The sequence below is a fragment of the Oncorhynchus nerka genome, linkage group LG15 (genome assembly GCF_034236695.1).
Source record: "Oncorhynchus nerka isolate Pitt River linkage group LG15, Oner_Uvic_2.0, whole genome shotgun sequence".
NCBI lineage: Eukaryota > Metazoa > Chordata > Actinopteri > Salmoniformes > Salmonidae > Oncorhynchus > Oncorhynchus nerka.
This window is the reverse complement of record NC_088410.1, coordinates 88,616,161-88,688,249: the sequence shown is the minus strand read 5'-3', so window position 1 is coordinate 88,688,249 and position 72,089 is coordinate 88,616,161. Positions and strand designations below refer to the sequence as shown.

The following is a 72,089-nucleotide window of genomic DNA, read 5'->3' as shown; positions in this document are numbered from 1 at the left end:
TTATCATTATCACTCTGTAGTGACTTCTTAGTCGACCCCCACTTCCCCTTTTGTCTAACAAGCCGCTATGCCGGTTTAGCCCACTAGGGCACATTCTCCTATCATTTCATGTAACCACATTTACCTTGTTTGTTTGTTTGTTTATGCATTTCTGTGAATTACTTAGTTAGTAATAAATCAATTGTTTAAGACAATTGATGTATGGATGACTCATAGTGAAGACTGGGTTCGTGCAGTTTGGAATGAGGCTAAAGTGAGGTAAAGTAAATAATTAATTAATTCGAAGACTAATTGATCAGATAAAATATCTGAAAAGTTATTTTAGGGAATTATAACTTTGTAATCTGAATATTTTTCCTTGGTGCCCCGACTTCCTAGTAATTACGGTTACATGATTAATCAGTCTAATCGCGTAATAACTAATTACAGAGAATCTTTGATAAAAAGTCTTCAGTTAATGATAGTAAAGACACGACACTGCTAACCCTAATGCCTAACCCTAACCTTAATTTAAGAGCAAAAATTACATTTTTGTTTCCATAATTTTTACGATATAGCCAATTTTGACTTTGCAGCTGGCCCATCTAGCAGAAACCGCTCAGTTCTGCCTCCATGACAATAAACATCAACCTGCTTGAACAACAGTCACAACTCCGATATCAAGTTTAAAAAATAAATAAAAAATTGCCGAAATGCCACGTGCATCCACATACAATCGCATTCATAACAACCTAACCATTACAAAACATGTATTTGATCAAATAAGCCTCACGTAGCAAATTAGAAATTCAATTTTTTGACTCTCATTGACCTCCATGGTCTTATTTTGGTGGACAGATTTTGGGCGGAGTAAGCACTCTTGCTTTGCCTCTTCCTCTCCGCATACACTGAGGTATGTCCCCAAGGTCCATGTTCGCTCCCCTTCAAAGAGCTGTCAAGTTAGCCGTCTATGAGTGAGAGGGAGCCAAACTACAAATGGAATTTACCCTTCGCTAAGCCCCACCCCAGAATTTTGGCCAACCAATCGCAACACTCCGATGGATAGCAACTATTGTCGAGTCCGAGACCTCAGACAAGGTCATGTTTCAGAGTTTCTATCCAAAAATAAATTGTTCAAATAGCAATAACATAACACCAGGGGTGAAACATGAAATACCGAACAGTTTCCTGATAAAATATACACTTATGACTGCCTGATAAAATAAAGGTTAGATGAAAAAATAAATATCCAAAAGTGGTTATTAGCTTTGACTGCATGACAGTGCATTCAGAGCCATCCAGTGGATAGCCACACTACATACTTAATTAGAACAGGTAATGACAGTTCACCACAATATACCTCAGTCTCTTGACTAGCAAGAGGCAGCCTGTGTTTAATTTCATTGTGAAATAAAAACACAGTTTGAGATAAATGTGAGGGGCTTTCTCCTGTGTTTTGAAAGGGGAATTGTGCTTCCTTATTGGTGAAGACTGTGAGGCTGCAGGAAGCAAGAGAGCAGCTGCACTAAAATGTTCATCTCCACAGTACTCAAACTTCCTGGGAAACACTTGGGGCTTTGGCTAATGGCTTTAGGATACCAAGCAGTATAAACGTTTTGCTAATGATTTTGACCTCTTTCCACCTGGTGTTTACTGCATTCCAAATAAACACAGATACATTTCTGGATATTTGTAATGGGTGGGCCTCAACTATGCAGCAGGCAACACACTTCCTTTTACCAGAGCTAGAAGAACTGCATCACACCAGAGATGCTTTACTTCGAAAAATACTCATCATCATCTCTGCTAACACAGAACTTGTGCTAATAATGGAAAAATACTCCCTAAAATTCCGCTCTTGGGGTCTGCACAAATCGTACTCCCAAATCTGACCTGCACAAACAAGTTCTTATGTGGCTTAAGCACAACCGTTTTCCAGACCAACTGCCATTCATCCACTCCTTTCTGAGTCTCTGATCCTGAGGTATTGTGTGTGGTTTGTTCTTAGAGAAGGTGTTTTACAGTGCTTAACTCCACCTGACATGTCTCTCAGAGTTGGCAGTTTGAAGGGATGGAAACAGGTCCCTAGGGAAAGATAATCCTTCCCTGTCTGCCGGAGGGGTTTCATGGTTCAGACCAAAGCCCCCGGGCTTTTCTCTGGTTGATCCCCAGGATTACTAGTAGAAGAACAGACAGGAGAGTGCACAGGGGAGACTTATGTGGCCTTAGAGCAGCCCAACAAAAATGAAATTTGCATTCCTGGGACTGAACATTGATTTTTCTAACCAATAATAAATATAAATTAACGACTGGATTTATGACATCCTAATGGTTTCCTTGAGTTGTAACTCTTTTAAGGAAACACCTTAACCTAATGAATACAAACAGGTACAGTGGTGTCTAAATCCTCTGTGATCCTTATTCCTAGAAAACAGAATGAAACCAGGAAGTAAAAATCCTAGAAAGCACAATGGAACCAGGAAGTGAAAATCCTAGAAAACACAATGTGTTATAGTGAAAACTGTATTATGTTATATTATACCTGTAAAATTCTTCTCACAATATTTACATCCAGATAAATATCTGCGATGAGGTGACGTGTGTTCTATTTCAGTTTGGTGATATTGTACGTCTATCCTGTTGTGATTTGCCTGAGATGTATTTGGAGATGTTATCTACAAGTTGAAACATAAGCAATTTATTTTGCTGAAGATGGCCTTAATGGTAGCCTGACATCTTTACTCCTCTTCTGTCATTCCTTATCTGGTATGCAGAGCTAAAGAGCTACACATCGACACAGAGCTACACATCGACACAGAGCTACATATCTACACAGCACTACACATCTATACAGAGCTACACATCTATACAGAGCAACATATTTATACAGAGCTACACAGAGCTGCATTTCTACACAGAGCTACACATCTATACAGAGCTACGCATCTATACAGAGCAACATATTTATACAGAGCTACACAGAGCTGCATTTCTACACAGAGCTACACATCTATACAGAGCTACGCATCTATACAGAGCTACACATCTATACAGAGCTACACAGAGCTACATATCTATACATCTATACAGAGCTACACATCTATACAGAGCTACACATCTATACAGAGCTACACATCTATACAGAGCTACACATCTATACATCTATACAGAGCTACACATCTATACAGAGCTACACATCTATATAGAGCTACACATCTGTTCCAAGGTACACAGAGCTAAAGTGGGGCAAAAAAGTATTTAGTCAGCCACCAGTTGTGGAAGTTATCCCACTTAAAAAGATGAGAGAGGCCTGTAATTTTCATCATAGGTACACTTCAACTATGACAGACAAAATGAGAAAAAGAAATCCAGAAAATCACATTGTAGGATTTTTAATGAATTTGTTTGCAAATTATGGTGGAAAATAAGTATTTGGTCAATAACAAAAGTTTACCTCAATACTGTGTTATATACCCTTTGTTGGCAATGACAGAGGTCAAACGTTTTCTGTAAGTTTTCTGTAGGTTTTCACACACTGTTGCTGGTTTTTTGGCCCATTCCTCCATGCAGATCTCCTCTAGAGCAGTGATGTTTTGAGGCTGTTGCTGGGCAACACGGACTTTCAACTCCCTCCAAAGATTTTCTATGGGGTTGAGATCTGGAGACTGGTTAGGCCACTCCAGGACCTTAAAATGCTTCTTACGAAGCCACTCCTTCGTTGCCCGGGCGGTGTGTTTGGGATCATTGTCATGCTGAAAGACCCAGCCATGTTTCATCTTCAATGCCCTTGCTGATGGAAGGAGGTTTTCACTCAAAATCTCACGATACATGGCCCCATTCATTATTTCCTTTACACGGATCAGTCGTCCTGGTCCCTTTGCAGAAAAACAGCCCCAAAGCATGATGTTTCCACCCCCATGCTTCACAGTAGGTATGGTGTTCTTTGGATGCAACTCAGCATTCATTGTCCTCCAAACACGACGAGTTGAGTTCTTACCAAAAAGTTATATTTTGGTTTCATCTGACCATATGACATTCTCCCAATCTTCTTCTGGATCATCCAAATGCTCTCTAGCAAACTTCAGACGGGCCTGGACATGTACTGGCTAAAGCAGGGGGACACGTCTGGCACTGCAAGATTTGAGTCCCTGGCGGCGTAGTGTGTTACTGATGGTAGGCTTTGTTAGTTTGGTCCCAGCTCTCTGCAGGTCATTCACTGGGTCAAATCAAATCACATCAAATCAAATGTATTTCTATAGCCCTTCGTACATCAACTGATATCTCAAAGTGCTGTACAGAAACCCAGCCTAAATCCCCAAACAGCAAGCAATGCAGGTGTAGAAGCACGGTGGCTAGGAAAAACTCCCTAGAAAGGCAAAAACCTAGGAAGAAACCTAGAGAGGAACCAGGCTATGTGGGGTGGCCAGTCCTCTTCTGGCTGTGCCGGGTGGAGATTATAACAGAACATGGCCAAGATGTTCAAATGTTCATAAATGACCAGCATGGTCGAATAATAATAAGGCAGAACAGTTGAAACTGGAGCAGCAGCACAGTCAGGTGGACTGGGGACAGCAAGGAGTCATCATGTCAGGTAGTCCTGGGGCACGGTCCTAGGGCTCAGGTCCTCCGAGAGAGAGAAAGAAAGAGAGAATTAGAGAGAGCATATGTGGGGTGGCCAGTCCTCTTCTGGCTGTGCCGGGTGGAGATTATAACAGAACATGGCCAAGATGTTCAAATGTTCATAAATGACCAGCATGGTCGAATAATAATAAGACAGAACAGTTGAAACTAGGTCCCCCCTTGTGGTTCTGGGATTTTTGCTCACCGTTCTTGTGATCATTTTAACCCCACAGGGTGAGATCTTGCGTGGAGCCCCAGATCGAGGGAGATTATCAGTGGTCTTGTATGTCTTCCATTTTCTAATAATTGCTCCCACAGTTGATTTCTTCAAATCAAGCTGCTTACCTATTGCAGATTCAGTCTTCCCAGCCTGGTGCAGGTCTACAATTTTGTTTCTGGTGTCCTTTGACAGCTCTTTGGTCTTGGCCATAGTGGAGTTTGGAGTGTGACTGTTTGAGGTTGTGGAAAGGTGTCTTTTATACTGATAACAAGTTCAAACCAGTGCCATTAATACAGGTAACGAGTGGAGGACAGAGGAGCCTCTTAAGAAGAAGTTACAAGTCTGTGAGAGCCAGAAATCTTGCTTGTTTGTAGGTGACCAAATACTTATTTTCCACCATAATTTGCAAATAAATTCATTAAATATCCTACAATGTGATTTTCTGGATTTTTTTCTCTCATTTTGTCTGTCATAGTTTAAGTGTACCTATGATGAAAATTACAGGCCTCTGTCATCTTTTTAAGTGGGAGAACTTGCACAGAGCTACACATCTATACAGAGCTACACATGTATACAGAGCAACACATCTATTCAGAGCTACACATCTATTCAGAGCTACACATCTAGTCAGAGCTACACATCTATTCAGAGCTACACATCTATTCAGAGCTACACATCTATTCAGAGCTACACAACTATACAAACCTACACATATATTCAGAGCTACGCTACATATCTATACAGAGCTACTTTATTTGTATTTATTTATTTTACTAGGTCAGTTAAGAACAAATTCTTATTTTCAATGATGGCCTAGGGTTAATGGGTTAACTGCCTGTTCAAGGGCAGAAAGACAGATTTGTACCTTGTCAGCTCGGGGGTTTGAACTTGCAACCTTCCAGTTACTAGTCCAACGCTCTAACCACTAGGCTACCCAGAGCTACATATCTATACGGAGCTACACAGAGCTACATATCTATACGGAGCTACACTGAGCTACATATGTATACAGAGCTACACAGAACTACACATTGATAGAGCTACACATCAATACAGAGCTACATATTACATTTACATTTAAGTCATTTAGCAGACGCTCTTATCCAGAGCGACTTACAAATTGGTGCTTTCACCTTATGACATCCAGTGGAACAGCCACTTTACAATGGTGCATCTAGGTCTTTTAAAGGGGGGGGGGGAGGGGGAGAAGGATTACTTTATCCTATCCTAGGATAAATCTATACAGAGCTACACATCTATACAGAGCTACATATGTATACAGAGCTACACAGAGCTACATATGTATACAGAGCTACACATCTATACAGAGCTATATATGTATACAGAGCTACACATCTATACAGAGCTACACATCTATACAGAGCTATATATGTATACAGAGCTACACATCTATACAGAGCTATATATGTATACAGAGCTACACATCTATACAGAGCTACACATCTATACAGAGCTATATATGTATACAGAGCTACACATCTATACAGAGCTATATATGTATACAGAGCTACACATCTATACAGAGCTACACATCTATACAGAGCTATATATGTATACAGAGCTACACATCTATACAGAGCTACACATCTATACAGAGCTACACATCTATACAGAACTACATATCTATACAGAGCTACACATCTATACAGAGCTACACATCTATACAGAGCTACACATCTATACAGAGCTACACAGAGCTATATATGTATACAAAGCTACACATATACACAGAACTACACAGAGCTATGTATATATATAGAGCTACATATATATATTTAGAACTACACATCTATACAGAGCTACACAGAGCTATATATGTATACAGAGCTACACATCTATACAGAACTACACATCTATACAGAGCTACATATCTATACTAGAGGTCGACTGATTAATCGGAAGTTTTCATAACAATCGGACCTTTTGGGTGCCGATTTGCCGATTTTTTTTTTTTTTTTACACCTTTATTTAATCTTTATTTAACTAGGAAATTCAATAAAGAACACATTCTTATTTTCAATGACAGCCTAGGAACGGTGGGTTAACTGCCTTGGGCGGCAAGGTAGCCTAGTGGTTAGAGTGTTGGACTAGTAACTGGAAGGTTGCAAGTTTGAATCCCCGAGTTGACAAGGTACAAATCTGTGGTTCTGCCCCTGAACAGGCAGTTAACCCACTATTCCTAGGCAGTCATTGAAAATAAGAATTTGTTCTTAAACTGACTTGCCTAGTTAAATAAAGGTAAAATAAAAAATTGTTCAGGGGCAGGGGCAGAAAGACTAGTTAACTAGTCTTTCTGTCTGTTACGCCAAGGTAAGTTGCTAGCTAGCATTAATCTTATCTTATAAAAAACAACTAGTGATTATGATTGATTAACTACACATGGTTGATGATATTACTAGATATATTATCTAGCATGTCCTGTGTTGCATATAATCTGACTGAGCATACAAGCATACAAGTATCTAAGTATCTGACTGTGGTAGGCAGAAGCAGGCGCGTAAACATTAATTCAAACAGCACTTTAGTGCGTTTTGCCAGCAGCTCTTCCTTGTGTCAAGCATTGCGCTGTTTCTGACTTCAAATCTATCAACTCCCGAGATGAGGCTGGTGTGACCGAAGTGAAATGGCTGGCTAGTTAGCACGCGCTAATAGCGTTTCAAACTTCACTCGCTCTGAACCTCGGGGTGGTTGTTTCCCTTGCTCTGCATGGGTAACGCTGCTTTGATGTGGTGGCTGTTGTCGTTGTGTTGCTGGTTCAAGCCCAGGGAGGAGCGAGGAGAGGGACGAAAGCTATACTGTTACGCTGGCAATACTAAAGTGCCTATAAGAACATCCAATAGTCAAAGGTTAATGAAATACAAATGGTATAGAGGGAAATAGTCCTATAATAACTACAACCTAAAACTTCTTACTTGGGAATATTGAAGACTCATGTTAAAAGGAACCACCAGCTTTCATATGTTCTCATGTTCTGAGCAAGGAACTGAAACGTTAGCTTTCTTACATAGCACATATTGCACTTTTACTTTCTTCTCCGACACGTTGTTTTTGCATTATTTAAACCAAATTGAACATGTTTCATTATCTACTTGAGGATAAATTGATTTTATTGATGTATTATATTGTAATTGTCATTATTACAAATACATTTATTTATTTATTTTAATTGTCCGATTAATCGGTATCGGCTTTTTTGGTCCTCCAATTATCAGTATCGGTATCGGCGTTGAAAAATCATTATCGGTAGACCTCTAATCTATACAGAGCTACACATCTATACAGAGCTACACATCTATACTGAGCTACACATCTAGACAGAGCTACACATCTATACAGAGCTACACATCTATACATATCTATACAGAGCTATGGTCCAGGGAGGGTTCTTCTCACACCCAGCTGTTTGACCTCACGGCCCTGGTTCATCTGCCAAACAATCTGTCCCACAGGTGGCTGGTGGCCTGGACTCCCAGACACAACATCTCCCCTCTCATATGTTTCAGAACATGAGGCGTTTTCAATCAAAAGTGAATATAAGATCGTATTTATATAGCAAATTCACTCCTTATGGAGAGGTGATTCAATTGGATGTTTAATAACACCCGTAGAATAGTTCTCAGATGGCAAATGTCACATTTGTTTAACTTTAGTTTAGGTTGAATTGAAGTCATTGCTGCCGAACAAGAATGAACTGATTAAACCATATTATGAAAAACACATTTAATTTCACCCCTCAAAGACCACCTTCAAATAAAAAATATCTATAGCACGAATGCCTGGCCACACTATAGCCTACTTTACACAGATCTTTTAGCAGAGTAAATCACTGGAATAACTTGTGTTATGACCCTGCATAGAGCCACTACGTGCAGTTATAGAAGCACCAACATTTGCAATTATGGAAATAAAAAAGAGAAAGACAGTCTAAGTCAAGAACAAGACAGGAAAGAGGTTTGTAGCAGGACCCAATATGTGTTGCATTTGGGTTGATGAGAGCCATAAACACATACTGTCTGTATTAGTTTGCTTTCACATATTATGTGCCAGAGCAGTTTAGCCCATTCCAACTTAACAGATAGTTCAAACAAGGCAGGATACCCTAGAAATAACCTGTTAGTTCACAAAAGAAATTCAGACATTTTCATACCTCAAAAGTCAAGCCATGTCCTGCTTACTGCTATAGGCCTCAATCCCACATGAACAGGTAAGATAGATCTACAAATGAATATACTTAGACATAAATGGATATAGTCATACATATTCAGGTAACAACCAAAATAAAGGAAACACGAGTAAATGAGCGATACAAGGTATATCGAAAGCAGGTACTTCCACACAGGTGTGGTTACCGAGTTAAGTAATTAACACCATCATGCGTCATGTATAAAAATGCCCAGTGGCCAGTTATTTTGGCTACCATGTCTAGAAGTAGAGATCTCAGTGACTTTGAAAGAGGAGTCTCAAATGAGCATAACACGGAACCCAAACCGGCTGCTATTTAGCTAGCTTGCTGTTGCTAGCTAACTTGTCCTGGGATATAAAAATTGAGTTTTACCTGAAATGCACAAGGACCTCTACTCCGACAATTAATCCACACATAAAACGGCCAACCGAATCATTTCTAGTCATCTCTCCTCCTTCCAGGCTTTTTTCTTTTTTAACTTATATAGTGATCGCATCTAAACTTTCATTGTATTACCACGACAACCGGCAACAAAGTTCGTCTTTCAATCACCCACATGGGTATAACCAATGAGGAGATGACTTTCAGCGCGATCTGCGTCAGAAATAGGAACGACTTCTAATTTAGCCCTTGGCGTCGCAGACGCTCGTTGGCGCACACGAGCAGTGTTGGTGCACTAATTGAATAACACGCGGCTTGTCCGGTCTGGTCAGCATGTAAGGGGTTTAAAGGGTGTGTGTATGTGTGCCTCAGTCATCAGATCTCAATCCAATTGGGAGATTCTGGAGCAGCGCCTGAGACAGCGTTTTCCACCACTGTCAACGAAACCAAAAAAATATGGAATTTATCGCATCCATCCAATATAGTTCCAGACAATTGTAGAATCTATGCCAAGGCGCATTGGAGCTGTTTTGGTGACTCGTGGTGGCACAACGCCCTATTAAAATACATTTTATGTTGGGTTTTCCTTTATTTTGGCAGTTACCAATAGGTCTACTGTGCAATTTGTGTAGACCACATTTTTGAAATCCTCATGGAAGAAATAACATTGGATTGTAACAGTACAATAACATTGGACAAGTTAATAGGCAAAATGGAGGTCAGCCAGGGGATAAACACAGTCCAACTTTCCACTTCAAATGGAAGTGGACAGATGATATAACTCATTGGATAATATCACTCTAAACGGTTATGCCTCTTGAGGTAGTGCAGAGTGATGAGGCTTAGACTATGTACCTAACCTCTACACTCTCTCCTGGACTGGCTATGACCTGGAAAATTGAAAATCTAGTGTTTTTATAGGCGATAAGACACACTTGATGGAATAGCTAATTTAATAACGATCAACAAAGGGTAGATGGGAAAGCAATGATTTGTTGAACTCCCACTGCTGCACATGAATTCAAAGCTGATTATACCACAATTACATGGTTCTCTACTTACACTCTAAATGTATATTTAATGTCTCAGGTAGTCAGTATTTTGTTGCTCTGTCCCAAGGCAAACATTTCTTATGACAAATTTGTGCATTTTTGGTTGAACGTGTCAAGATTATTTTCCGTGTCCAAATACCCGTGGGTCTTAAGTAGTAGGACGTTTGAGTATGCAAAAATAGAGTGATTTATTGTATGTGCAATTTCATAATATTACGAATTTGCTGCATGCTAATGAGGAAAAGCATCGTCTTTTCAGGTCCTTGTATGTTTGTCAACTGATAATCAGATAAGGGGAAGCGCCTTGCCAAATGAATGAATGAATGAATGAATGAATGAATGAATGGCAGGAACAAGGCAATGGCACATGAGATCATGCATTCTCAGTATCAGTGAGCCTGGTGTGTTATGTGTTGCTTAGTTCATACATTTTTACTAAACAGTAAGTTCTAAATAGTATGTAGTACGATTAGTACACAGTATTCAGTTTTAGTAAGTAGTAGGCAAGACACATTTCTGACACGGCCAATATCATGGCAGTTGGAGGAGAAGAAGTTTCTTACAGTCTGTTAGCAGCTTTTCCCATACTAGTCAGACTCATGGATACGCTTTACACTTTAGTAAAAACAGCAACTGCAGGTAACACCTTTACGTGGAACCATGAGCCCAGGCATGAGAACAAGAGCATCAGTGCATGTAAAATAGCACACGCCAGTCCAAATGTTTTACATCACAAGCTTTACGTTTATTTTACTTGCAGAGGGACAATCATCTCTGATGTTCCGCACAACTAGATTTATGTATCTAAACGTTGGATCTAATTTCAATATTTAGAGGAACCGCAGACATTTGTATACAGTGGGACATAATGTAAATGTCAACATCAGATGATCTGAAAGAAACAACAGGGTTTGCTCGGTCCATTGCACCTCACTAAAGTGATCTTTTCCCGAGAACCGGAAACGTGTGAAGGCCACTTGGAGGCAGCGTGTAGGTACTGAAGGTCACACTGGTTTGTTCAGCCACTCACGACTCACAAATTACCTTTAAACTAGAGCAATACCTTTTAACACATTCTGCAACTCTGGGAGCGAGAGGGAGACCATAACAAACAATGCTTTCCTCCCGACACGGCTCACAGTCGTAAAGCAACATGCAATCTGGGACAGACTCTTTGAAGCCGCCGACTGACTGCCAATTCAAGTCACAGAGGAAACAAAGGTGTAAACAGATGGAACCTGCATAATTTCAAAGCAAAACATTGTGACCTAGCTGGGCTTGAATGGGTCTAAAGTGGCCTCATGGCTGCCATTGGTCCAAGATATACACTTTAAAATACACTACAGTATTGGCTGTGAGATACAGGATGCTCTCTGCCTTATTTACTTCATTGACATCATTCAGTGGAATGATATGAGAGACATTTTATTTATGCGAAGACTCTTTCCATTTGGTTCAACTGAAGTACATCTACCAACTAAATTCATGTTGACAAAATGTGTTACTATTTGTTTTAGTTGAGCAGAGCAATGTGCTAGAGAGTTGCCTTTCCTACCTAGGCATAGGGACAGGAGAGGAAGGCATGATGATGCCAGGGGGATGGGAGATGGAAAGATCTGTACTAATCTTAACCATCTAGTTACTGATGTAAACATATAACTAAAAGCAGAAAAACAAAGCCTTGCATGTGTTTTGCTCAGTATTATTATGGTTGTAGTTATTGGTTGTCCTCTTGTTGACAGCTGTGTTCCAGGGAGGCTAATGTGTATAAAGTGACAGTGTGTACGGAGACAGGGGTCAGCTGTGTTCCAGGGAGGCTAATGTGTATAAAGTGACAGTGTGTACGGAGACAGGGGTCAGCTGTGTTCCAGGGAGGCTAATGTGTATAAAGTGACAGTGTGTACGGAGACAGGGGTCAGCTGTGTTCCAGGGAGGCTAATGTGTATAAAGTGACAGTGTGTACGGAGACAGGGGTCAGCTGTGTTCCAGGGAGGCTAATGTGTATAAAGTGACAGTGTGTACGGAGACAGGGGTCAGCTGTGTTCCAGGGAGGCTAATGTGTATAAGGTGACAGTGTGTACGGAGACAGGGGTCAGCTGTGTTCCAGGGAGGCTAATGTGTATAAAGTGACAGTGTGTACGGAGACAGGGGTCAGCTGTGTTCCAGGGAGGCTAATGTGTATAAAGTGACAGTGTGTACGGAGACAGGGGTCAGCTGTGTTCCAGGGAGGCTAATGTGTATAAAGTGACAGTGTGTACGGAGACAGGGGTCAGCTGTGTTCCAGGGAGGCTAATGTGTATAAAGTGACAGTGTGTACGGAGACAGGGGTCAGCTGTGTTCCAGGGAGGCTAATGTGTATAAAGTGACAGTGTGTACGGAGACAGGGGTCAGCTGTGTTCCAGGGAGGCTAATGTGTATAAAGTGACAGTGTGTACGGAGACAGGGGTCAGTTGTGTTCCAGGGAGGCTAATGTGTATAAAGTGACAGTGTGTACGGAGACAGGGGTCAGCTGTGTTCCAGGGAGGCTAATGTGTATAAAGTGACAGTGTGTACGGAGACAGGGGTCAGCTGTGTTCCAGGGAGGCTAATGTGTATAAAGTGACAGTGTGTACAGAGACAGGGGTCAGCTGTGTTCCAGGGAGGCTAATGTGTATAAAGTGACAGTGTGTACGGAGACAGGGGTCAGCTGTGTTCCAGGGAGGCTAATGTGTATAAAGTGACAGTGTGTACGGAGACAGGGGTCAGCTGTGTTCCAGGGAGGCTAATGTGTATAAAGTGACAGTGTGTACGGAGACAGGGGTCAGTTTCTGGTACACTCCTGCTTGAACTTTCATGTTTCTGGTACACTCCTGCTTGAACTTTCATGTTTCTGGTACACTCCTGCTTGAACTTTCATGTTTCTGGTACACTCCTGCTTGAACTTTCATGTTTCTGGTACACTCCTGCTTGAACTTTCATGTTTCTGGTACACTCCTGCTTGAACTTTCATGTTTCTGGTACACTCTTGCTTGAACTTTCATGTTTCTTCATTGCTGAATTGTGTTTTCAACACGAAAACATCTAAGGACAAATGGCAGAAGGAAAGATACAGGTGTTTATTCTGATGCCTGTTTTCTTAGGTCTACCAAATGATAGATTTCATCAAACTTTTATTTTATTGCAGACATCACAACTGCCTTGCAGTAGACAGCAAAATGCAGGCCTGTTTTACTGTCTGAGACAGTTCTAAACCTGCTCTTTGCAGAGACATTTCTAAACAGACACTCTGCACATGATCTTCAGGTCTTCACAATCCCATTTGTTGATTTTGGTTTCTTGGTATTCTGAATGAAATAGTAAATAATGGCTCAATCTGTGAGATCAGCAGATGCATTGGACTACAGCCCACTTCCACAAGACAACAGCCAGAGCCAGTGTGCTGGAACACAGAGCTGTCCTGCAGCTGATTACTACAGGTCCTCTTTGGCCTGCAGCAGGCCCAGACGCTATTCTCCTTCCTCCACTCTCACACATCTGCACTGAATCAAAACATCCTGACAATTTCCCTCTCTGGAATTGTCATATTTAAGATGATTTCCCACAGAGTTATCGTGCCTTTCGCCCTAACTAGATAAAACAAGACGGTTGTCAAGAAAATGGTGAAGGGTATGCTTCAATTGCATGCTATTATCGTTCTTAGAATGTTCAGACTCAATAAATCACCAGAGGGCAAAGGAAAGTCAACTCAATTTCCCAACTCCTGGACAAGCTGGAGCAGGTAGAAAAACACTTTTCCAAATCAGGGCTTCAGTTGAGATGAGCCGTTTTGCTTCAGTCCTTGTTAAAAGGTGAAGCCGTTTATGATAACATACCATTCTTGGTTGAAATTCATCCATATCATTGCTCGTGGAAATGCATTTGTCTAGAATAAACGCAAAGCAAACATCATTGTATTTAAATTGTACGTCGTACTTATGTTTCTGTCTTATTACTTGTGTGAGTTATGGTAGGATAAATAAAAATGTAAACAAAATATATTACCTTGTTTTAAAAGCAGCACATTAGGAGCAGCAGCACACCCACAACAATAGGAATTTAGAATTCTCTTCCACATGTCAAATAAAATATCATTGTATTCGTCACATGCTTCGTAAACAACAGGTGTAGACTAACAGTGAAATGCTCACTTAAGGGCCCTTCCCAACAATGCAGAGAGAAATAAAATAGAGAAAATAGAGAAAAGTGAAAAATGTAATAATAAATACATAATGAGTGACGATAGCTTGGCTATATACACAGGGTACCAGAACCGAGTCGATGTGCAGGGGTACGAGGTAATAAACAGTAGCAGCAGTGAGTCAAAAAAGTGAGTGCAAAAAGGGTCAATGCAGATAGTTAAAAAGTTAACCATATAGTTACCTGTACTAACTATTTAGCAGTCTTATGGTTTGGGGGGGAAGAAGCTGTTCAGGGTCCTGTTGGTTCCAGACTTGGTGCATCAGTACCGCTTGCTGTGCGGTAGCAGAGAGAACAGTCTGTGACTAGGGTGGCTGGAGTCTTTGAAAATGTTTATGGCCTTCCTCTGACATCTGCTGGTATAGAGGTCCTGGATAGCAGGGAGCTTGGACCCAGTGTTGCACTGTTGTATTGCACTACCATCTGTAGCACTTTGCGGCCGGATGCAAAGCAGTTGCCATACCAAGCAGTGATGCAGCCAGTCAAGATGCTATCAATGGTGCAGCTGTAGAACTTTGAGGATCTGAGGGCCCACGCCAAGTCTTTTCAGCCTTTTCAGAAGAAAGAGGCATTGCTGTGCCCTCTTCAAAACTGTGTTGGTGTGTGTGGACCATGATAGATCCTTAGTGATGTGGACACTGAGGAACTTGAAGCTCTCAACCTGCTCCACCCCAGCCCCGTCAATGTGGATGGAGCCGTGCTCGCCCCTCCGTTTCCTGCAGTCCACAATCAGCTCCATTGTCTTGCTGACATTGAGGGAGAGGTTGTCGTCCTGGCACTGACAGGTCTCTGGTGATCAGGCCTACTACAGTCGTGTCGTCAGCAAACTGAATGATGGTGTTGGAGTCCTGCATGGCCACACTGTTGTGGGTATACAGGGAGTACAGGGGGGGGACTAAGCACGGTCCCCTGAGGCGCCCCTGTGTTGAAGGTCAATTTTATTTTATACCTTTATTTAACTAGGCAAGTCAGTTAAGAACAAATTCTTATTTTCAATGACGTCCTAGGAACAGTGGGTTAACTGCCTTGTTCAGGGGCAGAACGACAGATATTTTTTTTACCTTGTCAGCTCAGGGATTCGATCCCTTTCAGTTACTAGTCCAACGCTCTGACCACTAGGCTACCTGCCGCCCCAATGTGGCAGATGTGTTGTTGCCTACCCTCACCACCTGGAGGCAGCCTGTCAGGAAGTCCAGGATGTTGATGTCACATGATAAACTATTGTCTGAATGGTTAATTGATTTTTGAGCCACAGACAACAAAAGAATAATGATCAAGGAGCATGTTCTACTTGCCAAACCCACTGGCTCCAGGTTGTCTCTGCTAGGTAAAGCCCCGCCTTAACTCAGCTCATTGGTCACCATAGCAGCACCCACTCGTAGCACACGCTCCAGCAGGTATATCTCACTGGTCACCCCCAAAGCCAATTCCTCCTTTGGTCGCCTTTCCTTCCAGTTCTCTGCTGCCAATGACTGGAACGAACTGCAAAAATCACTGAAGCTGGAGACTCATATCTCCCTCACTAACTTTAAGCACCAGCTGTCAGAGCAGCTCACAGATCACTGCACCTGTAAACAGCCCATGTATCTACCTCATCCCCATACTCTATTTACTTATTTATCTTGCTCCTTTGAACCCCAGTATCTCTACTTGCACATTCATCTTCTACACATTGTAATGGTTTTCCTCCTCTTCGTCTGAAGAGGAGGTGTAGCAAGGATCGGACCAAGATGCGGCGTGGTAAGTGTCCATGGTTGTTTATTTAAAAACATGAACTGAACACTCAATGAATACAAAACAATAAACGTGAACAAAACCGAAACAGTACCGTGTGGCGAACAAACACAGACACAGAAACAATCACCCACAAACACACAGTGAAACCCAGGCTACCTAAGTATGATTCTCAATCAGAGACAACTAATGACACCTGCCTCTGATTGAGAACCATACTAGGCCGAAACATAGAAATTCCCAAAACCTAGAAAAACAAACATAGACAACCCACCCAACTCACGCCCTGACCATACTAAATAAATACAAAACAAAGGAAATTAAGGTCAGAACGTGACACACATCTACCATTCCAGTGTTTAATTGCTGTATTGTATTTACTTCGCCACCATGGCCTGTTTATTGCCCTAACTCCCTTATCTTATCTCATTTGCACTCACTGTATATAGACTTTTTGTTTTCTTTTTCTCTACTGTATTATTGACTGTAATGTTTTTGTTTATTTCGTGTCTAACTCTGTGTTTTTTTATGCGTCGAATTGCTTTGCTTTATCTTGGTCAGGTCACAGTTGCAAACGAGAACTTGTTCTCAACTAGCCTACCTGGTTAAATAAAGATGAAAATAAATAAATAATTAAAATCAACCCCTACAAAAAAATCATTCACATTTCCTGTTGCTGTAGGATACATTTCCTGTTGCTGTTGGATACATTTCCTGTTGCTGTAGGATACATTTCCTGCTGTAGCAAACGGTCTTCAATTAATCTCCTAAATCTGTAAGACTGAAATAATTATGACTTTTACACACATTGAGAAATACACAGGTAGGGGTCTCGATTCGTCATCCTACAATTTCAAAACAGCTTTAGTTTTGGGTTTGGTTGTGCCAATGGTAATTCCTCATTATTCCTTTCTCCGATTCAGTAACAGTATTTGTTTACTTCTCCTTTTATAATCAGGGTCAAGTTAAAGTAATGTGCCAAAATGTATTGTAATGATGTAATGACAGTAACTCAGATGACTAAGTCAATGTCTGCGTCTAAAGCCAAGCCTGGCAGGCCTTAAAAACGTTCAATGTAGCCATTTCTTTCTCAATATCAAATCATTTCTGGGTAAGAATTAAATACCTTACTGTGATGGTTAACAATTCAAATTGCCAAAAAGAAAAAACAGAAAAATAGCTGTTATTGGCAGAGGTTTGGAACTCTCTTGTTGGTTTATTAACTCATTTACCGCCTGTTTGAGGTCACCAGGCAGGCCAAAACTCCATCCTATCAAAACAGGCTGAAATTTCACATGGTCTTTTCAAACAGCTCTTTTCCAACAGGCATTGTCATAATTTTCACAGTATTATTCCAACCTCAGTGTGGAAATATACACTACATGACCAAAAGTATGTATACAGATTTGTCCTTTGGACTGCCAGATTGTGAGGCATGATTCATCACTCCAGAGAATGCATTTCAACTGCTCCAGAGTGCAATGGCGGTGAGCTTTACACCACTCCAGCCAATCGAGGACAGATGATTTTTCACGCATTTCAGCACTCTGCGGTCCCGTCCGTTGAGCTTGTGTGGCCTAACACTTCGTGCCTAGCTGTTGTTGCTGCTAGATGTTTCCACTTCACAATAACAGCACTTACAGTTGACTGGGCAGCTCTAGCAGGGCAGATATTTGACCAACTTGTTGGAAAGGTGGCATCCTATGGCGGTGCCACGTTTAAAGTCACTGAGCTCTTCGGTAAGGCCATTCTATTGCCAATGTTTGTCTATTTTAGATTGGATGGTTGTGTGCTGAATTGTATACACCTGTCAGTAACAGGTGTGACTGAAATAGCCGAATCCACTAACTTGAAGTGGTGTCCACATACTTATAGTATATATAAAACACAGGAAAATCATGTTTTTGACTGCACTGGGCCTTAAAGACATGCAAATGTATCTCAGGTTCTAATAGACCACAGTGTCATCCCACCAAACCATCTTCAGAGCGGACACCTAATTGAGATTTACTGGGGCGGCAGGGTAGCCTAGTGGTTAGAGTGTAGAGGCGGCAGGGTAGCCTAGTGGTTAGAGTGTAGAGGCGGCAGGGTAGCCTAGTGGTTAGAGTGTAGAGGCGGCAGGGTAGCCTAGTGGTTAGAACGTTGTAACCGGAAGGTTGCTGGTTCGAATCCCCGAGCTGACAAGGTACAAATCTGTCCTTCTGCCCCTGAACAAGGCAGTTAACCCACTGTTCCTAGGCCGTCATTGAAAATAAGAATTTGTTCTTAACTGACTTGCCTAGTTTTGTTAGAATCCTAGTTGTAGTGTATCACTACGACCCAGCTTCATTCCTGGTCAGGTAGTGTGGTGAGAAAACACCTGACACAGTTATTGCATTGGCCAATGGAATATTTGACCCACCAGTGAAGACTGATGAGGTTACAGCGATCATTCTCTCACACCAATTCATAATCTCCCCTCCTACAGTGTCACCTGGTGTTTTGTGTGTGACGTGTGTGTGACTGTGTGTGTGTGTGTGTGTGTGTGTGTGTGTAGTGCCAGCTCCAGGCATAAGCGGTCGCTTAGGGCCCCAGGCTGCTAGTTGAGAGTTATAATAGAATACACAAGATGCATGTTTGAAATTTGGTTGTGAATCAGCAGTTTCTCTTGTTATGTCAGTCACTCAATAAGTCCATGTCACCTAACAATTTTTGGGATTGGTAAATTAGTCTTGCCAGCTATCTAAACATGTAGTAATCATGGCCGAATACCGCCCAGGCACGCAGGGCATTGATTTAGTTAGTCAATCTCACTCAATCCTTCACATGGCATATGGTCATGGTAAAATGTGTAGAATTGCAGGAAATGTACTTTAAAAACTCTTCACCCCACGGCAAAATGGGTGCAATTCTCACCTAGGGCCCCCAAAAGACAAGTGCCAGCCCCATGTGTGTGTGTGTATTTTGTCTGACACTGGCTTTGTTGTCACTGAGACAGACATCTTTCAAGCAGGGTGTAACATACTTTACAGTAGGTTCAGTTCTCCAGGAAAGTATAGTTTCCCCAATGGGAATATTAGGAGGGGAGAAATCAGAAATTAATGATCACACCCCACGAATGTTATGTTGAAACCATTATCACAGACGGATTCACTGATTAGGATAAAACATATTTTGTCTAGCATCTGCCAAACCTTTATGAAGCATTGCAATATACAGTATCTCTTGGTCAGTCACTTTGGGAAAAAATCTGATAAAAGAAGAGAACAGTCATCAGTCTCAAACAGCATGCAACTATTTCACCTTTATTTAACTAGGCCTCACAATGACGGCCTACCCCTCACAATGACGGCCTACCCCTCACAATGACGGCCTACCCCTCACAATGACGGCCTACCCCGGCCAAACCCAAACCTGAATGATGCTGGGCCAATTGTGCGCCACCCCATGGGACTCCCAATCACGGCCAGTTGTGATACAGCCTGGAATCGAACCAGGGTCTGTAATGACGCCTCTAGCACTGAGATGCAGTGCCTTAGACCGCGGTGCCTCTCTGGAGCCCCTAACTATGATAATTACAGTAAATAGCTAACAGAATGGCTACACGGACTATCTCAGTTACCCTTGTATTTTATTTTTACACTCTGTGCACACTCACAGGGCCCTACACACTCACTCACAGGGCCCTACACACTCACTCACAGGGCCCTACACACTCACTCACAGGGCCCTACACACTCACTCACAGGGCCCTACACACGCACTCACAGGGCCCTACACACGCACTCACAGGGCCCTACACACGCACTCACAGGGCCCTACACACACACTCACAGGGCCCTACACACACACTCACAGGGCCCTACACACTCACTCGCACACCGACACATTTATACTGACTCTACACACACCCACTCACATACAATCATCATATACGCTGCTGCTACTTGGTTTATCATATATCCTGATACTAGTCACCTTACCCCTATAAATACAGTACCTACATCTACATCGAGCCAGTATCCCTGCACATTGTAAATATGGTACTAGAACTGACTGACCCTCAATATATTATGCTCACTTACTTTAAAACGTGAAACTTACATTTACATTTACATTTAAGTCATTTAGCAGACGCTCTTATCCAGAGCGACTTACAAATTGGTGCATTCACCTTATGACCTCCAGTGGAACAGTAGTGCATCTAAATCTTTTCAGGGGGAGGGGGGGTGAGAGGGATTACTTTATCCTATCCTAGCTATTCCTTAAAGAGGTGGGGTTTCAGGTGTCTCCGGAAGGTGGTGATTGACTCCGCTGTCCTGGCGTCGTGAGGGAGTTTGTTCCACCATTGGGGGGCCAGAGCAGCGAACAGTTTTGACTGGGCTGAGCGGGAACTGTACTTCCTCAGTGGTAGGGAGGCGAGCAGGCCAGAGGTGGATGAACGCAGTGCCCTTGTTTGGGTGTAGGGCCTGATCAGAGCCTGGAGGTACTGAGGTGCCGTTCCCCTCACAGCTCCGTAGGCAAGCACCATGGTCTTGTAGCGGATGCGAGCTTCAACTGGAAGCCAGTGGAGGGAGCGGAGGAGCGGGGTGACGTGAGAGAACTTGGGAAGGTTGAACACCAGACGGGCTGCGGCGCTGGGTCATACTCTGGGTCATCAGGGTAAAGACTATTCCCAGTATCCATATGGTTCTTCGTGCTCGTCCCCAAACAGCCCTGCTACAATCTTAGAAAAAGAGTTCACATAGGAGGTAAAACCCTTTTAAGGGGTTCTAACTGGAACCAAAAAGGGTTCTTCAAGGATTCTCCTATGGGGACAGCCAAAGAACCCTTTTAGGTTCTAGATATTATATTTTTTTCTAAGAGTGTACGCATGTCAGGCTCTGCTGTGAGCAGTTCCGCAAGAATGCCCACAGCAACGCACTGAGCAGCACGTCACTCAGATAAAGACATCGGGGCCACAGCTCACTCTACTCCCGAAGGCTCTGAATGGGAGCTGGGCAGACAGGCTCAGGTTACCAGAGGCACTGTGTGACTTTTACCATATGAATGAAGCAAACGTTTTCAGGGAAGGGGGGGGGGGGGTTGTTTCCCGAGCTGCAGATGGTGGATTGTCTTTGTCACCAGGGTCTGGTTGTCAGTCATGCCAGATAGAATTCATTAAATGGACTGACTCCATTAGAGCTAATGAGTTGTAGGTCAGTGGTTGTGGGTGGGCCGCGCTATTCTGAACTAACAAACCACATCAATGACTGGGTGTAAATTCCTCTACAGTGACACAGCATAAAAGGCATGTTTATCGTTGCATGCATGCATATTCAGCATACAGATTAAGAACCATGGTGCCTTCCACAGAGTCTTAAACAGTATTCTGGTCATGGTGTAACTTTACTACATGGTCTCAAAGATTCAGGGAATGTTATGAAACTGAAAACAAGAAGGGTGTAGCAGAATCTTTCATTAAGATTTCCATATTAGTTTGGCAAAATGTGTCTTACCCTGTGAGAAAGACAAACATAGCTATTATACACTGAGTGTACAAAACATTAAGAACACCTGCTCTTTCCATGACATAGACTGACCAGGTGAATCCAGATTCCTTATTGATGTCACTTGTTAAATTCACTTCCACCCAAAGGACATCCAGCCAACTTGACACAACTGTGGGAAGCATTGGAGTCAACAAAGGCCAGCATCCCTATGGAATGCTTCAGACACCTGGTAGAGTCCATGCCCGACGAACAGAGGCTGTTCTGAGGGCAAAAGGGGGTGTATCAGGAAGTTGTTTTTATGTTTTGTCCACTCAGTGTATACAGTAAAGTAGGATAGAAATCTTTCAAGGTTCAAGGCTATTGAGCTGATGCTGCACTGACAATCTGCATTACTTGTGTCTCCTTTCTGACCGTGACTATGCTGATGAACTCGCAGCACAAAGCTGTATTCTGTAGATATTCTCTGGGAAGATATTACAACCGTCTCTGCTAAATTCTTTGCCTCTTCATCCATACATACCGTACATGTGTCTAACCTCAGGAAAACTACTGTCTGGTGTGGTGTGTCTACTGTAGCTGTTGTGTGCCTGTGTGTTCTATAGGGATGAGTATGTGTGTTCTGTGTTCTATAGGGATGAGTATGTGTGTTCTGTGTTCTATAGGGATGAGCATGTGTGTTCCATAGGGATGAGCATGTGTGTTCTATAGGGATGAGCATGTGTGTTCTATAGGGATGAGCATGTGTGTTCCATAGGGATGAGCATGTGTGTTCTATAGGGATGAGCATGTGTGTTCTATAGGGATGAGCATGTGTGTTCTATAGGGATGAGTATGTGTGTTCTGTGTTCTATAGGGATGAGCATGTGTGTTCCATAGGGATGAGCATGTGTGTTCTATAAGGATGAGCATGTGTGTTCTATAGGGATGAGCATGTGTGTTCTATAGGGACGAGTATGTGTGTTCTATAGGGATGAGTATGTGTGTTCTATAGGGATGAGCATGTGTGTTCTATAGGGACGAGTATGTGTGTTCTATAGGGATGAGCATGTGTGTTCTATAGGGATGAGCATGTGTGTTCTATAGGGACGAGTATGTGTGTTCTATAGGGATGAGCATGTGTGTTCTATAGGGATGAGCATGTGTGTTCTATAGGGATGAGTATGTGTGTTCTATAGGGATGAGTATGTGTGTTCTATAGGGACGAGTATGTGTGTTCTATAGGGACGAGTATGTGTGTTCTATAGGGATGAGTATGTGTGTTCTATAGGGATTAGTATGTGTGTTCTATAGGGACGAGTATGTGTGTTCTATAGGGACGAGTATGTGTGTTCTATAGGGACGAGTATGTGTGTTCTATAGGGATGAGCATGTGTGTTCTATAGGGATGAGCATGTGTGTTCTATAGGGATGAGTATGTGTGTTCTATAGGGATGAGCATGTGTGTTCTATAGGGATGAGCATGTGTGTTCTATAGGGATGAGTATGTGTGTTCTATAGGGATGAGTATGTGTGTTCTATAGGGACGAGTCTGTGTGTTCTGTGTTCTATAGGGATGAGCATGTGTGTTCTATAGGGATGAGCATGTGTGTTCTATAGGGATGAGCATGTGTGTTCTATAGGGATGAGCATGTGTGTTCTATAGGGACGAGTATGTGTGTTCTATAGGGATGAGCATGTGTGTTCTATAGGGATGAGCATGTGTGTTCTATAGGGATGAGCATGTGTGTTCTATAGGGATGAGCATGTGTGTTCTATAGGGATGAGTATGTGTATTCTATAGGGATGAGTATGTGTGTTCTATAGGGACGAGTATGTGTGTTCTATAGGGACGAGTATGTGTGTTCTATAGGGACGAGTATGTGTGTTCTGTGTTCTATAGGGATGAGCATGTGTGTTCTATAGGGATGAGCATGTGTGTTCTATAGGGATGAGCATGTGTGTTCTATAGGGATGAGCATGTGTGTTCTATAGGGACGAGTATGTGTGTTCTATAGGGAGGAGTATGTGTGTTCTATAGGGATGAGCATGTGTGTTCTATAGGGACGAGTATGTGTGTTCTATAGGGATGAGCATGTGTGTTCTATAGGGACGAGCATGTGTGTTCTATAGGGACGAGTATGTGTGTTCTATAGGGATGAGTATGTGTGTTCTATAGGGATGAGCATGTGTGTTCTATAGGGACGAGTATGTGTGTTCTATAGGGATGAGCATGTGTGTTCTATAGGGACGAGCATGTGTGTTCTATAGGGACGAGTATGTGTGTTCTATAGGGATGAGTATGTGTGTTCTATAGGGATGAGCATGTGTGTTCTATAGGGATGAGCATGTGTGTTCTATAGGGATGAGCATGTGTGTTCTATAGGGATGAGCATGTGTGTTCTATAGGGGCGAATATGTGTGTTCTATAGGGATGAGCATGTGTGTTCTATAGGGATGAGTATGTGTGTTCTATAGGGATGAGCATGTGTGTTCTATAGGGATGAGCATGTGTGTTCTATAGGGATGAGCATGTATGTTCTATAGGGATGAGCATGTGTGTTCTATAGGGACGAGCATGTGTGTTCTATAGGGACGAGTATGTGTGTTCTATAGGGATGAGTATGTGTGTTCTATAGGGACGAGCATGTGTGTTCTATAGGGACGATTATGTGTGTTCTATAGGGATGAGTATGTGTGTTCCATAGGGATGAGCATGTGTGTTCTATAGGGATGAGCATGTGTGTTCTATAGGGATGAGCATGTGTGTTCTATAGGGATGAGTATGTGTGTTCTATAGGGATGCGTTTGTGAGTTCTATAGGGATGAGTATGTGTGTTATGTGTTCTATAGGGATGAGTATGTGTGTTATGTGTTCTATAGGGATGAGTATGTGTGTTATGTGTTCTATAGGGATGATTATGTGTTCTGTATTTCTAGTGGCAGTTAGACTGTGTGACAGTAACAAGGTGTTGATGGAGAGGAGCTGTGTGGTGTGTAACTAGCTCTCTCTCTCTCTCTGCCCACATGGCTCTGCACCATCCTTACAACACTGCCTCTAGGAAAGGGGGGGTAGAGGGATTACACTGCAATGTATTTATTTTACCAGTCATACCGAGACAAAGGTCTCATTTAGATGAGCCCTGGAATGTATTGGAGATTCCTACGGGAGCAACACCGAGAGAGGGTTGAGTGTTATGTTCACAGATCTGAGAAAATGGCTGTGGCATAGTCATTGAGTTTAATACTCAAAGACTCAAATCTAGTTCCCAGTTTTCAGATGGGAAACACTAATACAGAGAGTATACCACCTCAGCATGTAGGGAATATGTGCTGTTATGTCTCACTGTGGTTCCAAGGAAACCTGTTTTCTATAAACCTGTGGATTCCACACCGTACCATAAAACCCACAGGTCCAACACCGTACCATAAAACCCACAGGTCCAACACCGTACCATAAAACCCACAGGTCCAACACCGTACCATAAAACCCACAGGTCCAACTCCGTACCATAAAACCCACAGGTCCAACTCCGTACCATAAAACCCACAGGTCCAACACCGTACCATAAAACCCACAGGTCCAACTCCGTACCATAAAACCCACAGGTCCAACACCGTACCATAAAACCCACAGGTCCAACACCGTACCATAAAACCCACAGGTCCAACTCTGTACCATAAAACCCAACACGTAGTCCATCCTGTGTATCAGGTGTATGTATGTAACGGTGTCATTATAACACACTGGCCTTTCCTGTGTTTAGAGTGGCTTGCTGGACTGCTTTACCAACCCTGTGTATGACACTACAGCGCAGAAGGAAAATAATACTAAATCTCTACCTCGCTTTCCAACCAAGGTGCATGAAGTGAAAGATGAAACTGAGGATTAAAACTAATATTCACCTAGTTTTGGTAGGACTATCGAAGTGAGCTTGTCAAATGATGTGCTTTGGTCGCATGTCTTCATCTCTCTCTCCCTCGGCAGGGGCCAGGGCCGAGCTGGGGGCCACAGAGAGCTAGAAAGACAGGCCTGATGGCAGGAGCCTGGAAGGCAGTCCGCTCTGAACACGTGCTCTAGGAGCCCGCCCTGCCTGGGGCCACAATTCCTGTGGAAGAAACACGGCACAGGTGAGCAAAGCAAGATGGGTGTTCTCATATCTTCAAACCAATTCAAATAACTTTATTTTCAAAAAACTTCTCATGAGAGAAGTGACATGCAAAACTCAATTAAGATCTCTGTGCGAGTGACAATCTCAAAAAAGGTTCACCTGGTCAGAGTATTTTCCCTGGTCAGAGTATTTCACCTGGTCAGAGTATTTTCCCTGGTCAGGTGGTCACTATAAAATCTCCTGTTGTAGAGTTAGAGATAAAGTACAAAACACTAATGACACGTTCAATGCCCCTGCATGAGTAAACATGTTTTCTATCTGCACAGTACGGGGAAAACACAGGGAGTGAGCTGTGATTACCAGTAAGCAGACAACCACACAGCTGTTGTATCTCTGAATCAATGTATGATACAGCCATCACACTCAGCCTGAGCCATCACACTGAGCCCACATCATATTCCTCAAGCTACCTTTCTCCATGGATGAATAGGACAGAGTTTCTCTCCTATTCTCAAACCAGTCTGCTATATTCTAAGCTCCAAAGAAGTAAAATCCAAGTTTCCAGCCTTTAGGTTCTCAGATGTCAGTAAGTGTCGAGAGGACTTGAACCGGATTTGATCCCAAATGTTGAAGTCTGTGTGTGTGCGTGTGTGTGTATTAGATCCCTAATGTTGACATCTGTGTTCGTGTGTGTGTGTGTGTGTGTGTGTGTGTGTATTTGATCACTAATGTTGACGTGTGTGTGTGTGAATTTGATCCCTAATGTTGACGTCTGTGTGCGTGTGTGTTTGTCAGTGTGTGTGTTTGTGTGTGTGTGAGTACACGTGTGTGTGTGTGTGTGTGTGTGTGTGTGTGTGTGTGTGTGTGTGTGTGTGTGTGTGTGTGTGTATTTGATCACTAATGTTGACGTCTGTGTATACATTTGATCCCTATTGTTGACGTCTGTGTGTGTGTGTATATATTTGATCACTAATGTTGATGTCTGTGTGTGAGCTTGTGTGTGTGTGTGTGTGGGTGTGTGTTTGATCCCTAATGTGTATGTCTGTGTGCGTGTGTGTTCGTCAGTGTGTGTGTGTTTGTGTGTACACGTGTGTGTATATTTGATCCCTAATGTTGACGTCTGTGTGTGTATTTGATCTCTAATGTTGACGTCTGTGTGTGTGTGTGTATTTGATCTCTAATGTTGACGTCTGTGTGCGTGTGTGTTCGTCAGTGTGTGTGTGTTTGTGTGTACACGTGTGTGTATATTTGATCACTAATGTTGATGTCTGTGTGTGAGCGTGTGTGTGTGTATTTGATGCTGAAATCTGTGTGTGTGTGTACACTTGATACCTGATGTTGACATCTGCGTGTGTGTGTGTATTTGATCCCTAATGGTGGTGTGTGTGTGTGTGTTGGTGTGTGTATTTGATCATTAATGCTGATGTCTGTGTGTGAGCTTGTGTGTGTGTATTTGATCCCAAATGTTGACGTCTGTGTGTGAGCTTGTGTGTGTGTATTTGATCCCTAATGTTGACGTCGGTGTGTGTGTGTGTGTGTGTGTATTTTATCCCCAATGTTGACGTCTGTGTGTGTGTGTGTGTGTGTGTGTGTGTGTGTGTGTGTGTGTATTTTATCCCCAATGTTGACGTCTGTGTGTGTGTGTGTGTGTGTGTGTGTGTGTGTGTGTGTGTGTGTGTGTGTGTGTGTGTGTGTATTTGATCCCTAATGTTGACTTGTGTGTATTTGATCCCTAATGTTGACGTCTGTGTTCGTCAGTGTGTGTGTGTGTGTGTGTGTGTGTGTGTGTATTTGATCACTAATTTTGATGTCCGTATGTGTGTGTGTGTATGTGATCACTAATGTTGACGTCTGTGTGCGTGTGCGTGTGTGTGTGTGTGTGTGTACACTTGGTACCTAATATTGATGTCTGTGTGTGTGTGTGTGTGTGTGTGTGTACACTTGGTACCTAATATTGATGTCTGTGTGTGTGTGTGTGTGTGTGTGTTTGTACACTTGGTACCTAACATTGATGTCTGTGTGTGTGTGTGTGTGTGTGTGTGTGTATTTGATCCCTAATGTTGACGTGTGTGTGTGTGTGTGTGTAATTGTTCCCTAATGTTGACGTCTCTGTGTGTGTGTGTGTGTGTGTGTATTTGATCCCTAATGTTGACGTTGGTGTGAGTGTGTGCATTTAATCCACATTGTTGACATGTGCTTGTGTGTGTGTGTGTTTTTTAACCCTAATTTTCACGTCTGTGTGTGTATGTGTGTTTGTGTATTTAATTCCTAATGTTGACAACTGTGTGTGTGATTGATCTCTAATGTAGACGTCTCTGTGCGTCTGTGTGTGTGTGTGTGTTTGATCCCTAATGTTGGTGTGTGTGCGTGTACTTGTTCCCTAATGTTGACGTCTGTGTGTGTGTGTGTGTGTGTATTCATCCCTAATGTTGACATGTTTGTGTGTGAATTTGATCCCTGATGTTTACGTGTGTTTCTGTGTGTATTTTATCAGTAATGTTGACGTCTGTGTGTGTGTGTGTGTGTGTGTGTATTTGATCCATAATGTTGATGTCTCTGTGTGACTGTTTGTTAGTATTTGATCCAAAATGTTGACATGTGTGAGTGTGTGTGTGTGTATTTGATCCCTAATGTTGGTGTGTGTGCGTGTATTTGTTCCCTAATGTTGACGTCTGTGTGGGTGTGTGTGTGTGTGTGTATTCATCCCTAATGTTTGTGTGTTTGTGTGTGTGTGTGTGTGTGTGTGAATGTGTGTGTGAATTTGTTCCCTAATGTTGACGTCTGTGTGTGTGTGTGTATTTGATACAAAATGTGGATGTCTCTGTGTGTGTGTGTGTGTATTTGACCCCTGATGTTTACATGTGTTTCTGTGTGTATTTGATCAGTAATATTGACGTCTGTGTGTGAGTGAGTGTGTGTGTGTGTACTTGATCCCTAATGTTGACGTGTGTTTGTGTGTGTGTATTTGAACCCTAATTTTCACGTCTGTGTGTGAGTGAGTGTGTGTATTTGATCCCAAATGTTGACGTGTGTGTGGGTGTGTGTGTATTTGATCCCTAATGTTGGTGTGTGTGCGTGTATTTGTTCCCTAATGTTGACGTCTGTGTGGGTGTGTGTGTGTGTGTGTGTGAATTTGTTCCCTAATGTTGACGTGTGTGTGCGTGTATTCATCCCTAATGTTGACATGTTTGTGTGTGTGTGTGTGTGTGTGAATTTGTTCCCTAATGTTGACGTGTGTGTGTGTGTGTATATTTGATACAAAATGTGGATGTCTCTGTGTGTGTGTGTGTGTGTGTATTTGATCCCTGATGTTTACGTGTGTGTTTCTGTGTGTATTTGATCAGTAATATTGACGTCTGTGTGTGAGTGTGTGTGTGTATTTGATCCCTAATGTTGACGTGTGTGTGTGTGTGTGTGTATTTGAACCCTAATTTTCACATCTGTGTGTGAGTGAGTGTGTGTATTTGATCCCAAATGTTGACGTGTGTGTGTATGTGTGTATTTGAACCCTAATGTTGACGTGTGTGTGTGTGTGTGTATTTGAACCCTAATTTTCACGTCTGTGTGTGAGTGAGTGTGTGTATTTGATCCCAAATGTTGACGTGTGTGTGTGTGTGTGTATTTGAACCCTAATTTTCACGTCTGTGTGTGTGTGTGTGTGTGTATTTGATCCCTAATGTTGACGTGTGTGTATTTGAACCCTGATGTTTACGTGTGTTTCTGTGTGTATTTTATCAGTAATGTTGATGTCTCTGTGTGAGTGTGTGTTAGTATTTGATCCAAAATGTTGACGTGAGTGTGTATTTGATCATTCATATTGACGTCTGTTTGTGTGTGTGTGTGTGTGTGTATGTGTGTGTGTGTATTTGATCCCTGATGTTGACGTCTCTGTGTGTGTGTGTGTGTGTGTGTGTGTGTGTGTATTTGATCATTAATGTTGACGTCTCTGTGTGTGTGTGTGTGTGTGTGTGTGTGTGTGTGTGTGTGTTGTATGTATTTGATCCAAAATGTTGCAGTCTCTGTGTGTGTGTGTGTGTGTGTGTGTGTGTGTGTGCATTTGATCCATATTGTTGACATCTGCGTGTGTGTGTGTGTGTTTGATCACTAATGTTGACGTGTGTGTATGTGTGTGTGTGTATTTGATCATTAATGTTGACGTCTGTGTGTGTGTGTATTTGATCATTAATGTTGACGTCTGTGTGTGTGTGTATTTGATCCCTGATGTTTACGTGTGTGTGCTTGTTTCATCCCTAATGTTGGTGTCTGTGTGTGTGTGTGTGTTTATTTGAGCCCTAATGTTGACGTGTGTGTGTTTGTTTCATCCCTAATGTTGACGTCTGTGTGTGTGTGTGTGCATTTGATCCCTGATGTTGACGTGTGTGTGTATATTTGTTCCCTAATGTTGGTGTGTGTGTGTGTGTGACGTGTGTGTATATTTGTTCCCTAATGTTGGTGTGTGTGTGACGTGTGTATTTGATCCCGTATGTTGACGTCTGTGTTCACATTTGATCCCAAATGTACGTCTATGTGTGTGTATTTAATCTCTAATGTAGGCGTCTGTGTGTGTGTGTTTGTATTTGATCACTAATGTTGACGTATGTGTGTGTATTTGATCACTAATGTTGACGTATGTGTGTGTGTATTTGATCACTAATGTTGACGTGTGTGTGTGTGTGTGTGTGTATTTGATCATTAATGTTGACGTCTGTGTGTGTGTGTGTGTATTTGATCATTAATGTTGACGTCGGTGTGTGTGTGTATTTGATCCCTGATGTTTACGTGTGTGTGCTTGTTTCATCCCTAATGTTGGTGTCTGTGTGTGTGTGTGTGTGTATTTGATCCCTAATGTTGACGTGTGTGTGTTTGTTTCATCCCTAATGTTGGTGTCTGTGTGTGTGTGTGTGTGTATTTGATTCCCGATGTTTACGTGTGTGTGTGTGTGTATTTGATCCCTAATGTTGACGTCTGTGTGTGTGTGTGTATTTGATCCCTTATGTTGACGTGTGTGTGTGTATTTGAACCCTAACTTGAAGTCTGTGTGTGTGTGTGTGCGTATTTGTTCCCTAACTTGAAGTCTGTGTGTGTGTGTGCATTTGATCCCTGATGTTGACATGTGTGTGTGCATTTGATCCCTGATGTTGACGTGTGTGTGTATATTTGTTCCCTAATGTTGGTGTGTGTGTGTGTGTGACGTGTGTGTATATTTGTTCCCTAATGTTGGTGTGTGTGTGACGTGTGTATTTGATCCCGTATGTTGACGTCTGTGTTCACATTTGATCCCAAATGTACGTCTATGTGTGTGTATTTAATCTCTAATGTAGGCGTCTGTGTGTGTGTGTTTGTATTTGATCCCTAATGTTGACGTATGTGTGTGTGTATTTGATCACTAATGTTGACGTGTGTGTGTGTGTATTTGATCACTAATGTTGACGTGTGTGTGTGTGTATTTGATCACTAATGTTGACGTGTGTGTGTGTGTGTGTATTTGATCACTAATGTTGACGTATGTGTGTGTGTATTTGATCACTAATGTTGACGTGTGTGTGTGTGTGTATTTGATCACTAATGTTGACGTGTGTGTGTGTGTATTTGATCACTAATGTTGACGTGTGTGTGTGTGTATTTGATCACTAATGTTGACGTGTGTGTGTGTGTGTGTGCATTTGATCCCTAATGTTGACATCTGTGTGTTTGTGTGTGTGTGTGTGTATCTGTGTGTGTATGTGATCCCAAATGTTGACGTGTGTGTGTTTTGGATCCCTAATGTTGACATCTGTGTGTGTGTGTGTGTGTGTGTGTGTGCATTTGATCCCTAATGTTGACGTGTGTGATTGTGTGTGTTTGATCCCTAATGTTGACGTCTCTGTGTGTTTGATCCCTAATGTTGGTGTGTGTGTTTGATCCCGCCAGGTGTGTGTGTCCATGAGGTCGTCCATGCTGGTCTTGATCCTCGTGGTCAGTGCCCAGGCCGTGTGCACCATGGGAGGGGACTTCTGCCCCATGGCCTCCGCTCAGCAGCAGGGCCCTACCCCTAACAGGACCCCTAACTCTGCCCCCACCGTGGACCCCAAACTCTTCACCAAGCGACGCTACCGCTCGCCCCGCGTTCTCTTCAGTGCCCAGCCGCCCGACAAAGAGCCCACAGGACGCCAGGGATCCGGGGCCAGCAGGGCAAGGCGCATGGTAGGTCAGCCACAGCACCGGGGGGTGTACTCTGTGTGTGAGAGTGTCAGCAACTGGGTGGGCAACAAGACCAAGGCCACAGATATATCTGGCAATGAGGTGGAGGTGCTCCCTGATGTCAACATTAACAACGTCAAGAAAAAGCAGTACTTCTTTGAGACCACGTGCCGTGGCGCCCGGGCGGGCAGCTCTGGCTGCCTGGGCATCGACGGGCGACACTGGAACTCCTACTGCACCAACTCGCACACCTTTGTGCGGGCGCTGACTTCCTTTAAGGACCTGGTGGCCTGGAGACTGATCCGCATCGACGTGGCCTGTGTGTGTGTGCTCAGCCGAAAGTCCTGGCGACAGTGACCATACTGTAATCACTGGTCCTGTAGTCACTGCAGTACTGACCGACAGGACCACATGGTTACTGTTATGAAGTCACGGCAATACTGCATTTCCAACCCCCCACCCCACTGGAGTACTGCAGTTCAAACCCCCCCACCCCACTGGAGTACTGCAAGTCCAACCCCCCATCCCACTGGAGAACTGCAGTTCCAACCCCCTACCCCACTGGAGTACTGCAGTTCAAACCCCCCACCCCACTGGAGTACTGCAGTTCCAACCCCTACCCCACTGGAGTACTGCAGTTCAAACCCCCCACCCCACTGGAGTACTGCAGTTCCAACCCCCACCCCACTGGAGTACTGCAGTTCCAACCCCATCCCACTGGAGTACTGCAGTTCCAACCCCCATCCCACTGGAGTACTGCAGTTCCAACCCCCATCCCACTGGAGTACTGCAGTTCAAACCCCCCACCCCTCTGGAGTACTGCAAGTCCAACCCCCATCCCACTGGAGTACTGCAGTTCCAACCCCCATCCCACTGGAGTACTGCAGTTCCAACCCCCCATCCCACTGGAGTACTGCAGTTCCAACCCCCCACCCCACTGGAGTACTGCAGTTGAAGCCCCCCACCCCACTGGAGTACTGCAAGTCCAACCCCCCACCCCACTGGAGTACTGCAGTTCAAACCCCCCACCCCACTGGAGTACTGCAGTTCCAACCCCCCACCCCACTGGAGTACTGCAGTTCCAACCCCCACCCCACTGGAGTACTGCAGTTCCAACCCCCCACCCCACTGGAGTACTGCAGTTCCAACCCCCACCCCACTGGAGTACTGCAGTTCAAACCCCCCACCCCACTGGAGTACTGCAGTTCCAACCCCCACCCCACTGGAGTACTGCAGTTCCAACCCCCACCCCCACCCCACTGGTGGACTCTGACACTCTCTGCCCCACCCCAGCCCTCAGCTCACAGTTAATTATTGATTGAGGACTGCATGTATATAAACCAACCATTTGTTTATTAGTTGTTGTTGTTGTTGTTATTTATTAAACACCTCAGTACATGCACTGCATCTGTGTGGCGTTATTGTCTGGGTGGTGGGTGTGGTGTCCGTCACAGGGACTAATGAGCAACAGTCAGACCGACAGAAGGAAAAATAACAGGTAGGCTAGGAGACAGTACTGTAATGTCAATACAAGTCGCTATACTTAGACGTTTTCTAAACGACACAAAATCCTGCTCCATGAGAACGTGGATGAATAGAAACATATGGCATTATTTTGATGTGCTTTGGTCAGCCTTTGGCTCATGCCTGCTGAGATTTCACTTTGTTATTTCAGGAGAGAAAAAAAATCATTTTTTTCCCAAGAATCTCCATTTCAACTTGGATGAACCAGGCATATCTAAAATAAAAAGTCCCTGTGGAAAAAATGTGTCCTAGAGTAGGTTTCCCGAAAGCTTCGTAGCTAACGTGATGCTTTATTTCTCTCCATGGGCTGACTTTCCTGAAAGCCTCAGTCCGTTTGCGTCATGGAGAGAAATAACTTGAAGAGAATACCTAAAGTGCCATGTTGGCTACGAGGCTTTCGGGAAATTTACTCCAGAACACAGTTTTTCCACTTTTTGGTCTATTTCAATTTTTATTTTAGAAGATGTGCCATGTTCATGATCATTTAAAAGTTTCCCAAAAGCTCCGTAGCACTTTTATTTCTCCCATGGCCATGACAATCTATTCATCTTATTTCACCCATAACTGAAACAGACCGATGCGTTCGGGAAACTCAACCCAAACAACTCTACTGTCCCTCAGACACCTTTAACGTGGTCCAGCAGTCCTGGCTACATCTGGGACAAATCAAGGGATTGGAATATCCTCCTGGCTGAATGGAGCATCTCCAAAGCCCAAACACTGAGCTGGACAGCCAGCAATGCATCCACCTCCTGGCTGTGACCCAAGGGATGAGCAGGTCAGGGTAACCACAGGGTAATGAGGTCACATCTGTGGAGCTACAGTGCTTGTCTTCAACCCTAAACCTAAAAAGACCCACATGGTGTGACTTGTTGTAATGTATGTATTGTAAATTAAAGTTTAAAAAAGATACTTCAGCGTGTATACAGATGTAGGATCTTCATTTGAGCAAGTTTCCTACACACGGAAAATAAATGTAAATTGTTATGTGGATTATAAACAATGAACATTTTTGCAGGTGTTGATACATTTTTCATTAGGGCAAATCAAGTGGAAATTCCAAACGTTAGAAGCCTTTTTAACCCTCAAATGAACTACAAGTTTGCATTTCCTGCTGTGCAGGAAAATTCTCATCAACAAAAGACTGAATAGATTAAGATCCTACATCTGTACGTATTTTCAAATCTTTCTGTTGGAAAATTCAACTTGAAATTGCACTTTTGTTCCAGCCCATGTGCTAGAACAACTGGTTCAATGTATTCAACTTATAATGAAGCCATTGATTAGTTGAATCAAGTGTAATTCTTGGCTGAAACAAACACATGCATACCATGTGGGTCTCTGGGACCAGGACAGAATAACACTGATCTACAGTCTGAGAGTTTACAGAAGTCACAGTAACATTAAACAGAATACTTTCAGTCCTAAAGGCAGAAATGTAAGAGCAGGCCAGCATTTTCCTCCCATTACTGTTACACAACTGTTTCTCTGTCATTTTCAGTGAGCGCTTGTTCTGTTAATTCCAGAGGAAATAGAGGTGGCGTTTTTGTTGACCAAACCTAAGTGACACACTCAAATGCATTTCCATTTCACTCTGATATTTAGAAGGCTGATCTTTTAAGGGATGTTTTAAAGCTGAAGAAGAGTAAACCCCTGAAACAAGGTTTGCCAACATTCAATAGTGGAGCGTAAGCCACAGATCAATACTGCCCTCTAGTGTTCTTCATGGTGATCAACAATCTCTCTACAGCTCAAAGACATCACAACATTGACCATCGCCAATCACATTCATACTGACATAGACAGGGTACCATTCTGGTCATGGAGAAAGGACAGGTAAAGACAAGCTCCTCTCAGAGTAGTAATGTTAAACCAACAATCTCTATGCCATGATTTATTTGCCAGCTAGTTACACTTGATAACCATTTACTATTCCTAGCTGGAAAACAAAACCATATGTGAAACAATGATTTTACCCTGATGTAGACTGATGACCCAATATAAATGCTTCAGTTCTTGGTCATGTCCTTAACCAGAGAGAAATCAAATGTTGAAGTTGTTTGATCCACAGGATGTATTTGGATAGAAAAGCCATTCTGAAAGAGAGCCAGCAGAGGTCACTGTTTACCTTTCCTCAGCCAATAAAATACAAAAAGAGTCGATCGCTGTGACCGATGATGCCACAACTAATGCCCTACCTCTTTCCCTGCCAGTGGACAAGAGTAATACGAGATTAAAAAGGTCCTCTGCTATTCTAACAATGAAACGAAAATCAGAGGTAAAAAAAAAAGAATAATAAATTAATACCTTCATTTGGATGAGTGAAACTATATGTCATTTTCACCTATTTTCTCTAATCAAGTGCTAGCATAGGCTACTGTGTTTTAAAATCATATATTTAGTGGAAATTCAATACCACCAATATAACGCTGTCCGATGTATCAGAACTTGGTCAACAAACTTGTGTACAACATAGTGGAATCCTGAGTGACTTACAAGGCGTGGTCATGATGGTGTTCTGGGCATAACAAAGATCCCACAGGACTATTTCCATAATAAACAGATTATTCCATGGGCGAGTAGCCGCACACAAGCCTAAGATCAACATGCGCAATGCTAAGCGTCAGCTGGAGTGGTGTAAAGCTCACCATCATTGGATTCTGGAGCAGTGGAAATGCGTTCTCTGGAGTGATGAATCACGCTTCGACATCTGGAAGTCTGACAGACTAATCTGGGTTTGGCGGATGCCAGGAGAATGCTACCTACCCCAATGCATCGTGCCAACTCTAAAGTTTGGTGAAGGAGGAATAATGGTCTGGGGCTGTTTTTCATGGTTCAGGCCATTTAGTTTCAGTGAAGGGAAATCTTAACGCTACAGCATACAATGACATTCTAGACAATTCTGTGCTTCCAACTTTGTGGCAACAGTTTGGGAAGGGCCCTTTCCTGTTTCAGCATGACAATGCCCCTCTGCATACAGGTCCATACAGAAATGGTTTGCAAGATTGGTGTAGAAGAACTTGGACTGGCCTGCACAGAGCCCTGACCTCAACCCCATCGATCCCCTATTGGGATGAATTGGAAAGCCGACTGCAAGCCAGACCTAATCGCCAAAAATCAGTGCCCGACCTCACTAATGCTTGTGGCTAAATGGAAGCAAGTGCCCAAGCAACGTTCCAACATCTAGTGGAAAGCCTTCACAGAAGAGCATAAAGGGGGGTACCGACTCAATATTAAATGCCCATGATTTTAGAATGAGATGTTTGACTAGCAGTCCACATACTTTTGGTCATGTACTGTAGCTATGATGTCCCACTACATTTCCAATCCCCCTCCCTCAAACTATTTGGATTTGTGATGCGATGTGACTTTTTTTTCTGGAAATGTGTCTTGAGTTTTGTCTGGGGGGGATTTGGGGGGTCTGTTTTGGCCACATCTTAAAGCTGTTTATTGTTATTTTAGAATGGATGGGAATAGGCTCTGCTCATTCTCGGTAATATCAAGGTTACATTTGCTTATAGACATGTTGTCAGACTCAGCACACATTTAGGCCTTTTACCCACAGAATAAGGGCACAAGGCTGTCAGCAGTCTACTAACAATTGTTGTCACATTGCTAAGAAATGTTCATATCATATGTTTTTTACCGGTTTTCAAATTGTTTTCTAATAATTGTTTACAAATGTGTCACATTTCTGAAACACATTGTTCTTGATTATACAATAAAACATCAACCAATATATATAAATGTGATGGATGTTACAGTACTTTAGCTCTGTTCCCGAGTGTAGAACTCTAGAACTCTCCCTCTGCCCTCTAAGACAATTGGTCATCCCCAGAGTGGTGTCACTCTGTCAGACAGCAGCCCTTTGTGCCTAGTTAAGAGACAGAAGCAGTGGCGTTGTGAGACAAGCCAAAGAGGGCGGGTGGTAGAGGACAGGAGAAAACAGTCCGTTTGGGGTACAGTGCCTATACTTAGACAGCAGTACCATTCTGGTCATGGAGAAAGGACATGTAAAATACAACGACAAACTCCTCTAAGAGTAGTAATGTTAAACCATGATTTCCTTGCCAGTGATTTACTATTCCTAGCTGGGAAACAAAACAAAAACTAATTCAAAAACATTGAGTAAAACAGTGATTTTACCCTGATGTAGGCTGATGACCCAATATAAATGCTTCAGTTATTGTCATATCCTTAACCAGAGAGAAATCAAATGTTTAAGTTGTTTGATCCACAGGATGTATTTGGATAGAGAAGCCATTCAGACCGAAACCAGCAGAGGTCGCTGTTTCTCTCCTCAGCCAATAAACAGCCAATTGAGTCAAAACAAAATGAGCAGAGATCGCTGTGACCTTCACTGCCACAACTAATGCCCTACTTCCTTCCCTGCCAATAGACAAGAGTAATACAAGTTTTTTTTAAAGGTGCTCTGCTACTCTAACAATGAAAAGAAACTGTAAAAATGAATCAAACTAACATTCCTTTCATTTGGCTCAATGAAACAATGATATTCGCTTTTCAAATCAAATCAAATTTTATTTGTCACATACACATGGTTAGCAGATGTTAATGCGAGTGTAGCGAAATGCTTGTGCTTCTAGTTCCAACAATGCAGTAATAACCAACAAGTAATCTAACTAACAATTCCAAAACTACTGTCTTATACACAGTGTAAGGGGATAAAGAATATGTACATAAGGATATATGAATGAGTGATGGTACAGAGCAGCATAGGCAAGATACAGTAGATGGTATCGAGTACAGTATATACATATGAGATGAGTATGTAAACAAAGTGGCATAGTTAAAGTGGCTAGTGATACATGTGTTACATAAGGATGCAGTCGATGATATAGAGTACAGTATATACGTATGCATATGAGATGAATAATGTAGGGTAAGTAACATTATATAAGGTAGCATTGTTTAAAGTGGCTAGTGATATATTTACATCATTTCCCATCAATTCCCATTATTAAAGTGGCTGGAGTTGAATCAGTGTCAGTGTCAGTGTGTTGGCAGCAGCCACTCAATGTTAGTGGTGGCTGTTTAACAGTCTGATGGCCTTGAGATAGAAGCTGTTTTTCAGTCTCTCGGTCCCAGCTTTGATGCACCTGTACTGACCTCGCCTTCTGGATGATAGCGGGGTGAACAGGCAGTGGCTCGGGTGGTTGATGTCCTTGATGATCTTTATGGCCTTCCTGTAACATCGGGTGGTGTAGGTGTCCTGGAGGGCAGGTAGTTTGCCCCCGGTGATGCGTTGTGCAGACCTCACTACCCTCTGGAGAGCCTTACGGTTGTGGGCGGAGCAGTTGCCGTACCAGGCGGTGATACAGCCCGCCAGGATGCTCTCGATTGTGCATCTGTAGAAGTTTGTGAGTGCTTTTGGTGACAAGCCAAATTTCTTCAGCCTCCTGAGATTGAAGAGGCGCTGCTGCGCCTTCTTCACGATGGTGTCTGTGTTAGTGGACCAATTCAGTTTGTCTGTGATGTGTATGCCGAGGAACTTAAAACTTGCTACCCTCTCCACTACTGTTCCATCGATGTGGATAGGGGGGTGTTCCCTCTGCTGTTTCCTGAAGTCCACAATCATCTCCTTAGTTTTGTTGACGTTGAGTGTGAGGTTATTTTCCTGACGCCACACTCCGAGGGCCCTCACCTCCTCCCTGTAGGCCGTCTCGACGTTGTTGGTAAATCAAGCCTACCACTGTTGTGTCGTCCGCAAACTTGATGATTGAGTTGGAGGCGTGCGTGGCCACGCAGTCGTGGGTGAACAGGGAGTACAGGAGAGGGCTCACAACGCACCCTTGTGGGGCCCCAGTGTTGAGGATAAGCGGGGTGGAGATGTGGTTGCCTACCCTCACCACCTGGGGGCGGCCCGTCAGGAAGTCCAGTACCCAGTTGCACAGGGCGGGGTCGAGACCCAGGGTCTCGAGCTTGATGACGAGCTTGGAGGGTACTATGGTGTTGAATGCCGAGCTGTAGTCGATGAACAGCATTCTCACATAGGTATTCCTCTTGTCCAGATGGGTTATGGCAGTGTGCAGTGTGGTTGAGATTGCATCGTCTGTGGACCTATTTGGGCGGTAAGCAAATTGGAGTGGGTCTAGGGTGTCAGGTAGGGTGGAGGTGATATGGTCCTTGACTAGTCTCTCAAAGCTCTTCATGATGACGGAAGTGAGTGCTACGGGGCGGTAGTCGTTTAGCTCAGTTACCTTAGCTTTCTTGGGAACAGCAACAATAGTGGCCCTCTTGAAGCATGTGGGAACAGCAGACTGGTATAGGGATTGATTGAATATGTCCGTAAACACACCGGCCAGCTGGTCTGCGCATGCTCTGAGGGCGCGGCTGGGGATGCCGTCTGGGCCTGTAGCCTTGCGAGGGTTAACACGTTTAAATGTCTTACTCACCTCGGCTGCAGTGAAGGAGAGTCCGCATGTTTTCGTTGCAGGCCGTGTCAGTGGCACTGTATTGTCCTCAAAGCGGGCAAAAAAGTTATTTAGTCTGCCTGGGAGCAAGACATTCTGGTCTGTGACTGGGCTGGATTTCTTCTTGTAGTCCGTGATTGACTGTAGACCCTGCCACATGCCTCTTGTGTCTGAGCCGTTGAATTGAGATTCTACTTTGTCTCTGTACTGACGCTTAGCTTGTTTGATAGCCTTGCGGAGGGAATAGCTGCACTGTTTGTATTCGGTCATGTTACCAGTCACCTTGCCCTGATTAAAAGCAGTGGTTCGCGCTTTCAGTTTCACGCGAATGCTGCCATCAATCCACGGTTTCTGGTTAGGGAATGTTTTAATCGTTGCTATGGGAACGACATCTTCAACGCACGTTCTAATGAACTCGCACACCGAATCAGCGTATTCGTCAATATTGTTATCTGACGCAATACGAAACATATCCCAGTCCACGTGATGGAAGCAGTCTTGGAGTGTGGAGTCAGCGTGGTCGGACCAGCGTTGGACAGACCTCAGCGTGGGAGCCTCTTGTTTTAGTTTCTGTCTGTAGGCAGGGATCAACAAAATTGAGTCGTGGTCAGCTTTTCCGAAAGGAGTGCGGGGCAGGGCCTTATATGCATCGCGGAAGTTAGAGTAACAATGATCCAAGGTTTTTCCACCCCTGGTTGCGCAATCGATATGCTGATAAAATTTAGGGAGTCTTGTTTTCAGATTAGCCTTGTTAAAATCCCCAGCTACAATGAATGCAGCCTCCGGATAAACTTTCAACTATCGTCTCTGAATCATGTGCTAGCATAGTGTATTTTACAAACATATATTTGCTGGAAATTCAATACCACCAATATAATGTTATCTGATGTATCTGAACTTTTTCAACAGACTTGTGTACAAATATTTTTCTCATGAAATGATTGATGAGCAACGTCATAGTGGAATCCTGAGTGACTTACAAGGCGTGGTCATGATGGTGTTCTGGGCATAACAAAGATCCCACAGGACTATTTCCATAATAAACATACTTTGATATTTAGCCAACAAGTGCTCAGCTTACAGTACCGTTCAAAAGTTTGGGGTCACTTAGAAATGTCCTTGTTTTTGAAAGAAAAGCACATTTTTTGTCCATTAAAATATCAAATTGATCAGAAATACTGTGTAGACATTGTTAATGTTGTAAATGACTATTGTAGCTGGAAACGGCAGATTATGTATGGAATATCTACATAGGCGTACAGAGACCCATTATCAGCAACCATGCAGGGATCTTGCATGTGTACATTGATGCTAATTAGCATTTTCGAATTAGAGTAAATAGAGCCGAATATATTGATAAAAGTCACCTTGTCCAGGAGAGATTTACAGTTATCAAAACGTCACGCCGGGGAAAGCCTTACATGAAACACAAGCCTTGTTTGAAGTGGCTCTAAAATCCCTAATGGAAAAATAAATGTTGAAAAAAAAAACGATTGGAACCATTTCTGTGTTTGTCGCTAGGTTTTATGGGTATTATACACGTCCACTGTGGTGTAGTAGTGGGATTGGTTGTTTAGCAATAAAACCGGTTTAGATTGTTGACAAAATATAAACTATATTTTTTCTCCAATGTTTATTGGAAACATATATACATTTACACAATGAGCACTTGTTGTCGCTCAAATACAGTTTGCAGTTGTTGGTAGCTAGCTACAGAATTTTTTGCCATAAAAATCTGTCAAAACACCTCAAAACAAGACATTGTATAAATAACAAGATGAAACTAGCCGAGACGAGTCAATTACGATTCCCCACATGGCAGTTTCGTGTCATTGTTGATAGCTAGCTACCTGGTCATCCATAATCGCAACAAGAGATTATTACCCCATTATTAAAGTGTCCATATCCTTTTCGTGACGTTGTCAGCTAACGCAGCTATGTGATTCATCTCTACACTCAAGAGTCAATGACAGAAAATGGGCAGTCCGACAACTAGCGTAAAATTCCTCTACAGATATAACAATGAGACATATATTTCACTGGATGTATAAATGTGAGCATCCGGTGTGCGGTTCCACTCACTACCAAATATGGTAGTGCGGGGAAGCATACTGGCGGGCTGTGGGAGAAGTTGGAACGATATGGATTTTGGCCGAAATTTTGCAAATCTTTTCATCAATTAAACATTTAATCTCAATACAATTTCTGTTCCCAAAACTAGAATCTGTTATGAACGGAACGGACTAAGTTTTGTAGCTTCACCATTTGCAAAAGTTTGTAAAAATCGAGTTGTTTAGGCGTTGCGTAAAGGAAATATGCAGATGTTAACTAGAACGCGCCAATAGGATATTTCTAGCGCGTGCTTGGCTCTGCTCCTTGCTTGTTTTGCCCACTCTGACTCATTTGTTGTTATTGGAAATGACAAGTTCTGGTCTATCTTGGTTTCCTTAAAAATATTTGGCTCCTGCAATCATTTTGAGACTGCAGCGCGGGTTGTATGGTTGATGTCCAGTTATTTCCAACCCACATTTTTTAACAAAGTCTCACTCTCTTCTTGATCTTGTATTAGGATCTAGGACTAAAAAAAGCCTCTGGAATCATGAGTAAAGTGCAAGGTGGGATGAAATGCGTGAAATATCTCCTTTTCGTTTTCAACTTCATATTATGGGTAAGTGTTGGTCCTACTATTGATAAATTAATATACAGTTATTCAATCATAAACAAGGTTGCATGTGTGCATAATTGATCGTGATTGCGGATGCATTTTGCAGCAAGTGAATCTCTCACGCTGGTTGAAACCGATTCATTTATATTCTTATCTAGGTCTGGGGGGAAACTTCATTTCGTTTTAGATCTGTCTCTGCAATGTTATCTGATTTTTATCAATATAACTCGTTTCTTTTTTCCACGTATGTTGTTACCAATAGTAGTCTTATTCTGACGGATGAGATAGGACTTCCTCACACATACACACAAGTTCTGTACACACGCTCTCTTTCTATTCTCATCCTTCTTTAACCATGATGTGGCACATTGTGCCATCTGAATTTCATGTGTAATGTCAACAAAATGTGTGAATTAACTATGTTAACAACTATTATATGTCTGCAAAAAGTATGTTCAAATTAAATTTTCAAATCAAATCGTATTTGTCACATGCGCCGAATACAACAGGTGTAAACTTTACCGTGAAATGCTTTACTTAACAAGCCCTTAACCAACAATGACGTTCAAGAAATAGAGTTGAGAAATTATTTACTAAATAAACTTTAAAAAAATAAATATATTTATATATATATATATATGTGTGTATCAAAAAGTGACAAGAAAATTGAAAAAAAGAAAATATTTTGCTGTAGAAACTGTTATTCCCTGATGTGAGTCAAACATAGCATAGGCCTATGAATTTGTTGCAGAACTGCAGTTTGTGTCTATATTTCCAACATAGCTATCTATGATAATAGAGATCCTATTAAATAACTAGATGGGATATGTCATAAAACCTCATAGTTCCAGAATGGTGTGGAAAAGGCAGCCATATTGGTCAGGGAGACATCCAAACCTGTCTAATTGGAATGAATGGCAGTAGAGACATAATCTTGATTTTTCTTATGTAGGAAAATAAAAGTAAGGCATGTGATATATCAGAAATTGTGTAATATAATTATTGTCAACCTACAATATTAAAATAGTTTCCACGGGTTTTATACCAATTTTCCAATAGATAGCCTAAAATATGTAAACAGACCATACATGTCTCCATGTTTTGTTTCATTGGAAAGCTGTGAGTGCTATTATATAATACAATATCAGTACTTGTTGCATTTACAACTTGTCTAAGTCCTATCATCAACTGATTTCAGCCAGTGTATATGGCTGTGGATGGACTGCATTCTTTTAATGGAATGTTGGGATAAACTTCTTCAAATCAATCCCATATACTATGATCTTACAAAACAAAGGTTTTAAATTCTCTAGTTCAGCAATATTAAAAACAGTCAAATGCTTCTCAAAGATGCCCTCTGGTGGTTAAACTAGCACTAACTAGCATTAATGGCAACAATGGCTGACACTAAAATAACATGCCATAGAATTCTATGGCTGCCCGCAAGCTGTGCTGCAGTACGACACAACTTTAAAGGAAGAACCACTGTAGTCCCAGTCGGTATTAGATAGAACGTTGCGGCCCTACCCGCCACATGATCTTTTTCAAACACAATTTTCTTGTTGTCTGCTTTCTTGTCTGCTTCTTTTAGTCAATTACAAAACTACATTCAAGAAAAGTCCAACATGTCTAAAGATAACTATCAACAGTGCCTGCTCTCAGGCGTTCTCACTACCTAAACGTAATATGATAGGGCTTCCCTCATGCCCCTTTTCATGATGGTGCTAGCGGCCACGTGAGTGAGTGTTAGCTAGCTACCGACCGGAACATTAAGACCAAAAACACAAACATACTATAAAACTACAAGCAGTGAGTGGATTTACAAATGGACAATACTAAACAAGTTAAATGTCTTACCTGTGGTGAAATGTTTTCCACACTCATAGCTACGTGTGTCCTGCTTGGACACCGGGTCACCACATTTCCCACTATCCCACTCTGAATAGCCTGAAGCCACCGGGCTCTTCTCGCAGGCCCTATTTCCCTATGTAGGAGCATTGTGAACCGCAGGCCCTATTTCCCTATGTAGGAGCATTGTGAACCGCAGGCCCTATTTCCCTATGTAGGAGCATTGTGAACCGCAGGCCCTATTTCCCTATGTAGGAGCATTGTGAACCGCAGGCCCTATTTCCCTATGTAGGAGCATTGTGAACCGCAGGTCGGGATTTTTGACCTGCTGGAACAACAGCTTTTCGGCACATTTTGTTATTTCTGTATAACAGAAAATTAGCTATGAAGTTGGCTCTTTTACACTGGGGGTCAATGGGAAAAAAATGTTTGTTTCCCTCAATTTGTGGGCGTGGGTGAATATCGACTCAGACTATTAGCAGTGAATTTGAAACATTTATGGAATCATTCCTCTAAAACTGGCTAGCTAGCTATCAAACATACAGTGCAGATAAATTCTTAAAATGCATTATTTGTATTTTTTTATTTCACCTTTATTTAAACAGGTAGGCCAGCTGAGAACATGTTCTCATTTACAACTGCGACCTGGCCAAGATAAAGCAAAGCAAGATAAAATACATGAACAAGACGCATGCATACTTGCCGAGCACATGCACGTGTTTACATGCTGCAGGTGACAGAAATCTCAACGCATTGCCAGCGCTTTAAAAAACGTAGGATATATTGTCTCACATTCTTACCGACCAAAAGGACCAACTGTATGGACAACCTGTACAGTACGTTAAAATATTATTTATTCTACATTCTGGCTTGTAGAGGTTATGAGAGGAAACGCTCATTTCTGCCCGAAACATCGGGTTTCCATGCCAATTTGCTAATGGACTTTTAGGCCTTTACTCGAAGAATAGGGGAACAATGCTATGAGATAACATCTAACAATTGTTGTCACATTGCTAAGATATGTGTTCATATATGAAGTTTTTAACCTGTTTTCATATTGTTTTCTAAAAGTACAATTTTTGACCAATGTGTCACATTTCTGAAACTGAAATACAAATACATTGTTCTTGATGATATACGTAATATTATGGATATTAGAGTATCTCTATTCCTGACTTTACGATCTAGAGCTCTCTGCCCACGGTAAGACAATTGGTCGTCCCCAGAGTGGTGTCACTTCATCAGACAACAGCCCTTTGTGCCCAGTTATGGAGACAAAAGCAGCAGCGTTGTGAGCTGAGCCAATGAGGGCAGGGTCATAGTGGTGAGGAGAAAGCCAATGAGGGCAGGGTCATAGTGGTGAGGAGAAAGCCAATGAGGGCGGGGTCATAGTGGTGAGGAGAAAGCCAATGAGGGCGGGGTCATAGTGGTGAGGGCGGGGAGAAAGCCAATGAGGGCGGGGTCATAGTGGTGAGGAGAAAGCCAATGAGGGCGGGGTCATAGTGGTGAGGAGAAAGCCAATGAGGGCGGGGTCATAGTGGTGAGGAGAAAGCCAATGAGGGCGGGGTCATAGTGGTGAGGAGAAAGCCAATGAGGGCGGGGTCATAGTGGTGAGGAGAAAGCCAATGAGGGCGGGGTCATAGTGGTGAGGAGAAAGCCAATGAGGGCGGGGTCATAGTGGTGAGGAGAAAGCCAATGAGGGCGGGGTCATAGTGGTGAGGAGAAAGCCAATGAGGGCGGGGTCATAGTGGTGAGGAGAAAGCCAATGAGGGCGGGGTCATAGTGGTGAGGAGAAAGCCAATGAGGGCGGGGTCATAGTGGTGAGGAGAAAGCCAATGAGGGCGGGGTCATAGTGGTGAGGAGAAAGCCAATGAGGGCGGGGTCATAGTGGTGAGGAGAAAGCCAATGAGGGCGGGGTCATAGTGGTGAGGAGAAAGCCAATGAGGGCGGGGTCATAGTGGTGAGGAGAAAGCCAAAGAGGGCGGGGTCATAGTGGTGAGGAGAAAGCCAAAGAGGGCGGGGTCATAGTGGTGAGGAGAAAGCCAAAGAGGGCGGGGTCATAGTGGTGAGGAGAAAGCCAATGAGGGCGGGGTCATAGTGGTGAGGAGAAAGCCAATGAGGGCGGGGTCATAGTGGTGAGGAGAAAGCCAATGAGGGCGGGGTCATAGTGGTGAGGAGAAAGCCAAAGAGGGCGGGGTCATAGTGGTGAGGAGAAAGCCAAAGAGGGCGGGGTCATAGTGGTGAGGAGAAAGAAGAGGGCGGGGTCATAGTGGTGAGGAGAAAGCCAAAGAGGGCGGGGTCATAGTGGTGAGGAGAAAGCCAAAGAGGGCGGGGTCATAGTGGTGAGGAGAAAGCCAAAGAGGGCGGGGTTATAGTGGTGAGGAGAAAGCCAAAGAGGGCAGGGTTATAGTGGTGAGGAGAAAGCCAAAGAGGGCAGGGTTATAGTGGTGAGGAGAAAGCCAAAGAGAACGAGGTGGTAGTGGACACAGCTTGAGGCTGAGACACCATGGGCTGCCCTGTCTAGGTTTTAGCTGTAGGCACAGATGTAGGATTAGTTTACCCTCTGCCTATCCCTCTGCTTATGCATCCCCATTAGGGGTTTAAAATGTAACACTGACCTTAGGTCAGCGTCTTGGGGCCGTGTCTGCTTTGGCTGCCCCTCTACATGGTGCTCTGAAGGCCAAAGGCCCCAGAGGTTAAAAGCGGACTAGTTAGCATGTGTTACTTTTTTATTACAACATAATACCATTAGATTTCCACTATGTGCAGTAACGGTTGAAAACAACTGGTTATGGTGTATGTATTTTTAATGGGACACAGAGGAAACACAAGGGCTGTGGTTAGTTGTGAAGTCAATTATTTTCGTACTGGCTGTTCCTTTTAATGAAAACAGCCATTTTTGACAGTTGTTTTTTTTCTGAGTACAATGTTTTATTGAAGAGTCTGCCCAAGAGTATCTGCTCAGCCTCTATGTAAGGCCAGGCAGCACACGGATGGAATACCACCGTGTATCTGGTAAGGCTGTCATGGGGATCAGTGCTGTCCTGATCTGTTCTCAAGGTCAACTCCAGACAATGTTATTGTTAATAGACACCAGTCAGTCTGAATCTCATCTATAGTATGCAACATCATGCTCTAATAAAGGTTTAATGGTTCATGATGACATAAAAAAGGAATGTATACAATATTGTGCAGAATGGGTTAATTGATTGTCAATGTGTTGCATTGTTAAACAGTGAATATCTGTATAACAATGTTGATGATTAATGAATACATGTATTTATTTATTTCCACTAAATGTTATACAGTGAATATTGGTGTATGTTTATGCTTGATCTCTCCTTTTCTGCACCCCAGCTGTGTGGCTCATTTGTGTTGGCAGTGGGATTATGGCTGAGGTTTGACCCAGAGACAGTCCAGCTCCTGACTGGAGAGGAAGCCCCCGAGACCTTCTTCATAGGTGAGTCCAGTTCACAGTGAGACCAGGTGCCCAGATCAGCTGAACACCCTCCCAACTGTTCTACTGGAATTAGTTACCAGTCTCGTGTTTAGTACGTCATAACATAACCATAGCAAAATGCTAACATCTCCTCTGTTTCAAAATAGGTTTTCAAAAAATGTCCTTACATTTCCTTGTACGGAACACAGCCCAGCTACCTACAATGTTCACTAGGGTAGGAATACGTTTGAAGTACAGTATTTCATGCGTGGCTATCTTTGTGTTTGTTGAAGCATTTCCCATCAACCTGGTCCTGTTTTAATCTCACAGGAACATACACTGAGTGTATAAAAGATTAAGAACACCTTCCTGATCTAAAGTTGCATCCCCTTTTGGCCTCAGAACAGCCTGTGTTTGTCGGCATTCGACTCTACAAAGTGTCAAGTGTTCCACAACACATGTTGACTCCAGCGTTCCACAGGGATACTGGCCCCTGTTGACTCCAATGCTTCCCACAGTTGTCAAGTTGGCTGGATGTCCTTTGGGTGGTGGGCCATTCTTGATACACATGGGAAACTGTTGTGTGAAAAACCCAGCAGCGTTGTAATTCTTGACACACTCAAACCAGTACGCCTGGCACCTACTAACATACCCCGTTCAAAGGCACTTAAATGGTTTGTCTTGTCCATTCACCCTCTGAATGGCACACATACAGTACACTAACGTTCAAAAGTTTGGGGTCACTTAGAAATGTCCTTGTTTTTAAAGAAAATATATTTTTTGTCCATTAAAATAACATCAAATTGATCAGAAATACAGTGGAGACATTGTTCATGTTGTAAATTACTATTGTAGCTGGAAACGGCAGATTTTGTATGGAATATCTACATAGGCGTACAGAGGCTCATTATGAGCAACCATCACTCCTGTTTTCCAATGGCACGTTGTGTTAGCTAATCTAAGTTTATAATTTGAAAAGGCTAATTAATCATTAGAAAGCCCTTTTGCAATTACATTAGCACAACTGAAAATTGTTTTGCTGATTAAAGAAGCAATAAAACTGTCCTTCTTTAGACTAGTTGAGTATCTGGAGCGTCAACATTTGTGGGTTCGATTACAGGCTCAAAACACCAGTCTCAACGTCAACAGTGAAGAGGTGACTCTGGGATGCTGGCCTTCTAGGCAAAGTTGCAAAGAAAAAGTTGTATCTCAGACTGGCCAATAAAAGGAAAATATTAAGATGGGCAAAAGAACACAGACACTGGTCAGCATCCCATTTCCATTTCCAGCTACAATAGTCATTTACAACATTAACAATGTCTACACTGTATTTCTGATCAATTTGATGTTATTTTAATGGACAAAAAAATGTGCTTTTCTTTAAAAAAACAAGGACATTTCTAAGTGACCCCAAACTTTTGAACGTTAGTGTACACAATCCATGTCTCAATGTTTAAAAATCCTTCTTTAACCTGTCTTCAACCCTTCATCTACACTGATTGAAGTGGATTTAACAGGTGACATCAGCTTTTACCTGGATTCACCTGGTCAGTCTATGTCACTCAGTGTATATGCTATGACAGGAATCTTAACTTTTTGATGGCTTATTCTATTAGAGTCAGCACTCAATTGCCTGTGGGTCATCATCCCCTTTTAGGACATAATCACAGGTTTACTCTTGCAACAACAAACATATTTCCCACATGAGCTCTTTGAAGAGAAAGTGCTTGGAGGGGCATTTTCCTGAGCGTCCAATTAAATGAAAACGATAACAATAACATTCACACAATGCCTCTCAACGTTCAGTATTAAGTACACTTCAGTTCAGTGTTCCATACAATAGCATCTCTCTCAATGGGTCTCCACCATGGAAATGAGTAGAATGCAGCCTATTCTTGTTACTCCCACTTAGAGCATGACCTAAAATGGTGACTTCACTTCATCAGCTCTTCACCATGTCTTCACCCAGTCGGCTGCTGTCCTCAGGGTGCTCTGAGGCTACAGTCTCCTAGTGACCGCCACTCCCATCAGCCAGAAAGTCATGATATCATCAAACAGTGCGTCATTCATTGCACACTGTGATCAAATCAAAATCAAATCAAATCAAATTTTATTTGTCACATACACATGGTTAGCAGATGTTAATGTGAGTGTAGCGAAATGCTTGTGCTTCTAGTTCCGACAATGCAGTGATAACCAACAAGTAATCTAACTAACAATTCCAAAACTACTGTCTTATACACAGTGTAAGGGGATAAAGAATATGTACATAAGGATATATGAATGAGTGATGGTACAGAGCAGCATACAGTAGATGGTATCGAGTACAGTATATACATATGAGATGAGAATGTAGACAAAGTAAACAAAGTGGCATAGTTAAAGTGGCTAGTGATACATGTATTACATAAGGATGCAGTCGATGATGTAGAGTACAGTATATACGTATGCATATGAGATGAATAATGTAGGGTAAGTAACATTATATAAGGTAGCATTGTTTAAAGTGGCTAGTGATATATTTACAACATTTCCCATCAATTCCCATTATTAAAGTGGCTGGAGTTGGGTCAGTGTCAATGACAGTGTGTTGGCAGCAGCCACTCAATGTTAGTGGTGGCTGTTTAACAGTCTGATGGCCTTGAGATAGAAGCTGTTTTTCAGTCTCTCGGTCCCAGCTTTGATGCACCTGTACTGACCTCGCCTTCTGGATGATAGCGGGGTGAACAGGCAGTGGTTCGGGTGGTTGATGTCCTTGATGATCTTTATGGCCTTCCTGTAACATCGGGTGGTGTAGGTGTCCTGGAGGGCAGGTAGTTTGCCCCCGGTGATGCGTTGTGCAGACCTCACTACCCTCTGGAGAGCCTTACGGTTGAGGGCGGAGCAGTTGCCGTACCAGGCGGTGATACAGCCCGCCAGGATGCTCTCGATTGTGCATCTGTAGAAGTTTGTGAGTGCTTTTGGTGACAAGCCGAATTTCTTCAGCCTCCTGAGGTTGAAGAGGCGCTGCTGCGCCTTCTTCACGACGCTGTCAGTGTGAGTGGACCAATTCAGTTTGTCTGTGATGTGTATGCCGAGGAACTTAAAACTTGCTACCCTCTCCACTACTGTTCCATCGATGTGGATAGGGGGGTGGTCCCTCTGATATTGACATCTGGTGTCAACTTCTTGATTTAATCCTAGTTAAATGCAGTAAAAGAAGATCTGGATAGATGCCCAAGCTTTGGGATGATGTATGCAATGTAGCTGGTTATGATAACACTATCAAGTTAATTTTGGCTTTCAATGCAAATGTCATACCAGCGCTTGCCTGGGCATCCAAACCATGTGGCACAAAGAGAGCTTCTTACCCAACATGGTGACTTCTGAGTTTGGTAATATGCTCTTAGAAAAAAGGGTTCCAAAAGGGTTCTTCGGCTATCCCCATAGGAGCACCCTTTTTGGTTCCAGGTAGAACAGAACCCTTTTGGCTTCTACCTGGAACCAAAAAGCATTCTCTTAGGGAGACAGCCGAAGAACCCTTTTAGGTTCTAGATAGCACTTTATTTTCTTCTAAGAGTGTATTGGCTGTAGCCAACAATACATGCATAACCATGTGTTCTTATCCATTTAATTTCACATTTAATGTGGAGACGTTGCAACGACAACAAAAAAATCACTACGATTGATCATTATTTTATCATATTGCCTTGGCAACACAAGACACATATTATCTTGGGCTGCATAAGAACCATAGGAGAGAGAAAGGCCTTATTGCAGCTGTCCCGACGAGACAAGACCAGACTGAACAGACAGAGATAACATAGAGGGGCAATATGCAGCAATCTCTACGGATGATTCACTTTCCATTCTGTCACTTCTGTGTCTGTCTAAGCTGAGACAAGCCTCTGGTAGATTTGCACACTGAATCTACACACTGTAGATTTGCACACTGAACTCTCAAAGATTTGCATTGCCCATTGCTATTCTCCACCAATGCTGGGCCAACACAGAAGTGCAAATGCTTAGATATGGCAGATATCGATAAGGATGAGTGCTGTACATGTGTTGGGAAGGCCTCTCTTATCAACGTCGCTAGCTTTGTTTGTGTAAAGCAAGGCACCTGTCTTGTCTCATGGTGTTTTCCATTGCTAAGCAGGAGATAAGCTTTGAGCTCAGCCAGCCCTCTTGTTCCCAGTTTCCTCCCTCAACCACAGCGCAGCCACAGCGGACTGTTTCGCCACACCTCCTGTCTATTGTTCTTAAGCAACGAAAACAACCTTAGCGCACCACGGCCCCAATGTGGTTTAATTAGGCAGCCATAGCAGTTCCTGCCTGTGTCATTGATTAAGCCCTGAACACGAAGTATGGGGACTGCCCTGGTGTACCATTACTACCCTATCACAGGGCTGATAATGAGAGGTGTACGAAGGCAACACAGGGCTGGAAGTTAGGAGTATGGGAGGGCACCACAGGGCTGGTAGTGAGGGGTGTGGTGGGGATACCACAGGGCTGGTAGTAATGGGTATGGGGGGGAACCTCAGGGCTGGTAGTGAGGGGTAAGGGGGCACCAACAGGGCGTGTTGTGAGGAGGACATCACAGTGCTGGTAGTGAGGGAGGGGGCCATCACAGGGCTGGTAGTAAGGGAGGGGGCGTCACAGGGCTGGTTGTGAGGGGGGCGTCACAGGGCTTTTAGTGGGGGGAACATCACAGGGCTGGTAGTGAGGGAGGGGGGGACATCACAGGGCTTTTAGTGGGGAGGGACATCACAGGGCTTTTAGTGGGGGGACATCACAGGGCTGATAGTGAGTGGGGGGGACATCACAGGGCTGATAGTGAGTGGGGGGGGACATCACAGGGCTGATAGTGAGTGGGGGGACATCACAGGGCTGATAGTGAGTGGGGGGACATCACAGGGCTGATAGTGAGTGGGGGGACATCACAGGGCTGATAGTGAGTGGGGGGAACATCACAGGGCTTTTAGTGGGGGGCATCACAGGGCTTTTAGTGGGGGGACATCACAGGGCTGATAGTGAGTGGGGGGGACATCACAGGGCTGATAGTGAGTGGGGGGGGACATCACAGGGCTGATAGTGAGTGGGGGGAACATCACAGGGCTTTTAGTGGGGGGAACATCACAGGGCTTTTAGTGGGGGGACATCACAGGGCTTTTAGTGGGGGGACATCACAGGGCTGATAGTGAGTGGGGGGACATCACAGGGCTGATAGTGAGTGGGGGGAACATCACAGGGCTTTTAGTGGGGGGCATCACAGGGCTTTTAGTGGGGGGACATCACAGGGCTGATAGTGAGGGGGGACATCACAGGGCTTTTAGTGGGGGAACATCACAAGGCTGGTAGTGAGGGGAGGTGATTATCTTTCCTACTCAATGTGTTGAGAGGGGTAATGTTGCTCAAGCAGGGGTGGAGCAGCTAACGACATCCACATGCCTCTGAAAATGAGTGTTGTGTTGATGAGAGACCTTGTAGAGAAATGTACTGCTGCAAGTTCAGCAAAGATGTGCGTTGGATTACCTTAGCAACACCAAGATATTCAGGGTATGCAAAATATATTCAATCAACCGAGAGGCACTTTGAATAATGTGCAATTAGCACTTTGAAGTGGAAAAGTACCTTGTTTTAATGTCACTTTTCACAACTGTCAGGATTTTGCATCTCCTTTCAGCTCCTGTATTTTCTACATCGAACACTTCAGAATGTTAACATGTTAGCTGTATTATATACGGGATATTCCTACACTTCAGAATGTTAACATGTTAGCTGTATTATATACGGGATATTCCTACACTTCAGAATGTTAACATGTTAGCTGTATTATATACGGGATATTCCTACACTTCAGAATGTTAACATGTTAGCTGTATTATATACGGGATATTCCTACACTTCAGAATGTTAACATGTTAGCTGTATTATATACGGGATATTCCTACACTTCAGTTTGCAGTTATCTAGATTGTGTTGCTGCATGGTTTGGTCCATGTGCAACAATCTTTGTTAATGCTGTCACCATCTGTTGATTCACTGAACCCCCCCCCCCCACTCACTCTCTGTCTATCTCTCCTCAGCCGTGTACATACTGATTGGTGCAGGTGGGGGAATGACGCTGGTGGGATTCTTTGGTTGCTGTGGAGCTGTGAAGGAGTCACAGTGTCTCCTTGCGTCGGTGGGTAATTGGTGGGAGTTTTACCTTAGGTACCTGTTCAGTGGAATGCAATTTTATCTTAGCTCTACCCAACCATTTTGAGTCAACACAAGCCTCCCACTTGGCACAGACGTCAATGCAATGTCTATTCCACGTTGGGTCATCATAATTTCATTGAACTGATGTGAAAACAATATTGGTTCCACCAGTGTGTGCCTGGTGGGCTTCTCTTATGAGTATACTGTCAGCAGGCCCTGAGTTTTTACTAACCATATGTCCTGATCTGGGAAAACTCCTGGCCATATGTACAGGATACTGTATGGTAGGCTATGCATTAAAATGAACTGGGTGGTTCGAGCCCTGAATGCTGATTGGCTGACAGCCGTGGTATATCAGACGGTATACCATGGGTATGACAACATTTCTTTCTACTGCTTTCGTTACGTTGGTAACCAGTTTATAACAGCAATAAGGCTTCTCAGGGGTTTGTGGTATATGGCCAATATATCACGGCTAAGGGCTGTATCCAGGCACTTGCATTGCATTGTGCATTAGAACAGCCCTTAGTCGTGGTATATTGGTGATATACCACACCCCCTCAGGCCTTATTGGCTTAATATGTCACTGCCCTCTCTGTTTTGCAGTTCTTTGCCTGCCTTCTTGTAATCGTTGGTGCAGAGGTTGCTGCAGGTGTGTTTGGATTCATGAGCAAAGACAAGGTATATCCACTCCAATCAATGTTCTGATATTAAACTTAAATGAAAGACAATTTATTGATACTGCAATCTCTGACTAATTTTAATTCATCCTTAATCTATGTTTTAGATCATTGAAGATGTTCAAAAGTTCTACAGTGAATCTATTTCAGAAGGTTCTGAAAATGCCAACCGGACGGCAATAGCAGCAATTTACCACACTGTTGTGAGTTAAACTACTGTTTTCTTTATGCTCTCATTAAGTACTTATTGATCATGTCACATTGTCAATGTTGTCCATTTCTATGTTTTGATATGCTATATTTATTTGTTATATTCTGTTTTTATTTCCATTTGTAGCTGAATTGTTGTGGGGACTCCGTGACTAACCCGTCTCAGTGTCTTCCTGGTGATGAAGACCTAAAGGTACAAACAACTCTTCTTTGTGCTCTCCTGCTGCAGTATCATATATTCCTCTAGGTGGCAGTATAACACCATTGAAAACAACATGGTTTACCGTAGTTCCACTTCTTGTCTCCTTTACTGTCTGATAGCCATTACTTTAGGCCGGCTGTTATCTATTTTACCTAATTTCAAATTAGATTATTAATACCTAGTTTTATAGGCTAGTTATAGTACAGTAGTACCTATAGCTGTGCTTAGATCATGGGTTTCATAGATATTGTGTGCTCTATAGAGGCTAATGAAGATACCCTAATGTTCTCTTATTAAGAAAAAGTGAATAAAGGTATTGTAAGTGACATTATGCTATGTGTGTTTCCAGAACTGTCTGAATGCAATAACGGACTTTTTCAATGAAAAGCACTACATTATCGGATATGTGGGGATTGGTGTTGCAGGTGTAATGGTAAGAGTCTTACTGACACTCAGGCACAAATTACATTATGTTACATATGGTAACTCATTATATCATTATTTACAAAATATTACCAAAAATCTGCAGAAAACTGTATTACAAGCTTATAGTCGACTAATATAGTTTTTTGTTCTCTCAGGTCATTGGTATGATCTTCAGTATGGTCCTCTGCTGTGCAATTCGGAACAACAGGGAGGTGATCTAGAAAGACCCAGTAGCTCCAGCCTTACCCCTCCCACCCTGCAGGCTTAATACCGACTCACCAGCTCTTTATAATCACAATGCCTGAACAAGGAGGGTACATCACATCTGGGATGGAGGACAGGGGAGCCCTTTTTAACACAAACATTCAAGTCCGGGGGTCAATTTAGTGGTGCGGGTGTGATATCACACACTGAAATGTTGACAGGGATTTCCCTGTCCCCTGGACAGAGGCAGTTAGACCAGAACCCCTCTCCTCTGGCATCTCCTCTGAATAACTGGCCTCTTACTGCACTCCTCTCCAAGCACAACGTGGCTCAGCATCGGGCACTACTCTGAGACATCCCCCACGGTTCTCATCCTCTAACACTGCCATGTTCATGTACCGTCTTCCTCTTTGACGCAGGAATGTGATGGCTGAGGAGCATTGCTGTATACAAACTCCTTTGTGTGCTGTTTTTAACCTTATTTATTCAATGTCTTGTAACCTCAGTTCAAGGGTTAATTTTGTGTACAGAGCTACTGTAGTCGTACGTTGTGTGCTTGTAAAGTTGTATTTAGGTCAGTAATCTTAACTTCAGTCATTGAGTTTTACATAACTGTTGTTGGGACTTGCACCTACTGCATGCATCATACCTACTGTATGCATCATTACTCACTAAATGTCTCAAATGTGTATCTTTGTATAGACAAGCCCAAGCAATATATTCCTACCACAGCTGCATATTCTACTATCTAACTGTATGTTGTTTTCCTTTGCTTGGCCCATCAGCATACTGTTGCTCTGCTACAAGCAGACCCTGCACCTTGTTTTGGAAAAGAGCTGATTTCAACTTGACAAACATTCTGAATAACTTTTGTCATTAATATTCTGTGTCAGGAAGCAGCTACATTTTATGAAGCACTGTACTGTCATTATTTTAATGTCCAACCTGAAGTCTGGATGTTCAAGCCTTTTTGCATTGTCCTGTGCGAGGCCTCAGAGAACACGTGTGAACTGTTCCAGTGAGTTAGTGTATATTTTGAATGAATCTAGTGGGTGTTAATATTGTTTGCACACAGTTGGCCCACACGGTTGTAGATCCAGGTTATGTATGCTAATAATGTCAAACAAAAAAGACATTGAACGCTTTTATTTTATCAGCATGTCCATTTGGTCAAATGAAATCTGTTTTTATCCTATTTAAATGTTCATGGATCTCCCGTGAGAAAGCTAAAAGAAATTAGACTATTTAACCTAGTTAATAGCAGAAAGCTATTAGCTGTATTTGACAAACATTAGGGATGTGGGGGTGAGTTGATTGTTCACCCATCCGCAACCGCCTGACTATATGTGATAATGGTCAAATCTGATGCCCGACCCCAACCAGCAAATATAGAAAATGCACTGTACAGTTCCCATTTTTCGCTTGAACATTTATTTATTGACAAATGAAGTTTTAACATACAGGTGACCCCAAAGCTTAGGTTTACGCACTAATGCCAGGTAAAAAATAATGAAAAACCGGTAACACTACCGGACACCCAGCATCATAACACATTATGAAACGGTCATAATAACCATAATATGTAGTCATAATATGTCATAACAGCTGACATAACTTGTTATGACACATATATTTGAACCTGTTGTGACATATATTGCGTTATTTTATGGCTGGTTATGACACCTACATAAGTGTGTCAAAACCTACCACACAACGCAAAACATTCCATTACACCATAGCCTACTCTTCAACAGCATGTTTATGTTAAACAACACTTTCTGAAATTGACCATATTCAAATAGTGTTGTAATTGGGCACACATTGCTGTCAGACTTGCACCTACCCCAATGCTCTCTTTCTGATGACAGGGATGAACGCAGGAACAGATTTCAGGAGCAGGACAAGACACCCTCTTTTTGGCTGATGACTGACATAAGGGCATGCACATGACAGGCCTATATGGTTTATATGATTATGATGGTCATAATGATTCTTGAGTGTCATTAAGTATCTTTTTTACAAGTTAGTTAAAATATGATGAAAAAAACATGACTGTAAATAATTCACAACAACAAAGGACTTAAGAAACAAACTTTCAAACGAAAGGAAACTTCTTGACAGGGAAAAAACACATTTGAATAAATATGGGTTTTGACAATTATGTAGGTGTCATAACCAGCCATAAAATAACACATATGTCACAACAGGTGTTATGACCATATTATGTCAGCTGTTATGACAAACTACATGACCAAAACCAAAAGTATGTGGACACCTGCTCGTCGAACATCTCATTCCAAAATCATGGGCATTAATATGGAGTTGGTCCCCCCTTTGCTGCTATAACAGCCTCCACTCTTCTGGGAAGGCTTTATACTAGATGTTGGAACATTGCTGCAGGGACTTGCTTCCATTCAGTAACAAGAGCATTAATGTGGTCGGGCACTGATGTTGGGAGATTAGGCCTGGCTTGCAGTCGGCGTTCCAATTCATCCCAATGGGGTTGAGGTCAGGGCTCTGTGCAGGCCAGTCAAGTTCTTCCACACCGATCTCGACAAACCACTTCTGTATGGATCTTGCGTTGTGCACGGTCTTGTCATGCTGAAACAGGAAAGGGCCTTCCCCAAAATGTTGCCACAAAGTTGGAAGCAGAGAATTGTCTAGAATGCAATTGTATGCAGTAGCATTCAGATTTCCCTTCACTGGAACTAAGGGGACAAGCCCAATCTATGAAAAACAGCTCCAGACCATTATTCCTCCTACACCAAACTTTACAGTTGGCACTGCATTGGGGCAGGTAGCGTTCTCCTGGCATTCGCCAAACCCAGATTAGACCGTCGGATTGCCAGATGGTGAAGTGACTCATCAATCCAGAGAACGGGTTTCCACTGCTACAGAGTCCAATGGTGGCGAGCTTACACCACTCCAGCTGACGCTTGGCATTGAGCATGGGAATCTTAGGCATTTGTGCGGCTGCTCGGCCATGGAAACAAATTTCATGAAGCTCCCAACGAACAGTTCTTATGCTGACGTTGCTCTGGAGGTAGTTTGGAACTTGGTAGTGAGTGTTGCAATTGAGGACAGATTAATTTTTGCGCTTCAGCCCTCCGCGGTCCTGTTCTGTGCGCTTGTGTGGCATACCACTTCACGGCTGAGCCGTTGTTGCTCCTAGGCATTTCCACTTCACACTAACCGCACTTACAGTTGACCGGTGCAGCTCTAGCAGGGCAGACATTTGACCAACTGACTTGTTGGAAAGGAGGCATCCTATGACGGTGCCACGTTGAAAGTCACTGAGCTCTTCAGTGAGGCCATTCTACTGCCAATGTTTGTCTATGGAGATTGCATGGCTGTGTGCTCGATTTTATACACCGGTCAGCAACAGCTGTGGACAAAATAGCCAGATCCACTAATTTGAAGGGGTGTCCAGATACTTTTGTGCATATGTATATTATGACATGGTAATGAGTGTCATAACGTTATGGCGCTGCGTGTTAAGTCAAGTGCGTTAAACCTCAATGTAAACTAGATGAACTGCACAAGAAGTATACATGTATAGATTTTTTTTAAATACATTGTTCTCTTTATTCAACCCGCCCTTCAGCCACACATTGCATGAACCTAAACCTGCCTGTCCCGTGGATATAACAGTCAGGACTGCAGGTTGTGTGTCAACCTGGGCATCACTTAAATACATACAAATCAAAATTAGACATACAACATAAAGTGATGTAACAGTCATTTCCTTTGTTAGATGACCTGGTGCAGATAGCGTCGGTGATGCTATTTGGCAGGCTCAGTCAGTCTGAGAAAAATGCCAATCCACTCAGCTAAGGCAAATACAAAACCATGTGCATTACATTTAGGGGCATGTCATTAATAAAATAAACAAAATTATGGCCATAAACTAAAATGATTGAACTTTTGTCTATAGCCCTGAAGTAACAGACCACTTCACAACCTTACTGTATATGTATGTATAAATATGCATAATATAAATTATTCAAGTATTTAAAATGTAAAAAATAAACTAAGATGTGAGTGTCTGTGGCAGCAAACCATGAGGTTTAGCTGTGGAATAACCCCTAGGTGCTTGGTCCCTCTGTCTCAAACTAAACCTCAGTGAAATGCGAGTTGAAGAGATTTCTTTTGAAAAAAATGTTAAAAAGCTAATTCTAACGTGTTTCTTTAGCCTTCTCAATCGACCACAGTTAAATTAACAATTCAATTGTGTCAATCAGACTGATAGCTTGAAATCACATGACTGCGAAAACATGACAGAGGCTATGAAATACCTTCACAAATGGAGGCTGAGGGGAGGACGGCTCATAATGTCTGGAATGGAACAAATGGAACTAAACACATGGAAACCCAGTGTGTATTTGACACCACTCCAGCCATTACCACGAGCCCGTCCTCCCCAATTAAGGTGCCACCAACCTCCTGTGACCTATACACATCTTTACACCACACTATGGCATTCAACCAACAGCACAAAAGTGGAATCATAAATGATCAAATATTTTTTTAGATAAACAATGGATAAAGAAAACAAAAAATGATGAAAAAAACGTTCCGTTGTTGTTTGTGTTGAAATGGCCCCTCACAGAGGGAGAGGAACCAGGGAGACTCCCCAGCCAGTGCCACTGCTGCACTTCAGCAAACTGACACCTTCAAGTGCAATCGTTGTTCACAGCCCATTAAATAAGCCAGGAAAATATTTGGAGGAAGTGCAGTACAGCTGTTAGACCATACAGGAAGTCAAGAACTATAGAATGTTTTTTTTTATTTTCTCTTTTCTAGGATCCAAAGCTCTGACAGACACCTCAGTCTTACGTAGTTTATTTTTTTCCGTACCAAATACTGATGGAATATAGCTGCCAGTATTTTGCTGAGATACTTCTTCATGTAACGTGTGAGAAAGTCCCATGTAGAGCCAGGTAGTGTTGGTCTTGTCTCATGCAGACAAGTAGTTGAAAGGTGACTGGTCCAGAATGAACTCTCCGATGCCAATAAAGTACATGACCTGTGCAATGCCGAAGAGAGGAGCGATGACCAGCGCCCTGCATCCTGCTCCCTTCAGAAAGGCAAAGGGACCCTCCTTACGCATGATCTTACTGCAGGGAGAGAAAGGAAATAAAACACTGCTTGAATTTCAGGAATGTGTGTAAATCAATTTTTAGAGCACACTGGTTGTAAAGTTGCAACGAGTTCAAAGTCAGGGAATAGCACGATTAAAGAGTGACTCTACCTGACGCAGTCAACCACACCGTTGTAGCTCTCCTCGTTGGCCCCTTTGCTCAGAGACTGCAATCTCGTTTTTACAACTGAAATAAACGGGAACTTGTTAGACCAGAAAAAAAAGAAGAAAAAAAATATCCATCCGCTAGCTTAATAGAAGTGGGTCACAAATGGAGACAGATTCCAGACTCACCATCACAAGGATTGACTGCCACAGCTGCAGTGGAGCCAGCCAGACAGCCAGACAAGAAAGCCCAGTAGAAGGGTGCGGATTCATCTCGAGATGGCTGGCCCAGCCGGTTAAGGTGGGCAAACAGTGGGAAGTAGACCATGGAGAAGGGAACATCTCTGAAAGACAAGAAGTATTTTACTGGTTTGTAAATCTGTTTTCTAAAGCCATTCCAATTTTTCTAGCCTAGCAGCCCCAATAAAATTGACTGCAGGCCTTTGACTTTACATGAATGTGTAAGAAGCCCTTACCTCATGAGGGTGGCCCCGAGGCCTTTGTAGAGGCCCTGGATGCCTTGTGTGTGCAGAAGGTCCCGGGCAATCTGGGTAGCAGACACTGCCCTGGCTGCAGGACTGGGCCCCACGTTGTAGGACCTGCTCAGTACTGTGCTAGTGGCAGCCAGCTTAGTAGGAGACTTCATGGCTGGCATTCTCTGCTGAGCCGCTGGGAGGAACAAAAAGACATGAATATTACTTACACAAGATATATTTGCCGCTGTAGGAATAACATGTAACATAACTTCCATCAATCAATACGGTGTACTTGCTTACCTAGCCTCCCTGCGTCCTGAAGTTGAATCTTAAGCATTTCCATAGGAGTCGTAATGACAACTTGGCATATGCCTGCACCACAACCTGCCAACATCTCCTTAAACACCGTCAAGCCTTTCCTGCAACAAGGAGTCAGAGGTTAGAAAGCATCCATGGGATAGGATGGGTCTCTTCAATGACTAGTTGGACACTTCATTATATATCTATTAGCTACACTGTACTCTTAAATCTACCGTCTTCACTGTCCAAAATGCAAACTGTAATTTACCCATTTTTGCTAAGATGCTGGCGGAAGAAGTCATTTGCAGCTAGTTTGATGGCCTTCTCAGGAGTGACCAAGGTCAGATTCACAGCAGCACCTGAAGACAAAACAATTGAACATTAGTTCAAACCTTAAAAATCATACATCAAAATGTGTTTACAAGGAAATGTTACAAATAAAAACATTCCCCGCCACCATCGATCCATTTAAGTATGCAATGCCATTGACTGTACAGTAATAGCTAGCAATCTAATACACACGTTTCTAAATTAAATAGACAAGAAGCACACAGGATGGCTGCTCTGGCATGATCATGGAGGGGGATTATTTCAAGCATAAGTCAACCTAATGAGTTACATTAAAACATGAGAAACATGATAAGAAGCAAGCAGAACAGGAATGCGAACAGAGATCAGACAACACTAGAGAAGGGGATGCAAAGAAGACAGTAAGTTCCAGGAGAAAATGAAAAAAGCTTAGGCTAATCTACTGGAAGACCAACTTCTCTTAAGAAAAGAAATGTGGGAAGAAGACTTTACATGAAGACATAGGCTAGCCTACATGCCAGTGGGAAATGGATAGACGAGAATGAAAGTCACCTTAGCCGCCATTACTACGACATACATTTTCACAAGAGCATTGTTTGGCAATGGTCACAAGTGTTGGCGAAAAGTCAGTAAGCGAAAGGAGTCGAAAGCAGAAAGAACAGGTTCACTGATATGAAGACATGAAGGAGCAAACTTTTGAACAAATGGGAAATGTTTGCCTCGTTGAAATAAAGCATTATTGTAAGAACCATTAAATGATTTGCCTTCAGTGTGGCTGTGCCATATCGGCTAGCCGTTCAATTTCCCAGGGGGACCCAGGTCTGTAACATGGAAAAAACAGCATTCCTCACACAAACGGAGTCCCATAAAATTAACTCCAACCGCCTCTCCACAAAAGACACTAGGCTATCTATGTACATGATGTTGCCCAACACAAATGTGTTTCATACAGTATTTAGTTTCAGTACAGCTAAAGTAATACATTTCACTGTGAACATTGCATCAATCAGGTCATCAATTGAAAATTAGACCATTCGCTTTTAAAAGGTTTGGAGAATATTCTACCATTTGTCATTCATTCAAATTTAAATAAATGAGTACAAAGAAACAAGCCAATTTCTAATGATGCATTTAAACATCACTACATAAGTACAATGCAGTGACAATCAATCAACTTTTGAGATCACATCAGAATATAATTACTGATATCAATAATGATAAACTACTGCATTGATTGTGATTGAACAGCAACTTGACTGCTTTCACTTTAAGCAAATAATTAAATCCAGATCAGTTATAGCTTAAAATTATTTTCTTACAAATCGGTCACAATTTCACTAATAACCCCCTTGTTGACTAAATATAGAACCCGTACTATAAAACTAGGACAAAACATGTAATGACTTACCTCTATACATGCCAAAGTATCCTTCTGATCGAACAGTCTTAACGAGGCAGTCCAGCCTAAGAGAGAAAACACAACATGTCAGAATGAGGGAAATTGATCACAACGTCTTCTTCCTCCGGGCTCGCGAGGGAGCAGATCCACCTACTCGTTCGTGTAGGTGGGGCTGTGACGGTAATGGAATTTTTGGTGAAGGTTATTTGTCAGGCAAATGACTACAGTCACCGTTTAGAACTGTTACAATAGCAACAAAAGTCTCATCACGTTGTAAAGAGTCCATGTTATGGCGGAAGCGGACTCGACCACAAGTGTCAATCTTTTTTAATGCCTAGACGTCCCGTCCTCAGTCAGATGTCTGTTCCACAAAATTCTAGAACTGCCTAGTTTTGCCTCCCCTCGTCTCTGCTTATATAAGCTGTTTGATGTAAACCAGGTTTATATCCATTTGCTGCTATCAGGTAAATTGTCAACTATTTTTCATGATGGACAATCCATAATCGGCAGTTACACAATTATACAATTACTGCACCAGGCCTATAGATAAAACAGACAGTCAGAACTAAGTAACATCAAGGGGTTTAGGGTAGAGATGCCAACTGAATGGGTGCACAGAGCAAAGGGAAATTTCCACTCCCCTCACACATTCCTCAGGATTACTCAAGGAAGAATGAGCCAATGACGGCAGTCGGTCGTCACAGACATGGGACTCAAAGCCGGGCACAAGTATAGGCTCTCACGACAGCAGCCGCACATCAAGATATCCCATCCTATATTAGTGTAATTCCATGTCCTTTGTGGTGTTTTTAAAAACGGTCAAATAAATGTAACTATCAAGATTTAGCTATGCAGCCACACAGCATGACATGAAAAGGGAGGACAGACTCACATGTTCTTGTAGATCTGATGACCTTGCCTCTGGTTCTGTAACCTGGTCTTTACAAGGTCGATGGGAAACACACAGGTGACCCCAACAATGCCAGCAATACCACCATTGATCAGTTTAGCGGGAAGGCTGGAAAAAATAAAACCGTTTGAGATTAGGTTCAGATTGGCATTACACACACACACCTTCAAGGCACTTGAAATAGATAAAACAAAGGATACATTTATGAAAACATTTTCCTGGGTTACTAACACTGAAAAAAAACTAAGCAACTCTCTAGATATTGCATATATTGAGTAAAAAAGTGAAAGACGCTCAAGACAGATGAGAAAGCCACAGTTACAGTACCTGATCTGCTGCTGGTGAGCCATGGTAACTTTCAGATAGGTAACAGATGTAGAACGGAACCGTGATATCTTAGCTAGTCGTAAGTCGATCGTAGTGGTCAGTAGATCAAGTGCTGATGAGCTGCTGCTAGAGTTCTGGGGAGGAAGAGCCAGGGAGATTATTTATATATAGACAAGCCTGTCAGAGTCCTGAGCGCGAGTACACACACGCAAAATTAAACCTAATACACACAAAGCCTATCCCACACACATACAGCAACATGCCCCTTGGATAATCTCCACCCACTCACACCTCAAAGGATCACGAGGGTTTACAACCTGCCTCTTATTGGAGATGAAAAGTGACTCAAAACACACTCAGTAACAGGAAGTCTATATTTGGGCATCAGTTTGCATGACCCTGAGGCATCAACTCCAGTATCTTTGGCACAGTTGCTAGGGTAAACGAGATTCCAGGTCAGGACATGAACAAGATTCAACTTGAGTCTAACTTGTAACTTTACTACACCCCAAACCAGTTTAATAATTAACTTTAGTTAGCTATTTCACTTTAATTTAAAGTTAGAATCCTTATTTGCTACATTAATTTTCAGACACATACACTATATACACTACACAATATATATACACACACACACACACACACACACACACACACACACACACACACACACATACACTGGTTGTTGAAGAATATTACTTATGAGCTTAGTTCAACTGTCATACCCCATCAGAACCCAAAATAGAAGCTTGTTTTACTCCAATGTTTGCAAAGAACTTAAATATTAAGCAAAGCTGCACAGTATAGCCTCAAAACATGGTTTAAACTATAGCTTATATCATGTATCATTGCACCACATACTAGATCATTTAGTAGAGCATGGACCTTGCAAAGCCAGGGTTGTGGGTTTGATTCCCACGGGGGACCATTACGAACAAGTATAAAAATGAATGCACTCACTACTGTAAATAGTTCTGGATAAGAGTGTCCGCTAAATGCATAAAATGTCAAATTAGTGGTTAGCTTTAGTTAGCTACATTTTTGCCAGCCCCACCCATTAACTTAACTAACTAGCTACTATTATATTACGTAATATTATTCAATAATAGCAAGAATGTTTCATTACGATTGCGCCTTATTTACTTAGCTAATTAAATGACCAAGTCTAGCTAAATTAGTTAGCTGTTATTTATACGGAAATGGCGTTTGCCAACGTTAATTCAGTATCTTCCGTATATGTATAACGTTGCTGTAAGATCATTAATCAAGTTTCTCTATGTATAAACATAATAATAATCATACTTAAAATTCGAATAGGTTGTTTAATTGCACTCAGAGCAAGCTAGTGTTAACTTGCTACCTAACTTTAACTAGCTAGCCGCGGCAGTACCTCTTTCAAAAATGCATTATAAGAAATTGAGCAACGATGACATAGAAAGTGTCAATCCCGTGATACATTAGCTAATAGTTATATTTGATAACGCGAAAGACACTCACCTGAAATAAATGTCAGATGAGATATGTCGTTCTAGTACGTAAAAGTATCGTCTGTCTTGTCGTTAGTTGTGAAACTTGCTGAATGACACTGGAAAATTCCATGACTTCATTAAATATGAAGGCGGGGCCATCTAGTCGCAACGAGAGTTCAAATTTATCCAATCGTCGTTTTCAAACGTACACATTGACGGTTAATTTGTCCTTTTATTTCGTTAGTTGTAAATACAACCCATGTTTATTTATTTTCCCTTTTGTACTTTAACTATTTGCACATCCTTACAACACTTTATATCGACCTAATATGACATTTGAAATGTCTTTATTTTTCAGGAACTTTTGTGAGTGTAATGTTTACTGTACATTTGTTATTGTTTATTTCACTTTTGTTCTTGAACTATTTCACGTGCTTTGGCATTGTAAACATATGTTTACCATAACAATAAATCCTCGTATTAAATTGAAATTGTAAGAAGTGGCTGGGATTAAAGGCTGAAGTTGCCCCTGGGTGCTGATCTAAGGTCAGTTTGGAATTTTCGTGAAGATTTGGGGATGGTAACATCAACAAGATTATTCATCCAAGATCAGTTCCTACTTACATCTTCCCAGAGCCAGAGAGTAGATACACAGAGGGTTAGTTAAAAGTATCTTTGGTATAGGCAGTGGTTAAAAAAGTACCAAAGTGTCATACTTGCATAAATGTAAAGATACCTTAAAAGGACTCAAGTAAAAGTCACCCAGATAGAAAACTACTTGAGTACTAAAGGCTTTTGGTTTCATATATACTTAAGTATCAAAAGTAAATGTAATTGCTAAAATATACTTAAGTATCAAAAGTAAATTAAATAGCTAAAATATACTTAAGTATCAAAAGTAAATGTAATTGCTAAAATATACTTAAGTATCAAAAGTAAATTAAATAGCTAAAATATACTTAAGTATCAAAAGTAAATGTATGAATTATTTAAAATTAAGCAAACCAGAAGGTTTTTAAATTCAGCGATAACCAGAGGCACACTCCAACACTCAGACATAATTTACAAATGAAGCATGTATGTTTTGTGAGTCTGAGAGGCAGTAGGGATGACCAGGGATATTCTCTTGATAAATTGACAATTTTCCTGTCATGCTAAGCTTTCAAAACAGAACTAATACTTTTTGGTGTCTGGGAAAATGTATGGAGTAAAAACTACATTCTTTTCTTGATGAATGTAGAGGAGTAAAAGTAAAAAATACTGAGCACCACTGGGTAAAGTACCTATGATTGGACATTGCACAGACTTTCTCCACATAAGATAGGACTAATAAAACTTTAAAATGAGTGTGTTATTGGTATAGTAGTGTTCTTAATATAGATGTAACAGTATAGACTTTAGGCCCGTCCCTTCGCCCCGACCTGGGCGCGAACCAGGGACGCTCTGCACTCGTCAACAATCACCCTCGAAGCATCGTTACCCATCGCTCCACAAAAGCCATCGTTACCCATCGCTCCACAAAAAAGGGGAACCACTACTTCAAGATCCCAGAGCAAGTGAGGTCACCGATTGAAACGCCACTAGCGCGCACCACCGCTAACTAGCTAGCCATTTCACATCGGCTACATAGACAAAGGCCAAATCCTACATGGCATGAGGAGTCAAATATATCAGATGGGTAGGATCACAGAGATCCTTATCTTATTCATTACTATGGGTAGACTCTTCAACTGCTTTTTAATAGGCCTGCACATTAACTAGGACAGGATCATTGAAATTGAACTGCACTGCATGTAGGGATTTTTTTTACAAAATTATATAAAATGGTTTACATTAAACTATCCAAAATAATGCTAACCATAACTGAGTGAATGAGAGTGAATGAGACTTGAATTATCTGAATGTCCTTGTGCCAAATAAAACAATTACAAAGAGTTGGATGTTTGCAGTGCTATAATCCCTAACATAATGTCAATGTATAAACCTTAACATGGGAAAGCAAACACAGACAATGATGCTTAACTGTTCATTAATTTATATTCCAATCATTAGCCACCACAGTACAGGAGCCAACACACAGGGTCAAGGGTCAAAGACGAGCTGGGTAAGTAAGGGATGTTATAAAAGATGTATAATGTTAAATTACTAATGCTTTTTCTTTTTAAAACAAGTCATAAAGTCCTTAAATCACAAAACATCTTTAAAACATAAATATTGAATCAAATCTTTTATTTAGCATCACTGCTGTAAGTGAGATTCATTGCATGTTCTCTGAAATACATATATGGAAGGAATCTCAGGCAAGTCACATGAACATCCCATCAAGGTTACATGTGTCTACATTATTAACATATCTAAACAATCAGTCATGGGTTTCAGTCATATCTGGGGGCTCTGAGTGGCGCAGCAGTCTAAGGCACTGCATCTCAGTGCCAGAGGCGTCATTACAGACCCTGGTTTGATCCTGGGCTGTATCACAACTGGCTGAGATTGGGAGTCCCATAGGGTGGTGCACAATTGGCACAGTGTCGGCCGGGGTAGGCCGTCATTGTAAATAAGAATTTGTTCTTAACTGACTTGCCTAGGTAAATAAAAAATAAAATATGTTGCTTTAAACCAATGAGATGTCAAATAAGTTTGAAAATGTTTTATTGTTTCTTTCTCCACAATAAAAACATGATGTTATGTCAAATGAATGCACACACCACTGTAAGTCATGACTCGATTTAGACAAAAATGGCTGCTAAATGGCGTATACACTGAGTGTATACGACATTAAGAACACCTTCCTAATACTGAGTTGTACCTATTTTTGTACCTAATACTGAGTTGTACCTATCGAAACAGTCTCACTTCGTCTGGGCATGAACTCTACATGGTGTCGAAAGCGTTCCACAGGGCTGCTGGCCTATGTTCACTCCAGTGCTTCCCACAGTTGTCAAGTTGGCTGGTAGTGGATCTCTTATCCAAATAGCTCATTCCATCTCATCCCAAAGATGCTCAATTGGATTGAGATCTGATGACTGGGCAGGCCACTGCAGTAAGCTGAATTCACTGTCATGTTTGTGAAACCATTCCTGGACAATCCTAGCCTTGTAGCATGGAGCATTATCCTGCTGAAAAAAATATATATTTGCAGATGGATACAGAGGATTGCGCCGACAGAAATAAACATCTCTCTGGGAAGAAGAAGGGCTGGGGTGTATGTTTCATGATTAACGACTCATGGTGTAATTGTAACAACATACAGTAACTCAAGTCCTTTTGTTCACCTTACGTAGAATTCTTCACAATCAAATGCCGACCGTAATATCTCGCAAGAGAATTCTCGTCGGTTATTGTCACAGCTGTGTATATCCCCCCTCAAGCTGACACCACGACGGCCCTCAAGGAACTTCACTGGACTTTATGTAAACTGGAAACCATATATCCTGAGGCTGCATTTATTGTAGCTGGGAATTTTAACAAAGCAAATTTGAGAAGAAGGCTACCTAAATTCTATCAGCATATTAATTGTAGCACTCATGCTGGCAAAACTGGATCACTGCTACTCTAACTTCCGCAATGCTTACAAGGCCCTCACCCGCCCTCCCTTTGGAAAATCTGACCACGACTCCATTTTGCTTCTCCCTTCCTATAGGCATAAACTCAATCAGGACGTACCCGTGGCCTCAGAGAATAATATTGATTGATATGCTGATTCGGTGAGTGAGTTTATAAGGAAGTGTGAAGGAGATGTTGTACCTACTGTGGCTATTAAAACCTACCCTAACCAGAAACCATGGATAGATGGCAGCATTCGCACAAAACTGAAAGCGTGAACCACTGCATTTAACCATGGACAGTTGACTGGGAATATGGCCGAATACAAACAGTGTAGATATTCCCTCCCCAAGGCAATCAAACAAGCAAAATGTCAATATAGAGACAAATTGGAGTCACAATTCAACGGCTCAGACATGAGCCATGTGTATCAGGGTCTCCCGACAATCATGAGCTACAAAAAGAAAACCAGCCACGTCACGGACAGCAACGTCTTGCTTCCAGACAAACTAAACACATTCTTTGCCAACTTTGAGGATAATACAGTGCCACCATGGTGGCCCGCTACCAAGGACTGTGGGCTCTCCTTCTCCGTGGCCGACGTGAGTAAGACATTTAAACGTGTTAATTCTCGCTAGGCTGCTGGCCCAAACAACATCCCTAACCAGCTGGCTGGTGTGTTGACGGACATATTAAATCTCTCCCTGTCCCAGTCTGCTATCCCCACATAATTCAAGATGACCACCATTGTTCCTGTACCCAAGAAGGCAAAGGTAACTGAACTAAATGATTATCGCCCCGTAGCACTCACTTCTGTCATCCTGAAGTGCTTTACCTGTCACCCTAGACCCACTTTAATTTGCGTACCACCCGATTAGGTCCACAGATGATGCGATTGCCATTGCACACTGCCACCTAGACAAAATTAATACCTATGTAAGAATGCTGTTCATTGACTACAGCTCAGCATTCAGCACCATAGTACCTTCCAAGCTCATCATTAAGTTTGAGGTACTGGGTCTCAACCCCGCCCTGTGCAATTGGGTCCTGGACTACCTGATGGGCCGCCCCCAGGTGGTGAAGGTAGGAAACAACATCTCCACTTTGCCGATCCTCAACACTGGGTGTCCCACAAGGGTACATGCTCCCTCCTGTACTCCCTGTTCACCCATGACTGCGTAGCCACACACGCCTCTAACACAATCATCAAGTTTGCAGACGACACAACAGTAATAGGCTTTATTACCAACACCGATGAGACAGCCTATAGGGAGGAGGTGAGGAGACTTGGAGTGTGGTGTCAGGAAAACAACCTCTCACTGAACGTCAACCAAACAAAGGAGATGATCGTGGACTTCAGGAAACAGCAAAATGAGCATCCCCTATCCACATTGACAGGACAGCAGTGAAGAAGGTGGAAAGTTTTAAGTTCCTCGGCGTACACATCACGGACAAACTGAAATAGTCCACCCACACAGACAGTGTGGTGAAGAAGGCGCAATAGCGCCACTTCAACCTCAGGAAAGCTGGGACCGAGAGACTGAAAAATAGCTCCTATCTCAAGGCCATCAGACTGTTAAACAGCCATCACTAACACAGTGAGGCTGTAGCCTACATACAGACTTGAAATCATTGGCCAAGTTATTAAACAGATCACTAGTCACTTTAGTAATGCCAATTAAATAATGTTTACATATCTTGCATTACTCATCTCATATGTATGAACTGTATATTATACCATCATTGCTCATTCATATATTTATATGTATATATTCTTATTCCATTCCTTTACTTATATGAGTGTGTATCAGGTAGTTGTTGTGGAATTATTAGAATACTTGTTAGATATTGCTGCACTCTCTGAACTAGAAGCACAAGCATTTCGCTTCACTCGCAATAACATCTTCTAACCATGTGTATGTGACCAATAAAATGTGATTTGATTTGATGCCATGAAGGGATGCACCTGATTGGCAATGATGTTCAGATATCCTGTAGCATTCAAACATTGCTCCATTTTTATCAAGGAGCCCAATAGAGAGAAATAGTAATGCTGTCCTTTTGTAGGCACTAACTAACTCTGCCATGGTTCGTTGGACAAATGGTTAGTTGGAAAAATAATTTCCACCACAGAGTCATTGAACTTAATGTTGGT

General features: G+C 42.5%; 3 protein-coding genes across 3 annotated transcripts in view; 2 read left to right on the top strand and 1 right to left on the bottom strand.

Moving 5' to 3' along the window:
• The window catches only part of LOC115118265 (nerve growth factor-like), a 35,896-nt gene extending 3,131 nt beyond the window's left edge, over window positions 1-32,765 (top strand). The window contains exons 2-3 of the mRNA XM_029646842.2: window positions 25,841-25,983; window positions 31,875-32,765. Coding sequence (XP_029502702.1) covers window positions 31,887-32,501 — 615 coding nt within the window. The 5' untranslated portion in view covers window positions 25,841-25,983; window positions 31,875-31,886 and the 3' untranslated portion in view covers window positions 32,502-32,765. The remainder of the gene's footprint in view (window positions 1-25,840; window positions 25,984-31,874) is intronic.
• Window positions 32,766-42,197: 9,432 nt separating this feature from the next.
• On the top strand, window positions 42,198-56,693 carry LOC115118264 (CD9 antigen-like). Its single transcript, XM_029646841.2, has 8 exons — window positions 42,198-42,767; window positions 47,970-48,072; window positions 54,120-54,217; window positions 54,841-54,915; window positions 55,022-55,117; window positions 55,252-55,317; window positions 55,676-55,759; window positions 55,908-56,693. Exons 1-8 carry the CDS (start codon window positions 42,699-42,701, stop codon window positions 55,971-55,973), a joined length of 657 nt encoding a protein of 218 aa, XP_029502701.1. The 5' UTR covers window positions 42,198-42,698; the 3' UTR covers window positions 55,974-56,693.
• Window positions 56,694-59,512: 2,819 nt separating this feature from the next.
• LOC115118266 (mitochondrial glutamate carrier 1-like) lies at window positions 59,513-66,528 on the bottom strand. The gene is made up of 10 exons (XM_029646843.1): window positions 66,420-66,528; window positions 64,923-65,056; window positions 64,578-64,703; window positions 63,695-63,750; window positions 62,246-62,336; window positions 61,978-62,096; window positions 61,678-61,870; window positions 61,391-61,545; window positions 61,208-61,283; window positions 59,513-61,073 (listed from the first exon to the last, which is right to left on the bottom strand). The coding sequence occupies exons 2-10, from the start codon at window positions 64,943-64,945 to the stop codon at window positions 60,914-60,916; spliced, it is 999 nt and encodes a 332-aa protein (XP_029502703.1). The 5' UTR covers window positions 64,946-65,056; window positions 66,420-66,528; the 3' UTR covers window positions 59,513-60,913.
• Between the last annotated feature and the right edge of the window lie 5,561 nt (window positions 66,529-72,089).

What these genes read in the sequence shown, in the direction of transcription:
- LOC115118264 (XM_029646841.2), top strand. Translation starts at nt 42,699, where the DNA reads ATGAGTAAAGTGCAAGGTGGGATGAAATGCGTGAAATATCTCCTTTTC. An exon ending in CCCCGAGACCTTCTTCATAG is followed by an intron (nt 48,073 to 54,119) that starts GTGAGTCCAGTT and finishes ATCTCTCCTCAG; the next exon opens with CCGTGTACATACTGATTGGT. An exon ending in CACAGTGTCTCCTTGCGTCG is followed by an intron (nt 54,218 to 54,840) that starts GTGGGTAATTGG and finishes TCTGTTTTGCAG; the next exon opens with TTCTTTGCCTGCCTTCTTGT.
- LOC115118266 (XM_029646843.1), bottom strand. Translation starts at nt 64,945, where the DNA reads ATGGCTCACCAGCAGCAGATCAG. An exon ending in ATACTTTGGCATGTATAGAG is followed by an intron (nt 62,337 to 63,694) that starts GTAAGTCATTAC and finishes TTTTGTCTTCAG; the next exon opens with GTGCTGCTGTGAATCTGACC. An exon ending in TCAGGACGCAGGGAGGCTAG is followed by an intron (nt 61,871 to 61,977) that starts GTAAGCAAGTAC and finishes TGTTCCTCCCAG; the next exon opens with CGGCTCAGCAGAGAATGCCA.